Below are 72,089 nucleotides of genomic sequence, written 5' to 3'. Positions count from 1 at the left end.
TCCTCCTTTTTTGGTGAGGATTTCTATCCTAAGAGGTTTTTCGTCTCACTGGTTCATGTGTGTTTCTAAACACGAATGATTGGCAAAGTTTTTCCCTCCAACCTCACCCCAAAGCTAGGGTGGATTTTGTCGTCAAGATCTTAAGTAAGTCTTAATGTTCTAGTCGAGTTTTCTGTAAAAGTAATTTGGGAGTAATTTAAGCTAATTGACTAAATTTCTTTATTACAAATTACTTGGTCTACTAGATCATATTGAGTCGCAGAATGAGGTTTTATAAATGAGGGTCTATAACGAACGGGTGTTCCCCCTTCATGTATTAAATTGTAATATCTTGATGTAAAAAATATTTTAGTGCATGGTCCCTCATATTTAGACACCATGGCTAAATTATTTGAAGGTTAGAAAAATTATTAATCCCCTCATGAGTTAATTAATTATTTTTTTTGGCAAAAATAAATTAAAATTACAAGCTAGAAATTTAATTAATTTTAAGTCTTAGGAAAAATTAATTCTCCAAATTAAAAAATTCGTGGGTTTTAGAAGAATTAATTTTTGGAGGTCCCCGACCAAGGGAATATTGAAAATTTCAAGAGATTTTGGACCCTTGGGCCTTGGTAGTTAAGTCAAAATCAATTTTTTTGAGGAAATCAACTCAAAATAATTAATTTTGAGTTGATTAAAATTCAATTAATGAAAAATTCGAATTTCCTAAAAATAAAATAATTTTGACAAAGAAAACTAAAAGATAATTAAATCTTTATTAACAGTCGAAATTACTTTAAAGGGGATTAGGCCAACTAGATGTTGGAGAATTAATCTATAAATTAGAGGTCATTTGTCATTCAAAAGGATCTGACCATTGAGTTTTGTACTAGATTCTGAAGCTCTCTTGTAATTTATTTTTTTTAATAATACAACACAAAGTCTTTGGGGTTTTATTTGAAAAAAAGAAAATTGTAAATTTTTGTTTGGTTTAGACCTTTTATTTTTATTTTTTAAATTTCTTTTTTAAACATTAATAAAATTAGAATTTTTATTATAGTTTTTTTATTCACACACACATATATATTAAAAAAATTCAATTTTTTTTATGACAACATTTTTTAAAATGATTTTTTGGGTTTTCTTTTAAGAAAGGGGTTTTGGGTCATTTAATTATTTAAAATGTTTAGCCTTGAGAAAAATTTTGATTGTGGGAAAATTCTTATAGTCAAAGTAACTTAAAATTTTAAATTATCTCTTTGATTATAAGAGGAAAAATATTTTTTTCTAGGTTTGGGTTACTTAAGAAAATCATTTTAATTCGAGAACTGCTTGAAGAAGTGTTTATTTAATTAGCACCTAAGTTTCACATTTTTTTCCTGGCAATTAATTATTGAAATTTAGGTGCTTAGGGCTTTACTTATTTACACATTTTATCTAAGTTTCATGATCATTGGCATTGGGTTTTAATTTTTTATGCTTGATATCTATTGAGATCGTTGATTGTTTAAATTGGAAATTAATGCTAAATGTGGATTTATTTACTTGAATTATTGGATATTTCTTGAATAATTAGTTTTGAGAATTTTCAGGTAATTGTGATCAACATTTTTATTGAATACTTTATCGTGTACTTGTGGAAAATTATATATCTTTCGGTTCTTGAAATTAAGTATTTTGAGCATCTGCATAATTGAGATTTTCATTGAAATTTTTCTTTAAGTACTTAACATTTAGCTCAAAGTAAATCGTAATCTAAGTGTTTTGGATCTTTAACACCACTTTTCATTAAAACATCTTCTAATTCTCTTTGCGTTCTACGTTCTAAGTTAGTCTTGCATTTAATAATTGACCTCCAAGCATAAGCTTGGTTGAAAGAAAGATAAGAACACCTTTGTGTCTTCCCTTGAGAAGTCTAGTCTTTTTAGTGTCTAAAATGGTGACCTTGCAGTCGTCAGAGCCATAGCCTCTGTAGCGCCGGAAGCACCAAGTATGTTAGATTTCAAGGAGAGAGATCATTAATCACACACTCGTGTAGTTCACCTTGACTTCTCTCTGCCATTTACTATAAAGTTTAGGCTCAATACAGACAAAGATCAAATGGCATACTTAGAATAGACATATAATTAAAATTGAGTAAGATTATGCATTTCACATTAGTTTAAAGAGTTGCATGTCATATTCAAGCAACATTTATCCATCCAATACTTGTCCTAAATTTACTCAGCAAGATAGTTGACTCCATAAGGCACTGGTATTAATCGTCTAAATCCAATTTAATCTTTTAAAATCTTGCTCAATCTAAAACGAGTATTTGGTCGTTTAACTATGTCTCTCGGATTGGTTGGTTCCCAACTAGTCCTTCTTCCATCCATTTCAGTAGGGTATACCCCCCATTAGTCTGTTGTTGGGAGACAACTTAAACAGAGAGATTGAGGATCAAGGTGACAACCCCTGATTTGAACTGTTGTCACGGTGCCTAGACATTTTGTGCGACAACAACCCCTACTTGCAAAAGGACAGACAAACCAAACCCTTTCCATCTCGACCAAGTCAAGACACCTACACACCGGTTCTTCACAGTAACCCTAGATGAAATGAATGAATTTAGATAGCAAGCCACCTGAGCAGGCAGGGGATGACATAAATTCAACAACTAGTTTAATTTCCTCCACCATTTGTGATCCAGGTTATCTTTTGTTTATAGATGCATTGAAAGAATTATGTATACAGTTTGTAGCTTAACCAAAGAGAAACTTTAAATGTGCACATGTGAGAGAAAGAAGAAGGAGAGTATAAGAAGACAAGAAGACAAGAACTTGATAACATAGTTCGTCCCTCCTGGACTATGTCTCCGAGCCCTGCTCGATCAATGGGGAGGCCTTCATTCATTAAAAATGGCATCAAAAGAAGTTACATTCGTCAATTTAAAAAATGGAGCATTATACCTCCATGCTGAAAAGTGCCCAAAACTGACACCACCAATGGATTCCCGTCGCCGGGAGGTGTAAAATCCATATAAAACTTGCTCAATTTTGAGTTTGGACAAAAATCACCCTCCTGCAAAAATTTAGCAAAGCATGGTTCCACCAGTGTTTTCTAACTGCTCAAGGTTCCACTGCTTCTGTCTTGGTTTCCGTGCCTGGGCTGTTGTACCTCTGCTCTCCCTCCCCATGCTGACAAAAATCTTATGTTTAAGTAATAACATGGGTTTTAGTTTTAACATATATATAAATAACATATGTGATTTTACAACCCAACCGTATACACCCATATATATATATATATATACCCATATATATATATATATATATATATATATATAGATATATATATATATATACCCATATATACCCATATATATATATATATATATACCCTATATATACCCATATATACCCATATATATATATATATATATACCCATATATACCCATATATATATATATATATATATATATATGGGTATATATATATGGGTATACATATATATATATATATATATATATATATATATATATATATAGATATATACATATGGGTATATATATATATATATATATATATATATATATATATATATATATATATGGGTATATATGGGTATATATATATATATTAACGTTGGAGGGTGGGCCCGTACTTCATGGGACCCACACCCATCCCCATCCAACCATACGACATACGCAACCTGCATTTAACTTTGTTTCGGTTGGCGCTGTACCTCGTGGGTGGCTTTGGGTGGCAGGACCACATACGTGGCTACCTACCCAAGCCCCACCGTTGACCATTGACATATATGTGATACGGTTGCTACGGTAAGTCTGAAACCATAACCCGAAACTAGTTACGTATGCTGCGGGTGTAATCCAAAGTTTGTGTGATATATATAAATATGCGGTGTAAACCAAAGTCGGTTGTTATATATGGTTTGGTTCAATCTTTATATGGCTATCCATATAATACTCCCACCATGTTTTTTTTTTCACAAGAACCGTTATGGATTGTATTAATTGAGTGGTCTAAATACCAACCTTCTGATTACAATAGGGGTGAGCCCTATCCAAGTAGAAACGACCTTCTGAGGTACTATGGGACTTGTATTCCCCTTCGAGCTCTTTTTGGGTTCCGCAATGTAGTTTATTTCTGTAGGAATTTACAGGGTAAGTTCCTCAGAAAGAATACCAAAAGGACACCGCTCACAACCAGATCTCAAATCAATACACCAGTATTTTTGACGTGGTTAAAACCCTCAGAGTGCAAGGAGGGAAACAGTCCACGGCCTGTCCCAACGTGGGTACTACAGGCAATTTATTAATCAAAGAATGAAAATTTACATAAGCTTCTCTCATGCACGGATTACTCGAACAATGACCCTCCATGCGCTTTAAATAGAACTCATGGACCAATCGGGTGTCAAGCCACGGATCAAGTGTCGATAATACCGAGGTGAGAGTGAACCGTCGGATCACTACATATCGTGACCGTCGGATTGTAAGTTACAATATGTACAACGGTAAAGAAACACACTTTACCTAACTCTAAACTAGACCAAGTTGAACTTAACTATATCCTATGTGTCGGAATATCCTAACATCCCCCCTTAAGAACAACTTGGGATAGGATTGAAGGATTTACAAATATGACACAATAGGAGAAGGAAGGAGGCACTAGAGCCTATCCCTCCTTAGTGACAACTTCCTGAACTCCAAGCATATATCGAAGTTTAGTGAACTTCGCCTCTGTGAGAGCCTTTGTGAAGATGTCTGCAACCTGATCATCTGTTGGACAATATTGCACTTCAAGAACATGGTCATGAATGAGCTTTCTGATGAAGTGCATGTGTAGTTCGATGTGTTTGCTGCGCTGATGCTGAACTGGATCTTTGCATAGCTGAATGGCACTTTGATTATCACACCAAAGTGTGGTTGGATGCTGCTGCTCAAAGCCAAACTCTGATAGGATCTGACGAAGCCACAAGGCTTCCTTACTAGCTTCCACAGCACCACGATACTCTGCTTCTGCTGACGAAAGAGAAATGGCAGCCTGTTTCTTACAAGCCCATGTAATAGGTCCTGAACCAAGAGTGAAGACATAACCGGCAGTAGACTTCCGATCATCAGGGTCACCAGCCCAATCAGAATCAGTGAAACCAACTAACAGAGGAGCTGCTTTGGCACTGTAATGAATCCCAAACTGTACTGTACCTCGAACATAACGAAGTATTCTTTTGGCTGCTTTCACGGGGGTTTTGCATAAAACGAGCAACAAGGCCAACAACAAAGGAAAGATCAGGACGAGTATGGGTTAAGTACAAGAGTTTTCCTACAAGTTGACGGTATAAGGTAGCATCAACTTCAGGAGAAGTACAAGAGACTGAAAGTTTGACTCCAGACTGAAAGGGAGAAGGGGCTGGCTTACAGTCTTCCATGTGAAAATGACGAAGAATATCACAAGCATACTTGGACTGGGAGAGGGAAATACCTTCCTTGGATTGCAAGACTTGAAAACCGAGAAAATAGTGTAAGTGTCCTAAGTCTGTCATTTCAAATTTCTTTTTAAGGATAGACTTCACATGGTTTATAAGGTTGGGATCACTGCCAGTAAGGATAAGATCATCAACATAAAGAATAAGGATGATAATAGAGTCACCCACTTTCTTGGTGTAGACAGTATTGTCAGAATGACACCTAGAAAAGCCAGATTCTAAAAGAAAGTTATCCATTTTGGCATACCAAGCCCGAGGAGCTTGCTTGAGACCATAAAGGGATTTCTTAAGTCGACACACAAGGCTGGAGTCTGTTTGTATGAAGCCAATGGGTTGTTCCATATAGATTTCTTCCTGCAAGTCCCCATGCAAGAAGGCAGATTTAATATCCATCTGATGGACTTCCCATTTTAAAGAGGCAGCAAGGGAAAGAACAAGGCGGATAGAGTTCATTTTGGCAACAGGGGCGAAGGTTTCAGTGTAGTCAATGCCTTCAACCTGTGAAAAGCCCTTAGCAACAAGACGAGCTTTATGTTTATCAATTTTGCCATCTGGTCCATACTTGGTTCTGTAAACCCATTTACATCTTACAAGTTTTCGTCCCTTTGGTAGAGGAACAAGATCCCATGTATCATTTGTCATCAATGAGTGATATTCTTCATTCATAGCTGCTTCCCAATGTGGATGGCCTGAAGCTTCTGCAAAAGTGTCAGGATCATGATTTACTGGAGCTTGAGCCAGTAAAGAAGAGGCTCTTTCAAACTGAGAACGTGTACGTCGCTGATCTGTAGGATCACCGGCAAGATCACCTGCTGCATCTCGAGTAGCACGGACCCATCTTGGAAGTTGAGGATCCTGAGAAGGTGGGGGAGGAATGTCATCCTCACTTTCATCATCTGAAGAAGAAATGTTTTCAAAAGTAGAAGAGATAGGAAGAGGTGGCACATCCGCCGGACTAGGCTCGCAGGCCGATTTATTTTCATCAAATTTTACATCTCTTCTAATGATAACATTTTTGGACTTAAATGGAATAAGTCTATAACCTTTTACATCTTCAGAATATCCAACAAAAGTGCATTTCTCACTCTTAGGTTCTAAAGTTTTATGCTTTTCATCTGGAATATGGGCCCATGCTTCACTTCCAAACACACGAAAGTGACTTACATCTGGTTTAATGGAACTCCAAGCTTCTTCTGGAGTGATATTCTCTAGAACCTTAGTAGGAGTGCGATTGATTATATAATTTGCACAATTAATTGCTTCGGCCCAAAAACTAAGACTGAGTCCTTTAGATTGCAGCATACAATTAGCCATTTCCTTTAAGGTGCGATTTTTCCTTTCAGCTACACCATTTTGTTGTGGAGTGTATGGAACAGTATGTTGCATTTGAATTCCATTTTCAGTGCAAAAGTTGATGAATGTGTTTTTAACATATTCTCCACCATTATCAGTTCGTAGCTTAAGAATTTGATGTCCATATTGTTTTTCAACAAAGGCTTTGAAGGCCAAAAAAGTGTTAAATACTTCGCTCTTGAGTTTTAAGAAGTATACCCAAGTGCGTCTGGAGAAATCATCAATGAAAGTTAAGAAGTACTTGCAGCCAGAGAATGAAGCAACAGGAAGAGGACCACATAAATCACTGTGCACAAGCTGTAAAGGGGCTGAGGCGTGCCAAGAGGCACGTTTGTCAAAACTGTCCCGATGATGTTTTCCGAGTACACATCCGGAACAAACACCATCTCTGCAAGATACCATAGGAAGACCTGTCACCATATTTTCTTTACATAGATGCTGAAGGGAGCGATAGTTTAAGTGACCAAATCGCTCATGCCAAAGTTTGCTCACTTCATCATTATGAGCAACAAATACTGAGGGAAGATTTGATGACCCAAAGTTGTGAAACTTATACAACCTTTTGGAATCATCAGCAATACCAGTAGCTAGAATCTGTTTAGGATCTTTTAGATCCTTGATTACAACATCATGAGGTGAAAATTCAACAATTTTACCTTCACCTGAATGAGTTATCTGATAGACAGATAGAAGGTTGCAGGATAAGGTTGGAACACATAATACATCATTAAACTAACCATTGTCTAGATGAACAGTTCCAGTCCCTACAACATTAAGAGATCTATCATCACCAATATATATATTTTTGGTGTTACAATCATTTAAAGAAGAAAACATGGCTTGATTTTTGGCCATGTGACAAGAGGCTCCAGAATCAATGAGCCACTCATGAGAATGAGAAGAAGAAGAAGATACATTTAATGCATAACCAGACTGAGATGATTGATAATGACATGCAGAAAGTGCCATTCCGGAAGTTGAAGTTGAAGTAGGCTCCACATGGATGTTATGTTTCTTCATTGCGGCTTCCAAGGCTTCCATCTTCTTAAAGCATTTAGATTCTAAGTGGCCATCTCGATTACAAAAGTTACAATGTCTATCAGACTTCTTCCATTTGTTTTTATTGGTCTTATCATTTTGCTGAAATGATCTTTCATTTTGAGGCTGAGATGGTTTAGGACCATTCTTTTGAGGATATGACTTCTTAGGATTCTTTGAATTTGGTTGCTGCTGGGCGGCTAATGCTTTCGTGGAAGAGTTTCCAAGATTAAGAAGACCAAGGTGTAAGAGTTTTTCTTGTTCTCTTATTAAGGAATCACAAAAGGAGTCAAAGGAAGGGGCCTTGTATTCTTGTCCTTGACAAATGAAAGCTTCCCTTGTAGAATGGAAAGTGGAAACAAATACAGAGTAGGCTGGTCCCAACTTAGTAAGGATGGAATAAATAAGGTTACCATCTTCTTTCTTAACTTTAACACCTTCCAAGAGATATCTAAGGGTCTTGAATTTGGACAAGAAATCTTCAATGCAAGAAAAATTATTAGGATCCAAAGTAAGCAGCTCATTTTCAAGTTGATGGGCTCTAATTTCATTTTTAATTCCAAAAACTTTAGCAAGTTTTTCTAATGCTTCATGAGGAGTCTCAAGTTCTGCAATGTGGAATCTAAGATCAGGAGAAACAGACATCCCTATCAAACCACGTGCTTGATCTTGTCTATTTTCCCATTTTGCCGCCTTGTCTTCATCTTTTGGTTTCTTCTCTTGGTCTGTGGCTATTCTGTAGAGACCTTTACTTCTAAGTAAATCTCCCATGTAGGCTACCCATTGGAAGTAGTTAGTGCTGTCAAGAATGACTTGGCATGGACTTTCCATTTTTTTGAAGAAAAACTGAAGCTGAAGATGCTGAAAGTAAGTAGTCCAATGGATAGATCTCGAAAAAATAGGCGGTTTTAAAAAAAACGGCTCTGAAAAAGGCTTCCAGATGAAGAAGTTATGGCTTTTTAAAAAAAATTGTTGACGATGCCAGCAAAGTGCGCGAATGTGCGGGAATGAAAAAATCCGCCCCCACAAAATGGAGACTTGAACCCAAGACCTCTACTCTCTTAAAATAGCTTTGAACCAATTGATCTATACAAAAAATTTGAGAGAGAGAGAGAGAGAGAGAGAGGGGGGGGGCCTTGATTTGCGTGCTTGCCTTGAGAAAGCTCTTTTTCCCTACAAAACACAAAACACAAAACCCAACACGAATATGCAAAGAAAAACGAACCTTGCGGCTCGAAGTTAGCTTTAGCCAAAAAACTAGAAATTTTTTTTTAAAAAAAAATCTCAAAGTTAGCTTTAGCCGAAAAACTAAATATTTTTCTCAATGTTTCTGATTTTCCGAGATCACACTAAGGTGCAGGGAAAAGAGCATACACATGAGAAAAATCCTTCCTTTCTGTTTCTGATTTGCCCAGATCGCACAGAGTCGCAGGGCAAAGAGCATACGCAGAAATGAAAGGTATAGATCCGGTTAAAAAAAACTAAATAAACCGAAACCGAAATAAGCATAGAGAAAATAACAGTAAACTGCAAATAAAGACTGTATACCTCCAGATCTAAAAAATGACGCAGTTAGGGCTACCGGAAACCTTTTCGCGTGAAACGAAAGGGGTTCCTCACTGGAACAGATGCTCCGAACACAACAGAGCAGTCCTCTCGGCCCGAAAGCAGTCAGAAACAGCAGATCTAGGAAACGGCAATCGGATGCAGTTCTACCGGCTTCAGATTTGGATCACCAACGGATGCGGCCCTCAAATAGCTCTGATACCATGTAGGAATTTACAGGGTAAGTTCCTCAGAAAGAACACCAAAAGGACACCGCTCACAACCAGATCACAGATCAATACACCAGTATTTTTGACGTGGTTAAAACCCTCAAAGAGGGAAACAGTCCACGGCCTGCGCCAACGTGGCTACTACAGGCAATTTATTAATCAAAGAATGAAAATTTACATAAGCTTCTCTCATGTACGGATTACCCGAACAATGACCCTCCATGCACTTTAAATAGAACTCATGGACCAATCGGGTGTCAAGCCACGGATCAAGTGTCGGTAATACCGAGGAGAGAGTGAACCGTCGGATCACTACATATCGTGACCGTCGGATTGTAAGTTACAAAATGTACAACGGTAAAGAAACACACTTTACCTAACTCTATACCTAACTCTATACTAGACCAAGTTGAACTTAACTATTTCCTATGTGTCGGAATATCCTAACAATACTTTCACCTATACGTTGAATCCTTGATAATATTCCAGTTCTACCGGCTTCAGATTTGGATCACCAACGGACGCGGCCCTCAAATAGCTCCGATACCATGTAGGAATTTACAGGGTAAGTTCCTCAGAAAGAATACCAAAAGGACACCGCTCACAACCAGATCTCAAATCAATACACCAGTATTTTTGACGTGGTTAAAACCCTCAGAGTGCAAGGAGGGAAACAGTCCACGGCCTGTCCCAACGTGGGTACTACAGGCAATTTATTAATCAAAGAATGAAAATTTACATAAGCTTCTCTCATGCACGGATTACTCGAACAATGACCCTCCATGCGCTTTAAATAGAACTCATGGACCAATCGGGTGTCAAGCCACGGATCAAGTGTCGATAATACCGAGGTGAGAGTGAACCGTCGGATCACTACATATCGTGACCGTCGGATTGTAAGTTACAATATGTACAACGGTAAAGAAACACACTTTACCTAACTCTAAACTAGACCAAGTTGAACTTAACTATATCCTATGTGTCGGAATATCCTAACAATTTCTGCGATTTGCCCAAGCTTGAATATTAAAACAAACTGATTTAATATCAAACCATAAAACATATCAGCTTGGTTGAGTTATGGAATTGGATCCCATCTTTCGTCCCCGTCTCTTATCATTGCCCCGGCGGAGAGAAGTGCAGCTTTATTGGCTTCAAGATCTGCTTCTTTGTTATTATCTCTCGGAACATGAAAGTAATTAAGTTTTTGGAATAGCTTCACCACTCTTCTAATTCTTTGTATCAGCCTTGCTAATCTTAAGTCCCGAGGGGTAGAATTGGTCACCATGAGTTTTATGATCACTTGGGAGTCCCCAAAAATATTTGCCTCCTTGATTTCCAGCTTCAAGAGCGACTTGAGACCTTGGTAGAGGGCCAATGCTTCAGCTTTGATGCTGGAGTTGATCCCCAGACCCCAGACAAAGTTATGGATCGATATGCCATTAGCGTTTTTAATAGATCCTCCTGCCCGAGCATTGCCAGGATTTCCTTTTCCTGCCTCATCAAAGAAGAGAGAGTGCACCTTTTGCTTTGAGATCTAGTCTTGAAAATCCTCCCTATTTTTTCCCCTTATTTGCCAATCCTCGGGAGAGACCATGCTTCTGACGGCTTGGTAAAATTGCAGATTCAAGGAGGTCCCCCAATCGATGTCTAGCTGGCTGAGATTCGAGTCGTCTTTTTGATCTCCCAGGCATTCTTTTAACTGGATCTTTACCTTGGCCGCAACCACCTTGGCATCATGCTGGGTGCTTCTGAAAATTCTGCTATTTCGCTCTAGCCAGATCTGCCAGTAGCAAATTTTGAGAAGAGAAGACCAAGTCGCTTTGATCACTTTGTTCTTTTTTTTTGTGGGGGGGGGGGACCGAGATAGCTGTTTTTCCAAGTAGCGAATAACTCTGTTATGGAGGCAGGGAGCTCGAATTTGGGGTTCCAATGGTCCATCAGCTCTCTCCAGAACTGCATAGAGAAGTTGCATTTTAGGACGAGGTGCGTGGCACATTCCGCATTTTCTTTGCACAGGGAACACCTGGACAGGCCATAGATTCCACGCCTCTGAAGATTGTCCTCGGTTAGAATTTTTCTATGGCAAAGGAGCCAACAGAAAATGTCAATTTTGGGCAGCGAGGGGATGTCCCAGATAGCCTTCCATGGAGCCGGATCAGGAGGTACATTTGGAAATGAGGCGAGATGCGCATAACCCTGGGCAACTGTAAAGCCAGCCGAAAGAGCACCCCAGCCTCTCCTGTCTTTTTTGCGTATGTGTGAGGGGGCCATCCCATTTAGCAAGTCGCAGAGGTGGATGGAGTCCTGGAGAAGATCCGAAGGCAGATCGTTCAGGCTCCAGCCAGCCCAATGCGTCCCATTCCACAAAGAAATATCCCACAGTGTGGTTTTTCCAGAAGCCGTCAGCCAGTCTCTCAACGCCTTCACGGTTGGACAGTCGCCAATTGGTTCGCGATCCATTATGCGGTCATTCCAGATGTTTATTTTTTTCCCATTTCCAGGGATCCAGTAAGCTTTGGATCGGATCAACGGGGCAGCTTTGGAGCAGAGGCTAGCAAAGGGCGAAATGCCTTTGATGCAGGAGCATCGGAATAAGCCAGCAATGTGAAAAATCTGTTCACATGTTGTGGCTTGACAATTCATTTACTGTTTGGTCAATTTTAGTTATTGTGGGGTTTGATTTTCAAATAGTTTGTTATTATTGTAATAAGGAGACTATTTTATTTAGATTTAGTGATAAAATATGTTCGAACAGGTGTAAGCGAGAGTTAGAGATAGGAGATTCTGTTAAGATCTTTATTAATAAATAGAAGATTTATGTTAAGCTATTATTAGAAAATTAATGTGATAGAGGAGAAGAGTTAGGCGAGGTTTCTGTGGAGCAAAAAGCTCAGATTAGTGGGGGTAGTTATGTTAAAAATCGAACAGATATCGGTCTAAAGGGATGGGTGAGAAAAACTCTGTTTCATTTTTTTTTATAAATACAAGTGTGGTTTGTGTAAAATCGACGGACAGATTCTGTAAATTCGAATATGGTTAATCAGAGAATTTGAGTGAAGTGGATTTCGATTTGTGTTCTATTGAAAATTATATGAATTATGTGTTTTATTCAGTCTCGACACTATCACATTTTGTGAGTGTGGAAAAGTCATTAACATAGAAATTGTGAGTGAGTGAATTCTTATTGGAACAGGGTGATAGCACAGAGTGATACGAAGATCATCAACATGGTGTTTGGTCAATTTAGTGTGTTCTAAATTGCTGATTAAAATGTCAATCCGAGATTTGTAAACTGACGAAGTGAAGTGTACTAATGTACAAGATAACCATTTTCTTAGCCTTTTTGTCGTTTTTGAGTTTTTTAGTTTGTTTTAGGATTTATCTTTTATGGATTCCCTAGTGTGTGTGATGGCGAAAATGAAAGTTAAGTATGGATGGTAATGGTGATTTCTACAGTGATTTTCCAAACTTAAAAGTGTTCAAAAAGAAAGCTCTAAACTAACTGTAATGAAATCAATTCTTAAGAGGAAGTAAATGTATCAAATAGTGAACTAATGACAATGGCCCAGTATCCTTGCTGCTGTATGAAAAAGAAAGTAAAAACTGAACTTAAAGCAACTAAAAGACTGAAAGCAAAGCAACTAATTCACACTACTTAAACCCTTCTGATCCTTTACCCTTCAACTCAATCTGCCTTATGGGAAGCAATCATGAACAAGTTAAGCAATATGACATCTAAATTGCAGGAAATTAAATTGCATAAAGGAAACTAATCACACTACTTCAACTCTTCTGATCCTTTACCCTTCAACTCAATCTGCCTTATGGGAAGCAATCATGAACAAGTTAAGCAATATGATATCTAAATTGCAGGAAATTAAATTGCATAAAGGAAACTAATCACACTACTTCAAATCTTCTGATCCTTTACCCTTCAACTCAATCTGCCTTATGGGAAGCAATCATGAACAAGTTAAGCAATATGATATCTAAATTGCGGGAAATTAAATTAAATCACACTACAATAAGTAATATTCTGATTCCTTACTAATAGAGTCACTTGACTATAGAAAGAAACCATAAACAAATTAGTAGTATGATGTCTAAGTAGCAGAAAAATAAATAAGCAAAACACAAATTGAAAAATGACAGTTCTGGAATTAAACTTCAGAAAATGAGAATTAGCAGGAAGGACAAGATGATCTCATATGTTAGTAGTTATCTAAAAAAATATGTAGATCTGCCCGGGCTACCTACAACAAAACCTGTAAAATAAGCACTGATCAGCTAACAGTTAGAAAAGAAACATAAAGGAAATATAGACAGCAATGATCATTAGAACATCACACTATATATACAAGCAATGATTGAAAGAAAACAGTAAATGAAAGCAAGTAGAAACTATACAAGGCTCTGGTGTATAGGGGCCCTCTGCAACCTCGGCCAGTCAATCACTTAGTCTCAAATTCGATTTAGAAAAACTGTCTTCTCATGTATTTAAAGTGAAATGCAGTACAGTGGGTGACAACAGTCGAAATTACAATATGAAAGCTAATCCTTCAGCGTATATCAACGCGTTATTTATAAGAAAAAGATGCTGCAACTAATTCCTAGATTTATGTTGCTAAAAGACACATAAATCCCTTGAGCCGAGATCTAGCGTGGTGATCATGAATTCATGGAGTGGTGGCTGCTTGGTTTAGTTCACGGCTGCTCTCCAGGTGTGCCAATACTTCCGAAAACTAAGGATCATGCCCCGCAACCTTCACGTGGGCAAAACAAAGCCGTGCCACCGCGAAATTCTTCATTTGGCCCTTCCTTTGACCATCGTTGACCGCCACTGTTTATGAATGATTTGGCTAATTTGAGGGGACACACCCCATGTACACGTCACGTGCAGCTTACCCATGTGGTTGGTTTCTCCATCGGACACCTGTAGCATAGCCTTTAACAAAATGGCTGCGGAAACTTGGGCTGGCTGCGGAAAGTGACAAGTTTCCGCAGCTGCTTGAACAAAAATCTAAATCAAACAACAATCATAAACATAGTTAGGAAACCATTCCATAAGTTCTTTTTAAACTATTATGCAACGATTTGACAACTTGGTGGACGAAGTAAATGGAAAAAGAAGGCTGAAAGGGTATATAGGGAAGTGCAAGTTTGGGACTCAACATACACCCACTGTGAAGGTGTTGCTCCTCATGCAACCAAAATTTAGTCACCGCTTTCTAATCCATATGTTCTGATGCTTCTGCTAGGACATCTAGCCCTCTTTTCTTCTTCTTTGGTGCTACCACCATTCTTGGTTTCCTTATTAGACACCTGAACTTGAGATTAATCAATGCTCTGCTCAACTTTTTGCACTTTTTATTCAGCTTCTTGTTTTTGTTTTGGCATAGTCCTAAATGGAGCATAGTGTTATCATGGATAATCTTATCTACCTTGCTCTGCTCTTTGAGTGCTTCATTTTCCTGCTTGATATGCCTATTTAGGACTTCTAATTCAAATACCTCCCGTTTCAAGGACTGAACTTGTGCATCTAGTGGCAGAGTGGTGCTTGGACCTGCAGTTGACTTTTCTAATGATTCCAAGTAGTCATATACTTCCTGTTGATTGGGGTCTACTTCAAGTGTCTTTCTTGGACTTAGTTCAAAATCTGGTGGAGGAGGAGGACTGCTCTCCAACTCTGGCCAAGAAGGGCTTTCATCATGTGTAGGACTGATTTCAATGCTTGGTTGAGGATGAGGTGGACTACGGCCAGCTGGAGTTTTCTCAGGTGTCTCTCCACCTAAGTCAATGAAGTGGGGCCGTTTTATTTGCGTTTTACTCCCTTTTCCTCTTAACCTTGTGCTTCTCCTTAAGTATGGTGGACTAGTGCTCTTTTCTTGTATACTCTGTTTTCCTTTTGCCTTTTTCTTTGCTATAGCAGCAGCCTAAAGATGTACTAATCTTTCTTACAGTGGTTGATAATCCTCTTCTATGGATTGCTCAGGGGATGGATAGACTTCTTGGATGGATCTTTTGCCTTTTTCTTTCTTCTGTTTCTTGTCTTTAGCTCTATCTTCTTCTTCTTTTTGGTTAGTTTCTTGAGTTTCTATAGTAGGGGAGTCTTGGACTGTAGTGTTCTTTTCTCTCCTCCTACTTTTCCTTGGTGTCCTCGGTGTGCTACTTTCAGAGGCCTCAGATGGCTCTTGGAAGTAGTTTCTTATCAAAAATTTCTCCCATGTATCTTTGTTTTTCCTTAAGTGGTCTTTGTTGGAGAGGTAAATCCCCTCTACGGATAGAGGCGATCCCTACTAGCCCAGCAAGGGTCTAGCAACAATCAAACAATGCTGCTATGCATGTTCCTAATTACAATTAAACAAGAGGTAAAGAGCACCTACTTGGATTCCAGCGCTGTCGTTTGACGAAGAGATGTTGCCTTCGCTCCTTCGTTTTGGCTGATCACGATCCTCCGCGATCTCCGCGAATAGATACCTGCACACACGAAGAGGAAACAAACGCAAGCGTGAAATCTAGTAAAAGCAACCATACATCGGTCAGAAAAGATGTAATTCACATTTAACCATTGCAAGTACAAATGAGAATGGAACAATAATAACAGTCATCTATTATTAATCAGAATAGAGAAGAGTACAACCAAATGTTCTGACGTCGGTAACCTTCTCAGGAGGGGCCAGTCAGCGTGTATCTCAAGCATTCACCTTTGAGGATGATTCTCCCAAGACAAACAACTCTCTCTCTCACACAAGCAACACAAAACAACCTTCCCTAAGCAATCAATCACTTCCACACCTAGCACACCAAATACCTATAGTAGCAGCAATCTGAGCACTATAAGCTCTATACAATCCAAGCTATGTCTAACTAGCTGCTCATGGTAATGGTGGAAGTATATGTAGGAGAAGGAGCCTCCTAAAAGGGTGGAAGGATGAGCTTATCCTTGAGGGAAATGGTTGCAAAGGGTCGAACAGACATGCCATAGAAGGGAGTCGACATTCACAAAGCTAACAACCAAGCCTGGGGTTATCTGGAAGGCTGGTTGTTCGAACAAAATCGCCCAAACTGGATCAGCGCGGATTATGAGGTAACTGACGCGATGTCGCCGCGTCTACATAACTGGGACAGTCATGTCAGCGCGGAAGAACACGGGAAAGGCGCGCTGGCGACCAGCGCGGGAAAGTGATGTCCTTCCGAGCTGGCAGCGCACAGAATACACTATGGAGCGCCAGTCATCGCGGGTATTTCGCAAACAGACGCGCTGATGAATAGAACTTTAGAAAAATGGGTTTTTGGGCCAGTTCAGAAGGCATGAACTTAGTGATTGGCACAGCAGGGTGACTGACAGGAAGGCAGTGACAAATTACTGTGTAACAGTCTTCAATAAGAATTTTTATAAGTCCATGACGGTATAGATGAGGGTCTATATTGCCTATGTGTTTTTGGACTGTAATGCTCATTTTCTTCAAACTCAAGAGCAAGAAATACGGCAAATTAAGAGCCTGATTTTCTAAGAAATTCATCAGTAGTCTAGCATGGTACATATAGATCGAACCGAAGCGTCCTTCACAGGTGACAAATTTTTGGATAACTAATAGTAGGCTAGCCCATTCTTCTTTTAATGCATGAAGAGGGATTCCTTTAGTAAACACGGTAGTGTCCATACCTGGGTTTCTTAGCATGATTCTCCATGCCTGTTCATCCACGCTTTTATTTTTGAACCATCTTTCACCCTCCTGAGGTAAGCCTGTAGCAGCTGCTACCGTTGTTTCGGTCACTTTAAGCTTCAAATCTCCAATCTCCACTTTCTGACCGTCAAATGACCGTGCAAAAGCCTTGGTTACTTCTTTGTTATAGCCTTTAAACCTTTGAATGAACCGTAACCACTTAGCTTCTTCAGTAAATCCTTGGCCTGAGGGTAACCTTCTAAGTATTTTGGTCCTTCTCGCTCTGCCCTGAGTAGTTTTCCCATTTCTTTCCCTGTTTTGAATTTCGGCTGAGGATACAATTTTTAACAGAGGACAATAGCTCGATTGCAGGGTTTATGGTAAAAGGTAATGGTTGCAATTGATAACAGGTGACGGGAATGCTTCGGATTATAGGCAGAACAGAGGATAGACAGTGGTGAACGGGTTTACAAACTGAAGTGCGTGTATATGAAAGGAAGGTCTTAAATGAAATGGTAAGTGACCGGTAGTGGAGGCGAGATCTTTTTGAATTAACGGCTGCGTACGGGAGATCACACGTTTTTAATAGATAGCTGCGGAAAATATGGTGAAGAAGAGCCGTAAGGAGATTGGTCACATCTCATGTGCGCAAGTGGCAAATGAAGTGCAGTTAACTTGAGTTTAAACCCGAAAAACCCATCATGAGACCGTTAAGAAATGAATGCTTGGTGTATGGAGTAATGTCGTGGGATAGGAGTGGTAATAGAGCTATCATATCGAATCATTGCACATAGTAGAACTTTTCATGGTTTGATAACTATGCATAATCATGACTTTAATTGCTATTTGATAAAAAAAATTGCTCGTACCTTTGGAAACTTTGTCATTTCTTGCCCATAGCTTTTAGCCAACTGTTCTTTCTTGATATCTTGGAGATGCTCCATGTCTTCATGGTATTTTCTCACTTACACCTGCATTTTCATGATTTCTGTACTAACATTTTGACTGTGTATTTGAAAAACAGAGTGATGGTGGCTGCGGAAATCGTTTCTGGCTGTGGAAACTGTTTCTGGCTGCGGAAACTGCTTCCAGCTGCGGAAACTGGGACAACACCCACTTATCTGAACAAATGTGGTTAGAAAAGAACTAACTGAGTGGAAATAGTTCTGAAAGGAACTTTTATTGATGAAATGAGAATGAAATGAGTGGAATGGAATGAAAATGAAGCGGAGTGAAGTGAAGAGAAAATGTGAATGAGATGGAGGTGAAGTGAAATGGCAAATGAGGTGGAGTGAAGATGGAAAGAGAAGGAGAGGAGATTTTTTATTTTATTTTTTTTAGAAAATATAGAGTGTCAAGTGTCCTTGATTTTCACTCCATATTTTCTATATAAGACTGCCAATCTATGATTGGTTTTCAGGCTTATACAATTTTTTTATTTTTTATTTTTTTATTTTTATTTTTATTTTTTTTTAACTGAAAGAATAAAAGGCTAGGCTGGTGGGGAAGAAGGATTCTTCTCCACTAGCCTTATTGCAGAATTCTCTTGGAACATCTTGACAAATTCTTCTTTTGAAAGTGGCTTATGATAAATTTTCAATCGGTGGCCATTCACAAGAAAAGAAATCTGAAATTCATCAATGGTCTTGACTCTTACTGCTCCATTATTAAAGACTTTGTCAATTTCATATGGCCCAAGCCAATGGGTCTGAAATTTACCTTTAAAGTCTTTGAACTTGGAATCAAACAGTAATGCCCAATCTCCCTCTTGAAACTTTCTCTCTTTGATGTATCTATCATGCCATTTAGCTCTTTGATGTTGAACTAGATCAGTCTTTAAAATTGCTTCTTGTCTGATTTCATCTAGCTCATTCAGCTGCTCCATTCTGTGCTTTTGGGCTTCTGATAGATTCATCCCCAACTGGACTGCCATCTTGAAAGTCTTGACTTGAAACTCAATGGGGAGTAGGACTTTTTTCCCATAAACAAGTTCATAGGGAGAATGTCCTGTTGTATTCTTCCATGTAGTTCTGTAGGCCCATAAGGCTTCAGGAAGCCTTTCTGCCCAATCTTTTCTGTGTAGATGAACAGTTTTGGTGATGATGCTTTCAAGAACTTTGTTTGTAGACTCCACCTGGCCATTTTCTTGCGGATGGTAAGGAGTAGATTTTCTGTGCTTGATTTTGTATTCTTCCATCAGCTTCTCCATCAAGTTAGATGTAAATTGACTTCCCTGATCTGTCACAATTTCTCTTGGGACACCAAAACGAGTAAAAATATCCTCAAAAAGAAATTGAACAACTGAATTTTCAGTGGCAAAAGGCAATGCTTTAGCTTCTACCCATTTAGTGACATAATCAGTGCATACCAATATATACTTTTTCTGTTTAGATGGTGGATTAATAGGTCCAATGAAATCTAAAGCCCATTTTTCAAAGGGTTCGATGAGTACCTGTGGTTGTAATGGCATTTCATTTGAAAGAGTTGGTCTCCCAACTCTTTGGCAGTTGTCACACCTTCTAACATATTGTTTTGCATCTTTGAAAAGTGAAGGCCAATAATATCCTAAAGAAAGGATTTTATAGGCTGTCCTTTTGTCAGCAAAGTGTCCACCGCATGGTTCATCATGACATGCCTTGAGGATGTCAGGCATTTCATCTTCCCGAACACATCTTCTGATCACACAATCTAGCCCTGTTTTAAACAATTCATTAGAAATCCATGAATAACTTGAACTCTCCTGAATAATTTTTCTTTTTTCACCAGGAAATAGATGTGGAGGTAGCTTTCCTGTAGCCAAATAGTTAGCAATATCTGCATAGCAAGGAGTCTTAGTAGTTATTGCAAATAAATACTCATCTGGGAACTTATCCTCTACAGGAAAATCTTCATTAGTATTTTGGATTCTAGACAAGAGATCAGCTACCGTATTTTGTTTCCCTGGTCTATCCAACACAGTAATATTGAATTCTTGTAAAAGTAAGAGCTATCTTGTAACTCTGCCATTAGTAACAGGTTTATTCATGAGATATCTAATTGCAGAATGATCAGTATGGACAAAAGTTTCATAGCCAGTTATATAGTGTCTAAACTTATTGATTGCATGAACAACAGCTAAGAACTCTTTCTTAGTCACAGTATAGTTTAACTCAATGGGAGTCAAATTTTTACTGGTGTAGTAAATGGCATAAGGAACTAAATACTTTTGTCCCAACACAGCTCCTAGAGCTGTATCTGAAGCATCTGTGGAAATATGGAAAGGAAGTTTCCAATTTGGCCCTCTCAAAATGGGTGCTTCAGATATTCTTGTTTTTAAAGTTTCAAAAGCAGATTGACAATCAGGATCCCATTTGAATTCACAGTCTTTTGTAAGTAATTTGAAGAGTGGAGATGCTATTTTGGTGAAGTTTTCAATAAATCTTCTATAGTATCCAGTAAATCCAAGAAAACTTCTAACATCTTTTTGACAATTTCGAATAGGCAACTTGGAGATGACTTCAACTTTTGATCTATCAACTTTAATCCCATCCCCTGAAATATGATGTCCTAAAACAATCCCTTCAGTAAACATCATAAAGCATTTTTCATGACTTAATGATAGGTTTGTTTCTTTACATCTTATAAGGACTTTTTCCAAATTCTCTAATGCCTCTTCAAACGAATTACCATAAACTGTAAAATCATCCATATAAACCTCTACACAATCATGGATTAGATCAGAAAAGATTCCTAGTACTGCCCTTTGAAATTTTGCGGGTGCATTACATAATCCAAAAGGAAGTACTCAGTAAGCAAAAGTTCCCCATGGACAGGTAAATGTGGTCTTGTCCTGATCTTCAGGTGCTACCTGAATCTGATTGTAGCCACTAAAACCATCCAAAAATGAAAAATACTTTTTGCCTGCTAAAGTATCTAATACCTGATCGATAAAGGGTAAAGGAAAGTGATCCTTCAAAGTTGCTTTGTTCTGATTCCTTACTAATAGAGTCACTTGACTATAGAAAGAAACCATAAACAAATGAGTAGTATGATGTCTAAGTAGTAGAAAAATAAATAAGAAAAACACAAATTGAAAAATGACAGTTCTGGAATTAAACTTCAGAAAATGAAAATTAGCAGGAAGGACAAGATGATCTCATATGTCAGTAGTTATCTAAAAAAATATGTAAATCTGCCCGGGCTACCTACAACAAAACCTGTAAAAGAAGCACTGATCAGCTAACAGTTAGAAAAGAAACATAAAGGAAATATACACAACAATGATCATTAGAACAGCACACTATATATACAGTAATGGTTGAAAGAAAACAGTAAATGAAAGCAAGTAGAAACTATACAAGGCTCTGCTGTACAGGGGCCCTCTGCAACCTCAACCAGTCAATCACTTAGTCACAAATCCAATTCAGAAAAACTGTCTTCTCATGTATTTAAAGTGAAATGCAGTACAGTGGGTGACAACAGTCGAAATTACAATATGAAAGCTAATCCTTCAGCGTATATCAACACGTTATTTATAAGAAAAAGATGTTGCAACTAATTCCTAGATTTATGCTACTAAAAGACACGTAAATCCCTTGAGCCGAGATCTAGCGTGGTGGTCATGAATTCATGGAGTGGTGGCTGCTTGGTTTAGTTCACGGCTGCTCTCCAGGTGTGCCAATACTTCCGAAAACTAAGGATCGTGCCCCGCAACCTTCACGTGGGCAAAACAGAGCCGTGCCACCGCGAAATTCTTCATTTGGCCCTTCCTTTGACCATCGTTGACCGCGACTGTTTATGAATGATTTGGCTAATCTGAGGGGACACACCCCATGTACACGTCACGTGCAGCTTACCCATGTGGCTGGTTTCTTCATCAGACACCTGTAGCATAGCCTTTAACAAAATGGCTGCGGAAACTTGGGCTGGCTGCAGAAAGTGACAAGTTTCCACAGCTGCTTGAACAAAAATCTAAATCAAACAACAGTCATAAGCATAGTTAGGAAACCATTCCATAAGTTCTTTTTAAACTATTATGCAACGATTTGACAACTTGGTGGACAAAGTAAATGGAAAAAGAAGGCTGAAATGGTATATAGGGAAGTGCAGGTTTGGGACTCAACACATGGTAATTGCTTTAGAATCTTGATCAAAGGAAAATAAACGGTGTTTGCTGTATCGATTCTGTGTAATTGTCATCGGAGCGGGAGAAATTACATATCCCATCATATTGCAATAAAACCGGAGGCGAAGATTATAATCAATTTTGGAATGGAATCGGTTCCAAAATTGTGGCATCGGCGATGTGAACTATGCGAAATTTGCGTGACATATCATTCCGGCAAGTGGTGATCCCAAATAGAAATTGCATCGGCGTTATGGTAAGAAATCGATATTTGAAGAGTTTGCCAAGAGCGATTTAAACCCACCGATTTATAATACAGCTGTGCAGATAAAACAGGGGAGAGTTGCGGTGTTTATATATAGATCAACCTGTTATAAAAGCGTTTTAACGCTAATGTAATTGGCTGGGGACACTTATTTTTATTACGACTTGAATGAAATATATGTGCACCTCAACTGTGTTTTAACGCTGTTTCCATTTTGTTTAAAGTATTATATGGGCTGCGCTCTCCTTGAATACTCAGGAAATTTGATTCCGGTGTTTTGAAAATGAAAGTTTCTATTTGTATTGTTAATTTGCTATTGTAATCTATTGGGTTGCGCCAAGATGTTGCTGCGTCATTTTTGGTATCAGAGCCAAAGAGACAGGTGTTTATAGCAAAAATGCCACCGAGAAGGGGAATTGGTCGCGGGAGACCAGAACCAAATGCAGTTTTGATAGAAGAAGTGCGGAGATTGCGTGAACGAATGGAGACAATGGAGACAGCCCAAAGAAGAGCGCCTGATGAGGGAGCTGAGAGTTCTTCAGAAGAATCTGATGCAGATGTGGAAGCAGAAGAAGAGAATGACAATGTCAAAATCATCAAGATGCTGGCAAAGGCTGGAAGCAAACCCAAAATGGAGATTCCTATGTATGAAGGGAGTCTGAATGCCGAGGAGCTCATGGATTGGATCAGATCCATAGATCAGTACTTCGATTATGAAGAGATTGAGGAGAATAAGAGGGTGAAGTTTGCAGTCACTAGACTAAAGGGCCATGCAGCCATCTGGTGGGACGAGTTACAGACATCAAGAACAAGAAAAGGGAAATCTAAGATCAAGCAGTGGGATAAAATGGTAAGCAAACTGAAAGCCAAGTTTTTGCCTAAAGACTATCATTTGAATCTTTTTAAGCAGATGCAAAATCTGAAGCAGAAAGGAATGTCTGTTAAGGAGTATACAGAAGAATTCTACAGGTTAAGTATCAGAACAGGGCATGTAGAAGATGATTTGGAGAAAGTAGCTAGATATGTTAATGGGCTAAGGTATGAAATACAAGATGAGATTAGCCTGTTAAGTTTGAAAACTGTTGAGGATGCCTATCAAGCAAGCCTGAAAGCAGAGGAGAAAATATTAAGAAAACAGAGTCAAAGAAATAGAGGAAAGAACTCAGCGAGAGGTAGAGGAGCTGGCAGATCTAGAGGAACACAGCATCAAGTTGAAACAGGAAGTTCAAGCAGTAGATCACCACAGATGGGTGAATCTAGTAGAGGGAGATTCACGCCCAGAGGAAGAGGGCGAGGCAGAGATGTTAGGTGTTATACCTGTGGAGAATGGGGACATATGTCGCGGGACTGTCCTCATAACAAATCAGCAAGCCAGAGGGGTGCAAACGTGGCTGAGGCAGAGCCAGAACCACCTCGACTTGTGGTGAAAGAGGAACCACCTGAAGAAGGTGAATCATTGCTGCTCAGAAGAACTTTGCTTAGATCAGAAAAAGAGATTGGGGAACCAGCGCAAAGGAAGAATTTGTTCAGGACGACATGCAAATCAAAGGGTAAGTGCTGTAAGGTTATAATTGATAGCGGGAGTACTGACAATCTTGTGTCTACAGAGATGGTGGAAAAGCTCGGATTAACAAGGAAAGCGCATCTTGCACCTTACAAAGTATCTTGGCTTTAGAAGGGTCATCAAGTCATCGTGACAGAACAGTGTAATGTGGAAATGCAGATTGACACATACAGAGATGTGATTTTATGTGACATAATGCCCATGGATGTATGTCATGTGTTATTGGGGAGACCATGGCAATTTGACCGGAAGGTGATTCATGATGGAAGAAGAAATACATACACCATAGAGAAGGACGGAATTAAACATACATTGCTGCCAGTGAAGAATGATGCTGATAAAGAGTTGCCTGAAAATAGTATTATGTTGATGAGTGGCAAAGAACTGCTACAGGAGGTTGATAAAAGCGAAGAGGTGTATTTCGCTATCGTGGGGAGGCCAAAGGTAATTTTAACCTCCACAAATTTAAATGATTTGCCTGAAGAAATTCAAGTTGTGTTAAATAATTTCATGGATATCATCGTGGATGAACTGCCAAATGAATTACCACCGATTAGAAGTATAAGTCACCATATCGACTTAATACCAGGAGCAATTCTACCTAACAAAGCTGCATATAGATTAACTCCTCAGGAAAACGCAGAAGTTGCAAGACAAGTTCAGGAGCTAATGGACAAGGGGTTGATTTGAGAAAGTCTGAGTCCGTGTGCTGTGCCAATGGTGCTTAGTCCGAAAAAGGGAGGAGAATGGCGCATGTGCACCGATTCCAGAGCTATCAACAAGATAACAGTCAGGTATAGATTTCCTTTGCCCATAATGGATGATTTAATGGACTGTTTAAGTGGATCCAAGTTTTTTACAAAGATAGATTTAAAAAGCGGGTATCATCAGATCATAATTAGGGAAGGCGATGAATGGAAGACAACGTTCAAAACAAATAATGGACTGTATGAGTGGTTAGTGATGCCTTTTGGGCTCACTAATGCGCCCAGCATGTTCATGAGATTAATGAATGAAGTCTTGAAAGAATATACAGGTAAATTTTTTGTTGTTTACCTTGATGATATTCTGGTTTTTAGCAAAAGTAAAGAGGAGCATTTGGAACATCTGAAGTTAGTCCTGAAAACTCTGCAGAAGGAAAAACTACTAATCAATTTGAAGAAATGCAGTTTCATGAAAGAAGAGCTGGTATACCTGGGATTTGTGATTTCCAAAGAAGGTTTAAAAATGGATCCGGAAAAGGTACAAGCAATCAGAAACTGGCCTACTCCTAGGAGTGTATTCGAGGTAAGAAGTTTCCATGGACTTGCTAGTTTCTACCGAAAATTTATAAAGGGGTTTAGTCAAGTTTGTGCACCAATCCTTGAGACAATCAGGGAGGTCAATCAGCCATTTCGATGGACAGAAGCAGCTGACAGGAATTTTAATTTGCTGAAAAAGAAGATAATAGAAAAGCCTGTTCTAGCATTGCCAAATTTCGAGAAAGTCTTTCAAGTGGAAACTGATGCAAGTGGAGAAGCAGTTGGTGCGGTGCTGAGTCAAGACCAAAGACCGATAGCATATTTCAGTGAAAAATTAAATGATGTGAAAAGGAAATATTCTTCCTATGATAAAGAATTTTACGCTATTGTGCAGGCATTGAAAAAGTGGAGGCATTACTTGTTGCTGAAGGAGTTCATCTTATATTTAGACAACCACGCTTTGCAGTTTATTAATGATCAACCAAAGTTAAATCAGAAGCACGCTAAATGGGTGGAATTTCTGCAAAGTTTCACTTTTGTAATAAAGCATAAAAGTGGTAAGTCAAATAAAGTGGCAGATGCATTGAGCAGGGTAAGTTTTCTTTTGCAAGAATTTAAGGTGGGTGTTGTAGGTTTTGATGAAATGATAGAAATGTACAAGGATGATGAGGATTTTAAAGATATCTACACAACAGTTCAGAATCCAGTGAACCATAACAGAAGTCAGTGGATGGACTACCTTATTCAAGGAGGCCTGTTATTTAAAAGCAACAAATTATGTATTCCCAAATGTTCCATGCGGGAGAACATAATTAAGGAAAAGCATAGTGGAGGATTGTCTGGTCATTTTGGACAAGATAAAACCTTCGCTCAGGTGAATGCTTTTTATTTTTGGCCTAAAATGCAAACTGATGTTAAAAAGTTTGTTGAGAAATGTAGGGTATGTCAGTATGCCAAAGGAAGGAGTCAGAATACCGGTCTATATTAGCCATTGCCCATACCAGATCGACCATGGGATGCAGTGAGTATGGAATTTGTTATGGGTTTACCAAAAACTCAGAGAGGAAATGATTCTATTTATGTTGTTGTAGACAGATTTTCAAAAATGGCCCATTTTATTGCTTGTAAGAAGACTAATGATGCCACACACATAGCCAATTTATTCTTTTCTGAGATTGTAAGATTGCATGGTTTACCTGTGAGCATTGTATCAGATCGAGATACTAAATTTGTAGGGAATTTCTGGAGGACACTTTGGAAGAAGCTGGGAACTAAACTCAGTTTTAGTTCAGCCTACCATCCCCAGACGGATGGACAAACTGAAGTTGTGAACAGAAGCTTGGGAAATATACTAAGAAGTATGGTACATCAGAATCCCAAACAGTGGGATTTGGCATTAGCTCAAGCTGAATTCGCTTACAATGATACACCAAACCAAAGCACTGGAATGAGTCCATTTCAGATTGTCTTTGGAATGCATCCAAGAGGAGTATATGAGCTTAGAGACTTGGGAAAACAAGAAGCCAGAAGTGCAAGTGCTGAAGATTTTGTTGAACAAATGCAGAAACTACAGGAAGAAGTCAAAGGTAAACTACAGGAAAGCAGCAAGAGATACAAGCAAAGAGCAGATCTGAAAAGAAGAGAAAAGGAGTTTCAGGTAGGGGATTTGGTTATGGCATATTTGAGGAAAGAGAGATTTCCTACAAAGACTTATAATAAACTGAAATTGAAGAAAATAGGACCCTGTAAAATTAAAAGGAAATTTTCAGACAATGCATATGAAATTGAATTGCCGGAAGGGATCAGAATATCCCCCATTTTTAATGTTGCAGACTTATATCCATTCAAAGAAGCAGAAACTAAATTGCAGAATGAAATTACAGCTGATGAAATTCAAACTATAGATTGGGAGGAACAGGTACCAAAAGCATTCAAGAAGGAAGTGGAAGCTATCTTGGATCAAAGAATGTTCAAGAAAACTCGAGGACAAACATATTTCCAATATCTGGTCAAGTGGAAAGAGCAACCAATGGAAGATTCCAGTTGGTTGACAGCCGCTGAATTACAGAGATATGGGATAAATCCAGAAAATCTGAAGGATGAATCTTTTTTGCCCCAGGAGTCTGATGCAGGAGCATCGGAATAAGCTAGCAATGTGAAAAATCTGTTCACATGTTGTGGCTTGACAATTCATTTACTATTTTGTCAATTTTAGTTACTGTGGGGTTTGATTTTCAAATAGTTTGTTATTATTGTAATAAGGAGACTGTTTTATTTAGATTTAGTGATAAAATCTGTTCGAACAGGTGTAAGCGAGAGTTAGAGATAGGAGATTCTGTTAAGATCTTTATTAATAAATAAAAGATTTTTGTTAAGCTATTATTAGAAAATTAATGTGATAGAGGAGAAGAGTTAGGCGAGGTTTCTGTGGAGCGAAAAACTCAGATTAGTGGGTGTTAACAATCGAACAGATATCGGTCTAAAGGGATGGGTGAGAAAGACTCTGTTTTTCATTTTTTTAATAGCAAAACTCTATTTCATTTTTTTTTATAAATACAAGTGTGGTTTGTGTAAAATCGAGGGACAGATTCTGTAAATTCGAATCTGGTTGATCAGAGAATTTGAGTGAAGTGGATTTCGATTTGTGTTCTATTGAAAATTATATGAATTCTGTGTTTTATTCAGTCTCGGCACTGTCACATTTTGTGAGTGTGGAAAAGTCATTAACATAGAAATTGTGAGTGAGTGAATTCTTATTGGAACAGGGTGATAGCACAGAGTGATACGAAGATCATCAATGCGGAAATTGCTTCAGAATCTTGATCAAAGGAAAATAAATGGTGTTTGTTGTATCGATTCTGTGTAATTGTCATCGGAGCGGGAGAAATTGCATATCCCATCATATTGCAATAAAACCGGAGGCGAAGATTATAATCAGTTTTGGAATGGAATCGGTTCCAGAATTGTGGCATCGACGATGTGAACTATGCGAAATTTGCGTGACATATCATTCCGGCAAGTGGTGATCCCAAATAGAAATTGCATCGGCGTTATGGTAAGAAATTGATATTTGAAGAGTTTGCCAAGAGCGATTTAAACCCACCGATTTATAATACAACTGTGCAGATAAAATAGGGGAGAGTTGTGGTGTTTATATATAGATCAACCTGTTATAAAGGCGTTTTAACGCTAATGTAATTGGCTCGGGACACTTATTTTTATTACGACTTGAATGAAATATATGTGCGCCTCAACTGTGTTTTAACGTTGCTTCCATTTTGTTTAAAGTATTATATGGGCTGCGCTCTCCTTGAATACTCAGGAAATTTGATTCCGGTGTTTTGAAAACGAAAGTTTATATTTGTATTGTTAATTTGCTATTGTAATCTATTGGGTTGCGCCAAGCTGTTGCTGCGTCAGCCTTGTGGAATAGGTCCATCCAAACATCTAATCCTCTCGCCATTGAAATATTTTCTCCAAAGCGCTAGCTGAGCCCAGCCAGGCTTGGGCGCTATAATTCTCCAGAGGAGCTTGGCTCCCATAGCAATGTTCTGCAGAGGGAGTTTCTTGAAGTTAAGCCCTCCCTCCATCTGAGGCTTGAGAACAGTCTCCCATTTAACAAGAGGGAATCTCCTCTCATTTAGTTTACCTCCCTTCCAAAAGAAATTTCTAATATGCTGATCCATTTTCTGAAGGATGCCCATTGGAGCTAGAAGCACTGAGAACTGAAATAATGGGAGACTGTTGAGAACGGCTTTGATAAGGACCGACTTACCCACCATATTTATCCAATTAAATCCCCATGCCTGGAGTTTGATCTTGAATTTTTATACCTGAGGAAGCCAATCCATGCTATAGACACGCTTGAGAAAGATAGGGAGCCTCAGATACTTAAACGACGTCCATTCTGAGGAGGCAGCAAATCCTAAGCTTCTGGTGATGGAATTTAGCAGTGTGGGCGATGTATTCCAGCAGTAAGTGTGACACTTTCCCTTGTTGAGACTGCTTCCGGACTCCATACAAAACTCATCAAGAGCCTCTTTGAATCTGTTGGTAGAGTGGGTCGAAGCTGCCCCAAGTAGCAGGGTATCATCTGCAAACAGGGCGTGGTTGATGTTTTGTACCCCCCTCGCAATGGAAATCCCTGAAATCTCCTGATCTTGCATTTTTTTATTTAGGTGGAAGCTGAGCACGGAAGCTTGAATAACAAACAGAAGAGGAGACAGGGGGCAACCCTGTCTTAGTCCTCTTGAAGCTTTAAAGAATCCAACAGATCTACCGTTGACTAGAGGAGCAATCCATGGTTCCGAGATGCAAGCCCGGATCCATTTGATAAAGCTCTCCCTAAAACCAAATTTTTTCAACACATTCAAAAGAAAGCTATGTCTAACACGATCAAAAGCATTTGCTAAACCCAGTTTGATAGCCATACCTTTTTCTTTGCGCGGTTGACTTGACAGGATTGCCTCTTGAACTAAAATGAAGTTGTCCACTAGTTGTCTTCCATGGATAAAGCCACCTTGGTTCTCTGGAATGATTTTAGGGAGAATATGCTTCAGCCTGTTAGCAATAATTTTGGTGATCAGCTTATAACCAGTGTTACAAAGGGAGATGGGACGAAATCTATTAAAGGAGTTGGCGCCCTTTTCCTTGGGGATGAGAGCAAGGAACGAGGAATTTGTACTTCCTCCTATTTTTTGACAGGCTTGCTATTTTTGAACCATTTTATAGAGATCTTTTCCCACGATTTGCCAGCAGGTTTGGAGAAATCTGGCGGAAAAACCATCAGGATCTGGGGCTTTATCTAGGTCCATAGCAAAGAGGGCGCTTTTGACTTCTTCCATTGTGACTTTGATTTCTAGATGGTGATTCATCCCAGCAGAAATTAAAGAGGGAATCCCGTCCAGCAGGCTATAGTTATGAGATGCATTCGCCTCTTCGCTGTACAAACATTTGAAATGAAGAAAGCTGCCCATTTGATGCTTGCAAAGTCTTTGTGGATGATAGAATCCTCTTTAATTTCAGCTATGGAGTTGAAGCATTTTCTAGCTTGAGCTTGCTTGTGGAAAAATGAGGAATTTCTGTCTCCTCCTTTGAGCCAAAGACAACGAGATTTGATCCTCCACGTTTCCTCTTCGGCTAGACAGGCTTTATGGTATTACTGCTGGAGTTGGGCCTCTTTATCTAGAATTTATCTAGACACATGTGCCTCTTCCGAGATCAAATGGTGGGCGTCGAGCTGACTTTGGAGCTTTTTTCTTTCGGCTATTGGGTTAGAAAGAGTTTTGGCCCAACACTTTAGGACAGATTTCAATCTTCTAAGTTTTTCTTCCCATATGTAGAATGGAGATCCGTTGACAGGCTGGGACCAGCTTTCTTTGACTATCTGCAAGAAGCTGGGTTCCTTGATCCACAGAGGGCTAAACTTGAAAGGGATGGGGCCAAGATCAGAGTGAGCTCGAAGATCGAGCTTAATAGGCTTATGATCCGAGGTGCTACTAGATAGAATATGCATGCTAGCATCTAAACCAAGCAAAAGAAAGGAGCTTTGCACAAAAAATCTATCCAGCCTTGCTGCAATATGACCAGGGCCTATTCTTTTATTAGACCATGTGAACTTACCTGAGACAGGCTTGATATCTAACAGATCCCAGTCTTGGAGGAGATCCTCTGCCCATTCCCTTGCCGGATCTCGCACAATGCAGCCTCCTCGCTTTTCTGAAGAGTGCAGCGTGATGTTTAGGTCACCTGCTATGATGACATTTTCCAGATTGCCCAGATCTGCTTGCTGTCTTATTGAATCCCAGCAGATCTTTTTTTCTCCAGCATTGACCGGTACATAAACTTTGAAGAGGCAAAAGGTTTCTTTAGTGATTAGATGCTGCATCTTTAACATCAACCAACGGGTATTTGAAGTCTCAGACACTAGCGAAAACCTACTGTCATTCCAAAGAGTACCCAACCCTCTAGAGGCTCCTCGAGCTGAGACAGCTGTTGCTTTACTCTTATTCCAATTTTTTTTACTTAAATGAAGGAAGTCTGACTCCTCCATCTTACTCTCTTGGAGAAGGAGTATATCCGGGGCCTCTATTCTTATTAGATTTCTTATAGCCTCTTCTTTGATTTTGCTCCCCATACCCCTACAGTTCCAGGAGATTATTTTCATTATTTACCTTTGCTTTGCTGGGCTCCCTTGGAGCCTTGATGCCGGATTCTTGCCATTTTTGACTTTTTTGCTAACAACTTCTCCAAAGTTGGTTGGCTGCCCTGTAATTTGTCCTTGTACGTTTCGTGCTCTCTTTTCTCCCGATCCGTTTTGCGCCCTCTTGTAGATCTCCTTACAGAGGTTTGGGAATCTCCTATTTCACCTTCCTCCTTCGAATCTTCCGATTCTTGATCCTCCTCCTCGATTTCAACGAGGGTTCCTTTTGAGCTTTCTGCAACACCCGTGTCCTTGGAAAAGGTGGGCAGGTTACCTTTGTCTGGGGACACTGGTTTTTGGACTATGATTTCATGGGTGTCCTCTGGCTAGGAGCTGAGAGGGTCGAACCTGTTCTATGGGGTGGACTTGGGCTGGATCTGCTGAGAAGGGTCCTGCTGAAGACCTTTGCCACTAGTGCCTCCCGGCTTCTGGGTCTTGGAAGAAATTTTGGATTATTTAACTTGATTCCAATCGACCTCCTTCCCTTGCACCGCTTCATTGGCAGATGGGCAGTTTCTGGCGAAGTGTCCATAAACCTGGCATTTACGGAATTTGAAGGGTAGGTGTTAATAGTCTAGTTTCTGCACGTGTCTAGCTTCCTACCTTGATTTTGATGGCCTATGGGGGCCCCACCTCCAGATCCACCTCAACGCAGATCCTGGCACAATCATATTGGTCCTTGTTGTTCGCTCGATCTATGAATTTCCCCAAGGCATTTCCAATGTGCATCAAAGAATCCCAGTTCCAGCAATGAACTGGGAGATTTGGAAGCCTAACCCACATTGGGAAAGCTTTGGGTACATATACTGCTGGATCGAAGTCAGGAGTCCATTTATTCAGGTACAAACCCTGGGGGCCCATGAAGTAAGGGCCATTTCGAAAAATCAGATCTTTGTCATCTTTTGAGGTGAATTCAAAGAGGAAGAATCCTTGCCCCAGAAAGTATGAGGTCACACTTTCTTTGATCAGCGACGACCAGTTTCTTTTGACCCAACTCTCTGTGGATTTAGGGGATGGCCATAGACTAGCGAACTGGCCGATGAGAGCTCGCTCGGACAAGGATAGAGCAACCTGAATCGGGGTTTCCAGAGGAAGAGAGATCTCTGGAATATCATCGAGTTTCTTGACGAATTTCGCCGCTTCAACATTCTTCTTCTTAGGGAGCCCTTCCAGAAGCCGGCTGAAAGCCTCAGCTGAAGAGATTGTCGACGGGGAGGAGAAGAAGGGGCCTGGGGGGTGCCCAGCACCTCCATGACTGTTGGTCCAAAAGGGAGCCTGCCAGAAGCGAGCAGGGGCAGTTCAAACCCCCATGGCCAGGCCGATCGCAGGGAGGAGAAGGGCCTTGCGCGGACACGCCCGTAGGGATCTGGGCGGCGGAGTGCGGGCTCGTGCGTAGTTTGCAGGACATGCTAGGAGCGGGCCTCAAGGAGAAGCCGAGCAGTAGAAGATATAATACTCCCACCATGTTATGCGTTTTGGGTTATATATATATTAGCCCTTTTTAACTAACAACCTTCCACGTTGTTTTTAATATTTGAAGTTTGTTATAACAAAAATCATATATATATATTAAAGTTAATATATAAAATGATTTTGTTATATGGTTTTGATTTTTGGTTAATATATTAACCTTTTTTTTCCAATTTTAGTTAATATATAATTTTTTGGGATTTATGATTTTTATTGCTTGTGCAGTTCTAGGAGGCCAATGATGGGATGCCAAGTGTCAAGCTGCCATGTGAGTCCCACGTGCTGACTGGGATGCCATGTGGCGCATTGTGGGCCCCATTTTTCCCTTGCCATACCAAACTTTGAAGAGCTCTATCTTTTGCATATGAGCTCGGATTAACAAACTTTTCACGCCATCGCGATCAGGAAGACGAGCTCTCTCAACTGGTGCCATCAACTTCTCCTTTCTGCTATTTTGAATTTCGAGCCTTTATCCATCCCCTTGGTGTCTCGAGATCCTCCTAGATCAATCCTCCCCACTGAGGAGCTTTTGGTCCTCCAAAAGCATGAAAGATACTCTGCAACTTCTTCTATACCCTGTCTGCATCACAAGCACCCTGAAAAGGTCTCACTTCTATCTCCTTCACCTTTGTCCTTCGGAGCCTTAAGCGACGAACTGGCACCTGCTACCTCTGCAACCTATAGTACATTGTTTTTTCAAATAACATGACCAAACTAATGACCCATACTTGCCACGAGTTTATCACACTCGGTGGTCAAATTTACAATAAGATGGACTCAATACCCCAGCTATGACAACAAGGCCGACTTATCATGGTTGCTCCAACAAGTGATGGAAAACACCTCATCACTGCAACCCATGATTTACATTCATAAGGCCAAACATCATTTTCATAGTTTAACATGCAACTCAAAATACAACTCAAACATGACCATACATCATTGTTGCTGACCAAGTGATGGAAACATCTCATCACTTTTACACTAAAATGCAACAAATGATTTACAATGGTGGCCATAACAAGTTATTACCCTTAAAAAAACCAACTCAATACAGCAGACCATCGTGGACAGAGTGGTTGTATCGGTTATACATATTCATCTTTCGGCTTTTCTGGCGATGGTTCCAAAGCATGAAGCATCGGACATGTGGTTTGCTGGTGTCCCTCTTTGTTACAATGACTACAACGATTCTTTCTCCTCCAAACCTTCGGGGCTGTCTTGGGGTGCTTCCCCTTGGTGTTCCTTCGAAAGGTGTTCATGGAGCCTTCACTATCGCTGGATTGTGAGGAAGGAATTTCATCATCTGTCGTTGGCTGGTTACTGGCCATATCAGAGTTTTTCCCCATCTCCTTTCGGACGTATCTGAGTCCTGCATAACGCGACAACTCCTTGACTTTGATGGGGTTTATGATGCCTTGGCCTTGGGTGCCAAGGCCCTTTCCTTGATATCCCATTTTCTTCATTAGCTTGGATGAAGGCCTCCCCATTGATCGAGCAGGGCCCGAAGATGTAGTCTAGGAGGGACGAACTCCGTTATCAAGTTCTTGTCTTCTTGTCTTCTTATACTCTCCTTCTTCTTTCTCTCACATGTGCACATTTAAAATTTCTCTTTGGTTAAGCTACAAACTGTATATGTAATTCTTTCAATGCATCTATAAACAAAAGATAACCTAGATCAATTTGACCAAAACACAACCACCCCATGATACCAGACCAACTACAACAATAGTTACTATTTAAGTTCATGAAAAAATATTTAAAATAAAATATTAAAACAGACTTGAACTCTTCTGGTTCTTCACACAGATTAGTTTAAGTAAGTTTCTAAGCCATTACCAACATGGAAGAAAAACCTTAATGACAAGTGAACGATTCAATTATTTTTGATTTTGACAATTGTTTCGTCACGAAAGAAAGTTCAAGCACCAATCAAAATTATGTATTTCAATGTCATTTAATTCCTACTCTTTGATATTATCAAAAGCCATATCCAACTATAAAAACTTAACTCACACCTGAACATTAAAGAATAAGAGTCAAAGTCAACTTTTTTTTTTTAATCAAGATTTTTTTTATCTGCTATTTTGGAAGCCATCTAATTATTTAAAAAATTGTTTTGGAGTTTAATCAGAATGTAATAAATAGATTTAAAATTGTGAAATTTAGATTTAAATGAGAATACTTTAATTTTGAAAATAAAAACTTAAATATTTTTAATATAATGAAAAAATATTTTTAACAATTGCATTTTACAATAAATTTATAAATATGGTTAAATTATTAATATGTATTCAAATATTTTTATATTTAAAATATTAGTAGAATTAGCTAGATACAACACTTGGTTACATTTTATTTCTATTCATTTTTTATGTAAACACTTAGTGAAATTATGATGAATAATAATTAGTGATAAATATATTATTTATGTAAATATAAACTATGAAATAATAACATAAATCATCCATAAATAATGACAGAAAAATAAAGAGTATTTTATACCTTGCATTCTATTTTGCAAAAGCTACCATAATACTTCTTTCAATTTATAACTCAAGATTCAATCTTGAAAAATAATATTAAAATACAAATATTTTTTCCAACGTTAAACCTTATAACTTGACTATGCTAGCTAATAGTGAAAATGGATTGCAAGACTAATAATAAATAATACTTTGGTTTGGTGTAATTCAAACAAAATTGTAAAAACCTTTATTTTCAATGTAGGTCGTTTATAATTTTTAGTTAGGACTGATTAGAATATGGGTGGTTTATAATTTTTAGTTGGGACTGATTAGAATTATCATTTTTAGTTAGGACTGATTAGAATATGGGTCGTTTATAATTTTTAGTTGGGACTGATTAGCATTAGAATAAGGCTGTACACGTGACTCTGGACCTTAAACAAGGTCTATCGGAGAACTCAAGCTTCCAATATCTAAAACAGTAAAGACGAGGCGCATGGTTAATGGGGTACGAAGAGTCGATGACTTTGGGGACGATTTCTAGAAGGATAGTTTCATAGAGAAACAGCTTTCGAGACTGAACTGTTATCTAAATGCTATGCTATTAAATATATCATACAACACAACTTACAGAACTTGTTTGCCAAGCTTTCATGGGTTCCTCGGTACTGCAACTTCCTTACTTCTTCACAGGCAGCTACTGCAATGCCACTTGCACCTCCAACGTACTTATAGGATTTAAAGTTCCTCCCTTCGTCCTACCCAGGTCAGCCTTATAACTTCTATTGCTTCTTATTCTTGCTGCTAATCTCAGTACGTGCATTACATATTAGACAGTAGGGATGGATGCATTCAGATTGAATGACCGACTGAATTATCCAACTGGTTTATGTCTATGTGTAGGACACATCTTAAAACATCTTTATTATGTTTTAGCCCTTCTCCTATTGCTTGTCCTTGCCGCTGCCCTGTCCCCCTGTCCAGAAAATGTCATAAGCAGCAGCTGCTAATTATGAGAGCAGCATCATCCCCAGAAGCAGAAGAAGATAAAGAAAGGGATAGCTTCGATCAGGGGGCTCCCCCTAAAGGCCGAAAGAGAGGTATGTAGTTGTTTCTTTCTTTCCCACTAGCAAGGGTCATTAATTTTTGTCACTTGAACTTTAGGGGCTTATTGCTGCATTGCTATTTTTCCTTTTCCTTATGCATGTTTCCTTTGGTGAGGTCATTGCACAGCGTATTCATTGCTATCATATTAATATTAATTTTCTGATGCAAGGCTATGCAGTAAACTCAAAAATGGTCAATTTTTCCTTGGCTTGCAACACAGAATTCTATGATCTCATAATACTCATCAACAATCATAATATGGGAGCTAACGATGATTCAAATTAAAATCAACTTTACAATAAATAGATTAAAAGTAGACGAGGTATTACCCTTGCAACCAGCAGGCCCAACCCAATGACCCATCCAGACCTACAAGCTTTCTTGTCTCTTATTAGTTATACCTATGAGAAAATAGTTACTTGTAGCTGCTGGCAACATTATCCCCAACCTAAGATTTTCTGATTTTATACTCAAGTTGTTCTCTATCACGACATTGAGTTCTAACTTATTTCAGTTTAGTGAAATGTCATTCTTACCCTAATTTTTGTTCACTCTAATTACAAAATAGCTATATAATCCTATTTTATCTTCACGCAACCACTTTCTTCACAGTTCACCAAATGTGCTTATGCAACTTATTTGTTTTCAATTTGGAAAAAGCGCACATACACCTTATTTTCACTAGGCAAATGTACTTCTGCACCATTTTCTTGAGGTCTTTGTTATGTAAGATTGCTATTTGCTACATTTCTCTCATAGCTTTGCTTTTAATTTTGTGAAAAAATGTAGGTAGTGCTGTTTCTGGATCAAAGAAAATAGGCAGGAGAAAGAAAAATGAACATACAGAAACTAAAGAGGCAGAAGGTGCAAGTGATGGAGGAAAGACTCGCAGGAGAAGGAAAAGTGAAGAGAAAGAAGTTAAAGTGACAGAAAGCAAAGGAGATATGCAGAGAGAAAAAACTCTTGAAAATGAAGATGCAGATCTACAGTTGGAAGAAAATGATGATGAATGCCATGGGAATAACTATGAAAATAATTGGCCACCTTTAATCTGTTGTTTTGGGGCAGCACAAAATAATTTTGTTCCCATTTCTGCAAGACATAAGGCTCCAGAGTTGTATATGACATCTGAGGGGCTTCACTGGAATCCTGCAGAATTTGTTAGGGCACGAGGAGGACCCCCATCTAGTGTGGCTATTGCACTTGGTCAGTTAGGTGGCAGAGTCGCATTTATGGGCAAAGTTGGTAATGATGCATTTGGTCGTCAAATGGTTATCACATTGAACATGAACAATGTTCAAACTCGTGGTATTCGAATTGATTCCTCTTCATCCACATCGGTTTCTTATATGAAGTTAACCTACCAAAAAGGAAAATTAAGGATGAGTGACATGAGACCATGTGCAGAAGACTCTCTTCTCATTTCTGAGATCAATGTAGATCTATTGCAAGAGGTAGCATTTCATTGGATCAAATTTCCCTCTGTTTCACAATCCCTTGTTTTAGTTCATTCACTTGATGAGTTCCCTCTCTCTGTTATGGCAATGTCATCGTTTCAGAAATGCCAGAACAACCTGTATCTCAACAAACTGTTTTTTACTGTTCCTCATTTTGATAAAGAAATTTTATGGAATTAAGGACTATTTACAATGACTTGATATTTAAAACTTTCCTGTGCAGGCTAGGATGTTTCATTTCAATTCTATGGTTCTCCTTACAAAGTCCATGCGGTCAACTCTTCACGCTGCAGTCAAGTTCTCAAGGAAGTGTGGTGGCATTGTCTTCTTTGATGTAAATCTACCATTGCCACTTTGGAGGTCCCGTGATGAGACATGGAGACTTATTCAGCAATCATGGAATTTGTCGAATGTTATTGAGGTAAGCAAGCAAGAGTTAGAGTTTTTGCTTGGTGAGGACTACAGTAAGAAAAGGAGAAATATGAGTCTTAAATACTCTGCACGTTCAGACAGAGAAATGAAACCACAACAGCATAACTGTTATACACGGGAGGAACTTTTGTCAGTATGGCATGATGATATAAAGCTTTTGATTGTGAATGCTGGTGCAAATATATACTACTACACACCAACATTTGAAGGTTCAGTACCAGGGGCAGAAGCCGTTTTGGTTACTCCCTTTATCAGTGACAGGTCTGCCAGCGGTGATGCTTTTGTTGCAGGTAATATTATAGAGAATTTTTGTTCAATTTAGGATTTCCTGGCCAGAGATGTCATCCATATCTGTTGGTGGAAGCATTAAACATGGGTGTGGGACTTAAGGTTGTTTGTCACTTGTGTGTGTAGCAGATCTCCTGAGATTGTTGGTCATGGAACCAGAGCTATATGTCCATCAAGTGAACTTGGAGAAGGCACTAAGATACGCCACCACTTCAGGAATCGCAGCGCAATGGGACATCAAGAATTGCGTTAGGCAGTATGCACCTGACAGTATAGAATATAAAATGAGGAAGGATTAAATGGCATTGACTGGCTTCTTTCAAGAAAATTGGCTCTGCCTGCAATGCACTGGATCATGGATTTATGGAAACTGTTTTCGTCCATCTTTGCATTCTGCTTGGATATATAATAGCAGCACACTCTGTTTCAATTCAACAAGGAAAAAGAACGTGTAGTTAGAAGATAAGGCAAGGAATTTTATTTGGAGAGAAGAAAGATGTTTTTTTCAAGTGATCTTAAGTCCATGCAAATATATTAACTCATATTCTTACGTTGTCAATCTATGTTGCATGGTAGGTCATGATTGTATGTCGCGAGTTCTGCTTTTGAAAAATTTCAACAGGGCTACTAGTGGCAAGAAATTTTGAATTATTTAACTGTAGTCTTCAAGCAGGAGCTTGGAGTTGGATAGTGAGATGATTAATTGTCTCTAATTGAAGAAAGATATTGGAACTGTAACAGCTCAAGCCATTAAAATGTATGCCACAGTTGGTATGCAACTGTGCTATTGCATTCTGACAGCAAATTATTTAAATTGTGACAGCTGATTATGAATCACATCAATAATGGTTTTTTTTTTTTAAATATGAACATTAGCTGATCATGAATGGGATTAATCTGTCTTATGATTATTATCATTAGTGTTACCCAGAGATTTATGGAAGAGGAGCAGGGATGACAGTTGTTTCAGATTTCATAAGGTTGTTGCAAGTGCTTAACTGGACCTTGGTTCATTTCCAGGTGGCCAACTGGGGGTAAGTGTCCACCACAACAGAAACATCCCATAAAACCTCATTGACCTAATTCATATTTGGTTGCAGGACCTGTGGTTCTGGTTCTTAATTAGGGGTAGGTGAACTGTAACACAACAGGCAGTTGTGTTGATTGTGTTTAGCTTTCATAGTGAAATTAGTTATGTTGCATGGGGACTGGTTCCCACTTTTAAAACTAATGTTCCCAATGATCTGGCATTTTGGAGGCTTTGATATTTGTCGGAAGCTTCTTGAAACAAACAGAAACATTGGGAACTCAGAAACTTGTCAGATATACCATTCCATTCCCTGCCAAATTTGGGGACTTCTCAAGATATTTTAGGGAAATCCTAGCCGTCCTGTAAATTTTAGATAACAATGGCATGTTCTAACTTCTATGCTTAGCACAATTACTTCAATGTTCCTTTAGCAGCCCAATGACAATTTCAATTTAGTTTTCCAATAGCAATCACATTAACCATTAAGCACTTTGACAGTAAAAGTAGATAGAACATGAAACAAGATGTAGAAGACAAGCCAAGACAAGAGGACACCAGATTTGGTGGATGCCAGGGAAAAACCCCAATGTGGGGAAAACCCTTTGATCAAATCTTATTATTATTATATCAAATGTTCAACAGAGAAGAGAGAGTACAAAAAGTCAAAATTGACTTGCCAAATCACAGTCAAAATAGCCCTGTCAAATCTACAGTCAACTGCAGTCAAATTCAGCGCTAACTAGAAAGTCAACAATGGTCAAATCAGCAGCAAAATGTCTCCTTTGAAGCTTGGTCAAACTCAGTCAAACTCGGCCTGAATAGGAGGTCAAAATCAGCCCAAAACAGTCACAAAGTCAATGGTCAAACTTCTGTCCTGAAATCTGCAGTCAAAGTTGCAGTCAACCCTGAAGTCAGCACTGGTCAAACTGCCCAAATCTTCTCGATTTTTGTGCCCAGAAATGTGGCCTAAAGAAACAGAAATAACCCTCCAAAAATCGCAGTCAAAACAGGTCAAAGAGTCCCTGGTCAATGCTGGTCAAACTTGGTTTGCTCCTGAAATTTTTGGCCCTGCAATTCAGTCCAAAAACTCATCCTTCTTGCCACACGTGTGAGAGAGAGAAGCTGTCCAATAGCTGTATGAACCAATGAGAGAAGGAGAGAGAAGAATGTGTTAGTGATGATGATGCCAAATGAGGTGAGAAGTCACTTGTATTTATACAAGTTGTTGAGGGTGAAGAGTCATGCCCATTGGGTTTCATAGATGTTACCCACCATTTTGTGGGTGATATTATTAGGAGAATTTTTTTCTCCAAGATGGTCCTTAGCCAGCAACCAACAGTCACCAACTAGCTCGTTGTGCCATTTATCCGCCACCTGTGCCAGCCGTGTGGTCCCTCACCCACCTGCCATGATTGTATGTTTGAAGGTTGGCTTCCCGAATTTAAAGGTATGCCTTGTCATTTGGTAATTAAATATTGTAGTTTGCTTATCATTGACACTTCTGGGCATGGATTAATGGGTGGATTCGGCGGAAAGAACATGCTAGGTCTGTGCTCTTGCCCCCTAGACCTCTTTTGGATATTAACCTTGGACCTTAGTGCCATGGGATCTCTTTTACTGACCCTTGGGCTTTAGGGATGGTATTACGTGGGAAATCCCGATTTTGGTTGCGTGGTCCCGCTCCCTCATCCACATATATTATTCCCCTTCCACTCATTATAACCCCATTCATCATTTCTCCCACTTGGGTACACATTCCTCCATTGGGTCCACATAGGGTTAGCTTTCCCCTTTTCCTCGCTCACATCTTGGGTTGGGCTTGGAATGATGCCCCGGAGGTTGATGCAGCTGAAAAGAAAAGCAAAAGCATATTTGACCACATTCAACAGGAAGATGTAGCACAAAATGCAAAAGATGGCAGGGACAAACACATTTAGCACGTGGGCAAAAACCAATACATGAGCTCTACACCATCATCATGGTCATCACCCTGGTTCCTACAGGCCCTAGATGAGCCTCCTTTATCATTTAGGAACCCATGATTGTCCCAACCCCTGGTGGCAATGAACCGCCTTACCTTAAAGGGGATATCCACTGCTATATGTCACACATCATACTCTTACCCCTTGAGCTCTAAGTAGTCAATTAAAAAAAATCATAAAAGGCAAAAGACATATAAAGAAGGGTGGAAAAATCAAGGCCGGGGCACCTCACGTATCATGATTTTTCCCTTTTATACATTATAAACCCAAGTGTGGGCTTTCGTTTTAGCTACCCTTGCAACCCAGCATGTGGCCCAGGGTTGCCCCTTGTCATCCCCTACTTCATTCATCTCTGTATCACATACCACCACCGTTTAAAGGATGTAACTTGGACATACTATTTCTTTTAGAAATAGAAACCACTTAATAGAATACTTGGTTAACTCCACTTGGAGCTTGGAGACTAGCACATGCCAAAGCCCATTATGGAAGGGCATGCCATTATGAAGTCCTCAACTGTTGTCCATGGTTTGTAAGCTCTTTTACTCGATTTCCTTGATGACTTGTTGTATTGGAAGGCTAGGGGACGCATTGGATCTTATGCAGGATTGTAGGTGGTCTCCATCTTGGGTTTGGTCTCCCTATACAAGGTCCTAACCCTCTAGAGGACCACATGGGCACATGTAGGATGTGTGTTGAGAGCCATGGGCCTCCACAGCAGTAGAAAACACTCTATGGATTCTTGAGGATGTTCAGAGATTGCTCGAAATTCACCTATTGGACGAAGAAGATGCACCTGGTTCACCTTTGCCCAACCGGCCCCAGTAATGTACCATGCACTTGGCAACTGACCCAGGACTTGTAGGATGATGTAGCATCACCTACACCATCATCAAAGCCCTTATAGATGATCTTCGACTCATTTGGAGACCAATGACGTTATTATTGTGCCCCCACATCCACTGGGAGCACCACGAGTTTATTGTTTGGAGAACGAGGGGCCAACCCCTTGTCCATCACTTTTGAGGGTCCTATTCTTCATTATGGCACCTATGGACTTCATCTGGCCTCTTGGAGGGCCCTATGACATGTATTATTTATCATCTGACCTCTTAAGAGGCTTATTATTTCATTTGTGGGCTTGTCACCAAAAGTTAGGTTATTAGTACATTATTTCATTTTTGGGGCTTATGTAGGCCTAAGAGACTAATTTAAACTCCTCATTAGTGTATATATACAAGTGAGATGAGCTCATTTTCTCATCATCACTTTGGATTGGATCTCTTTTCTCTCTTGAGAATTTCACACTTTTGCTTAGAGGATGAATTGGAGCTTTATGGACGAATTTTGATGTTTGGATTTGGCTTATCTTATCTTGGAGCTTCTCTATTGTCAAATTGTGGATGGTTGGATATGTTATATTACATGTAAGTACATGCTTCTAATGCTATTCTTGTTTTACTTTGTCATATACATTGGATTGGGAATTTCACTATTTTTAGGGCTAATTGCTACATGCATTTACAGTTTACTGCTTAAATTGTGGAATTTTGTCTCTATTAGCATCTTTCAATGTATGGGCCATGTAATTTTGAATGAAATTTCCTAGGGATAATTCTATCAACGAATTCATTTTGATAAGCCATCACTTTTTGCAAATTGAAGTATAAAGCTGTAAGGTTGCTTCCCTTTGCCCTAGAAGGCAAACAAGGTAGTCTTAAGGCCTCCTTCCATATTTATCCTAGACTCCATTCTCCCAAGACTAAGACACTGATCTACCAAGAGGTGGTCACTCAAAAAATCAACTCTTTTTCACCTTCTTCTAGGTCTAGCCATGTTGGGTCACATAGGGCATCATTTTCCTGATAAAGTAGCCCTCCAAAAAGTTCTATCTCCTAGCCTCTCATACGCTGGTGTGTCCTCAAGGTCTCCTCCCATTTTTAAGCGATTCCGACGATGGAGTTGTGAGAGAACCCAAGCCCTAGCTTTGAGATCAAACTTTGCCTTGGTATCCCCAATGCTATTGCTTCATAGGATTAATTTGACACATTTAAGTGAAAATTCTTGCTTTGATCCTTTCCCCCTCTTTGTCTGGGTTAAGAACATCATTGGTTGCTAAATGCTTGCCTCTTAAACTAGACTGGCGCTGGGTCCACTTGGTCTCATGTGGTCCCACTCCTTTGAAAAGACAATTATTCAAGAACCATTTGGGATACCAATTTCAATAAGGATTTTAGGGATTGGGAAACTGTTTCATAAGTTGTATTCCCTAAACCTAACCCTCAAATCCCTACATCCTTCTCCTAAAAGACATTGTACTTTGCGTAGAAAGCAAGCAAGCTCTATTCTTGACTCTTTTGGAAAGGGATTGTTTGGGTCATGTTATATCCATTTGTTGATTTATCCTTCATTGTGATTCCATATATACTAGGTCTCCTCCCATCGGTGACAGTCCGTAAATAGTAGGGAGCCTTAGCTGAGGTGATAGTGGGCTAAGTCTCCATTGGTTGCCCTTGGTCTAGCATTTGACCCTTTAGGTCCCCTGCTAGTTTGAGCAGTAACATTATGGTGTTGTTGCTAGGGACACGAAACTTGTATTTTGTTCCCCATATGACATATTGACATAACATTATTGGCGACTCCATTGGAAGAACGAAGCCCCAGTTCTTCATTGAACTTTAAGGTCGATGCTTGTAGGGTGGAGCAAGCATTTTTCTAGGCATATTTAAATTCACCTTGGCAATTCCTACATATTTTTCATGTATATCTCAAATAAGTTGTCTTTATTTGATTGGACATTGCTAGCATCTCTGGGCATCCTAATCATGTCGCGGGAAGTATGGTACGTGGGGTGCCCGTGTTTGATGGTTATCCACTCTCTGCAATTGACCACATAGAAAGATTTAATGCACATGCTTCAAGAGAGAAGATTGTTCACCAAGATGTCCTTACATTATTGTTCATGGGATCTCTCAGTGGTCATAAGTCATGGCTGCATGATCATGAACCTAGGAGCATCTCATCTAGTGAAAAGTTCGTTGATGGTTTTCTTAAACATTTTCAAGTACACCCTGCATTAAGCATCAAAGAGGAAGCCTTCATCGAGCATCATCAAGACATTGAGAATATAAGTAATGAGCAAAAAGATGAGTCCTCCTTGGGTCCACATGATGAAAAGGATGATTTTGAGGACACGTGTTGGGAAGAATGAGTCTATGGAAAGTGAAGTTGAGACTAACGTTACCTTTCTCAAGGATAATACTCCCGATGATTCTCCTTTTGAGAACTTTGAGGAAGGTGATCCCATTAGCTCCATAGAAGATGACATTGGGGATTATTTCCATATTGAGAAAGAGAAATCGGAAGTTGTTGGCCCTCAATTTGACTGTGCACCCATTTATGACATTGACAAGGAGGATGAGGTTGAGAGTGGTCCTCCCTTTCTCCCGAGCATTATTTATGAGGACATATCCATCGATACCCTTGGGAAGGAGAATTATCACTTTCCCTTGCATGAAAAGGAGCAATTGGAGATGATTGATTCTCCTTTTTGGGAAGACCCTATCTTTGATACCAACAATGATAGGATTGATAAGGCCCTTGCTCATACCTACCTTCCTTATGATTTCGGGAGTATATTCAAATCACTTGAGCCTCTAGAGTTGGATTTTTAGGAAAAGGGTCCCATTGAGACTTCACCTTCCCCTTTGCCCTTTTCTATTGTTCATCATCTTGAGTCTTCATCAAGTGATTCCCTCACCCCTTGTCATATGATCTCAAGTGACCGTGAGCCCTTTCCCCCTTCCGAGTATAGTGTCAAGGAAGAGCCCCTCATTGATTATACTTTACCTCCTTGGACACACCCTCAGGGTCTTGATCACTCCATGACCTCCCCTCTCCAATGTGACCATCACCTTGAGCGACCTATTTATTGCACCCCTTCCCTCGCCCTTCGTTCCCCTCTCATCACGACCTTGTGGCATCTACAAAGCATGATATTATAAACAATGATTATGATAGGGAGTTGTTGAGAGTGATAATTCCACCATTGCGTACTTAGAGGGAAAGTCCTGCACTTCTAGATTGGCTTATTCTCCTTCTCCTAGGGCTTCCTTTTACCTCGAATGGAGATCATATTTTCCCACCTCCCACCCGCTTCATCCTCCATACAAATGTATCTACATTTGCTTTGAGATTTGCTACATGAGTAGTCATACTCGCAAGCATATGTATATTGATATGATGATATGTTGGTTGCACTGGCTTTATGATTACACTTAGCATTAGCATTATTATATGCATGTTAGGGTAGGATGCATTGCATGCTAAGTAACTTGACACGGGGATTCGGGATTCGTAGGATACGGGGATTCGAGTGTCGGATTCGGACACGTTGACCCCCTGGAACAGGACACATAGGATTCGTTATATATATATATATATATTAAAAATTAGATATTTCTTACACAAATTCTCATTAATGATACAAATTCATTGATTTCAAACATAGATCTTCATCTAGATGTTAGTTTTACTGTTTACAAAGTAAGTTAGTAACATTATAGCATGCATAGTACATACAAAATTCAAATACATGTCACATAAATCATGATTCATAAATGAAAGACAACTTACAAAATAGTAAGATAAAGACATTGACGGCTGTAGTTTTCTCATTAAGTCATCAAATCAAAATGTGTTACATAGGTAGTGCAATGCCAATGGCAAATAGAAATAGAAAATATAAAACAACTATAGGTATACAAGCCTCAAGGCAATAGGTAGCCCATGACTCATGAGTCATCAATCCTCATAGTCATCATCAGAATCAGCATCAATGTCCTTATCATCATGGTCACCACTTCTCTTCTTTGCATCCTCCTCCTCCCCTGTATCCATAGTCGCCTCTGCATCTGCTGGTGTGGAGGATGACCCCTCTAAAATATCACTGTCATCAAATCTAACAGGCTCTAGCACTAGATCATTGAGATCCATGTTAGCCAATGCCAACTCAACACTGCTGTCCAGACCCATATCATTAGGAAAGACATCCCACATCTTTGTCTTTCCGCTCAACCACTCTTCCCTCTGCCTGTAAATAAGACGAAGGTTGGTGTGCACATACACCATTGTCTCTGCCCTGGATTGCTCAAGCCTGCTCTTCTTCACACTACAAATTCCCATATGTGCTCCAATTCCTCCCACAACAAGAGGATGAAGTCACCTGAGAGAGGAGCCTCATGGCTAACTGCTGAAGAGGAGGGCTTGTTGCTCCATGATTTGCCCACCAAGAATAGGGCTTCTTATCCCCCCTGTCTCTAATCACATCATATCCTGCAAATCGACCAATGCCAGTGGAAGACTCTGCAAAGGCATCCTCCACCTCATCAAGCAATGCTCTATCCTGGAAAACCCGCTTGAATGCATCTTTCCTCCCTTGTGAGATTTCACCATCCATGTGAGAAAGGAATCTGCGGGAAGGTCCACCATTCAGCCACTCAGGGCTGTAGTATTTTGGGTTCAATGAGTGAGCCAAACAATGTAAAGGTGTGCAATTTTTGTCCCATTTGCTGACAAGAATATCCTGTATAGTACCACAGAAGGCCTTTAGTGATGTCTCATACTCGGGGCACTCACTCTGTAGAATAATGCTCCTCACAGACTCAATCATGGAATCCCATCCCTCATAAACCTCTCCTAGGATGGGTTTGTCTGTATCTGCATAAACCCTCACAAACCTCATAAACCCTCCCTCATAAACCTCATAAACCTTCACTTTTTTGGGATTTGAATCCCAAAATCGGGGCACGATGTGTCCTAACGGGACACGACTGAGATTCGATCATGTCCCGTTAGGACACGTCGTGCCCCATTTTCGGATTCGAATTCCCATCGAATCGTGTCAGATTCATGGGATTCAGACACGTGGCCTGTTTTGGATGAATCCGGTTTGAGAGATTGCATGCTGATTTTTGCATTGGAACTAATGACATATGATATTTCTCATAATAGATTAGTTGCATTTATATTAAAAAAACTTCATTTACTTCTATGAGTTGATTTTATGGGTCTAATCCAAGCATGTGCGATTATGTGACGCTGCGAAAACATGTTTCCCAGTGTTTTTCATCTATTATATGTGCAGGTAACAAGTCTACTGTAACCCAGAGATTGTTCGAGTTCTCGTGACCTCCCGTTCGAGTAGCTTCATCCACTTTTCGAGAGATGATGTCCCAATTGGAGCGAGATGTTACCCACCATTTTGTGGGTGATATCCCTAGGAGAAATTTTTTCTCCAAAATAGTCCTTAGCCGATAGCCAACAACCCTTTGCAGCCACCAACTAGCTCGTTGTGCCATTTCTCCGCCACCTGAGCTAGCCATGTGGTCCCTCACCCATTTGCCATGATCATACGTTTGAAGGTGAGCCTCCCGAACCTAAAGGTATGCCTTGTCATTTGGTAATTGAATATTGTAGTCTGCTTATCATGGACACTTCTGGGCATAGATTAATGGGGGGATTCTATTGATGCTTTTAATCAGAATACTTCTTATGAATTAAGACGTGCTAAGAGTCATGATTATAAAGATTAGGTTCAATATAGACAAAGATCAAAGGACATACTAAGAATAGACATATAATTAAAATTAACCAAGATCTTGCATTTCACATTAGTTTTAGGTACTGCATGTCATATAAGTTAGTTATTCATCCAAGCATCAGTTATCCATCCAGTACTTGTCCTAAACTTACTCAGCAAGATAGTTGACTCCATAAGGAACTGGTATCAATCGTCTCCAATCTAATCGTTTAAAATATTGTTTAATCTAAAACAAGTATTTGGTCGTTTAACTGTGTCTGATGGATTGGTTGGTTCCCAACTAGCCCTTCTTCCATCCATTTCCGTAGGGTCTACCCATCCATTTTGTGCTTGTAGGGTGGAGCAAGCATTTTTCTAGGCATATTTAAATTCACCTTGGCAATTCCTACATATTTTTCATGTATATCTCAAATAAGTTGTCTTTCTTTGATTGGACATTGCTAGCATCTTTGGGCATCCTAATCATGTCGCAGGAAGGATGGTACGTGGGGTGCTCGTGTTTGATGGTTATCCACTCTCTGCAATTGACCACATAAAAAGATTTAATGCACATGCTTCAAGAGAGAAGATTGTTCACCAAGATGTCCTTACATTATTGTTCATGGGATCTCTCAGTGGTCATAAGTCATGGCTGCATGATCATGAACCTAGGAGCATCTCATCTAGTGAAAAGTTCGTTGATGGTTTTCTTAAACATTTTCAAGTACACCATGCTTGAAGCATCCAAGAGGAAGCCTTCATCGAGCATCATCAAGACATTGAGAATATAAGTAATGAGCAAAAAGACGAGTCCTCCTTGGGTCCACATGATGAAAAGGATGATTTTGAGGACACATGTGTTGGGAAGAATGAGTCTATGGAAAGTGAAGTTGAGACTAACGTTACCTTTCTCAAGGATAATGCTCCCGATGATTCTCCTTTTGAGAACTTTGAGGAAGGTGATCCCATTAGCCCCATAGAAGATGACATTGGGGATTATTTCCATATTGAGAAAGAGAAATCGGAAGTTGTTGGCCCTCAATTTGACTATGCTCCCATTTATGACATTGACAAGGAGGATGAGGTTGAGAGTGGTCCTCCCATTCTCCTGAGCATTATTTATGAGGACATATCCATCGATACCCTTGGGAAGGAGAATTATCACTTTCCCTTGCATGAAAAGGAGCAATTGGAGATGATTGATTCTCCTTTTTGGGAAGACCCTATCTTTGATACCAACAATGATAGGATTGATAAGGCCCTTGCTCATACCTACCTTCCTTATGATTTTGGGAGTATATTCAAATCACTTGAGCCTCTAGAGTTGGATTTTTTGGAAAAGGGTCCCATTGAGACTTCACCTTCCCCTTTGCCCTTTTCTATTGTTCATCATCTTGAGTCTTCATCAAGTGATTCCCTTACCCCTTGTCATATGATCTCAAGTGACCGTGAGCTCTTTCCCCCTTCCGAGTGTAGTGTAAAGGAAGATCCCCTCATTGATTATACTTTACCTCTTTGGACACACCCTTAGGGTCTTGATCACTCCATGACCTCCCCTCTCTAATGTGACCATCACCTTGAACAATCTATTTATTGCACCCCTTCCCTCTCCCTTCGTTCCCCTCTCATCACGACCTTGTGGCATCTACAAAGCATGATATTATAAACAATGATTATGATAGGGAGTTGTTGAGAGTGATAATTCCACCATTGTGTACTTAGAGGGAAAGCCCTGCACTTCTAGATTGGCTTATTCTCCTTCTCCTAGGGCTTCCTTTTACCTCGAATGGAGATCATATTTTCCCACCTCCCACCCGCTTCATCCTCCATACAAATGTATCTACATTTGCTTTGAGATTTGCTACATGAGTAGTCATACTGGCAGGCATATGTATATTGATATGATGATATGTTGGTTGCATTGGCTTTATGATTACACTTAGCATTAGCATTATTATATGCATGTTAGGGTAGGATGCATTGCATGCTAAGTAACCTGACACGGGGATTTGTGATTCGTAGGATACAGGGATTCGAGTGTCGGATTCGGACACGTTGACCCCCCAGAACAGGACACGTAGGATTCGTTATATATATATTATATATATATATTAAAAATTAGATATTTCTTACACAAATTCTCATTAACGATACAAATTCATTGATTTCAAACATAGATCTTCATCTAGATGTTAGTTTTACTGTTTACAAAGTAAGTTAGTAACATTATAGCATGCATAGTACATACAAAATTCAAATACATGTCACATAAATCATGATTCATAAATGAAAGACAACTTACAAGATAGTAAGATAAAGACACTGGCAGCTGTAGTTTTCTCATTAAGTGATCAAATCAAAATGTGTTACATAGGTAGTGCAATGCCAATGGCAAATAGAAATAGAAAATATAAAACAACTATAGGTATGCAAGCCTCAAGGCAATAGGTAGCCCATGACTCATGAGTCATCAATCCTCATAGTCATCATCAGAATCAGCATCAATGTCCTCATCATCATGGTCACCATTGCTCTCCTTTGAATCCTCCTCCTCCCCTGTATCCATAGTCTCCTTTGCATCTGCTAGTGTGGAGGATGACCCCTCCAAAATATCACCGTCATCAAATCTAACAGGCTCTAGCACTGGATCATTGAGATCCATGTTGGCCAATGCCAACTCAACACCGCTGTCCAGACCCATATCATCAGGAAAGACATTCCACATCTTTGTCTTTCCCCTCAACCACTCTTCCCTCTGCCTGTAAATAAGACGAAGGTTGGTGTGCACATACACCATTGTCTCTGCCCTGGATTGCTCAAGCCTGCTCTTCTTCACACTACAAATTCCCATATGTGCTCCCTCTCACAACAAGAGGATGAAGTCACCTGAGAGAGGAGCCTCATGGCTAACTGCTGAAGAGGAGGGCTTGTTGCTCCATGATTTGCCGATCAAGAAGAGGGCTTCTTATCCCCCCTGTCTCTAATCACATCATATCCTGCAAATCGACCAATGCCAGTGGAAGACTCTGCAAAGGCATCCTCCACCTCATCAAGCAATGCTCTATCCTGGAAAACCCGCTTGAATGCATCTTTCATCCCTTGTGAGATTTCACCATCCATGTGAGGAGGGAATCTGGGGGAAGGTCCACCATTTAGCCACTCAAGGCTGTAGTATTTTGGGTTCAATGAGTGAGCCAAACAATGTAAAGGTGTGCAATTCTTGTCCCATTTGCTGACAAGAATATCTTGTATAGTACCACAGAAGGCCTTTGGTGATGTCTCATACTCGAGGTACTCACTCTGTAGAATAATGCTCCTCACAGACTCAATCATGGAATCCCATCCCTGATAAACCTCTCCTAGGATGGGTTTGTCTGTATCTGCATAAACCCTCACAAACCTCATAAACCCTCCCTCATAAACCTCATAAACCCTCACTTTTTTGGGATTTGAATCCCAAAATCGGGATACGATGTGTCCTAACGGGACACAACCAGGATTCGATCGTGTCCCGTTAGGATACATCGTGTCCCATTTTCGGATTCGAATTCCCATCGAATTGTGTCGGATTCATGGGATTCAGACATGTGGCCTGTTTTGGATGAATCTGGTTTCAGAGATTGCATGCTGATTTTTGCAGTAGAACTAATGACATATGATATTTCTCATAATAGATTAGTTGCATTTAGATTAAAAAAACTTCATTTACTTCTATGAGTTGATTTTATGGGTCTAATCCAAGCATGTGCGATCATGTGACGCCGCGAAAACATGTTTCCCAGTGTTTTTCATCTATTATATGTGCAGGTAACAAGTCTACGGTATAACCCAGAGATTGTTGGAGTTCTCGTGACCTCCCGTTCGAGTAGCTTCATCCACTTTTTGAGAGATCATGTCTCAGTTGGAGCAAGATGTTACCCACCATTTTGTGGGTAATATCCCTAGGAGAAACTCTTTCTCCAAAATAGTCCTTAGCCGATAGCCAACAACCCTTTGCAGCCACCAACTAGTTCGTTGTGCCATTTCTCCGCCACCTAAGCTAGCCTTGTGGTCCCTCACCCATTTGCCATGATCATATGTTTGAAGGTGAGCCTCCCGAACCTAAAGGTATGCCTTGTCATTTGGTAATTGATTATTGTAGTTTGCTTATCATGGACACTTCTGGGCATAGATTAATGGGGGGATTCTATGGAAAGAACAGGCTAGGCTTGTGCTCTTGTCCCCTAGACCTCTTTTGGATGTTAACCAACCTTAGTCCCATGGGATCTCTTTTACTGACCCTTGGGCTTTAGGGATGGTATTACATGGGAAACCCCAATTATGGTTGCGTGGTCCCGTTCCTTCATCCACATATATTACTCCCCTTCCACTCATTATAACCCCATTCATCATTTCTCCCACCTGGGTCCACATTCCTCCACTACGTCCACATAGGGTTAGCTTTCCCCTTCCCCTCGCCCACACCTTGGGTCGGGTCTGGAATGATGCCCCAGAGGTTGATGTAGTTGAAAAGAAAAGAAAAAGCATAATTGGCCACATTCAACAGGAAGATGTACCACAAAATGCAAAATATGGCCGGGACAAACACATTTAGCACGTGGGCAAAAGCCAGTACATGAGCTCTACCCCATCATCATGGCTATCACCTTGGTTCCTACAGGTCCTAGATGAGCCTCCTTTATCATTTAAAAACCCATGATTATCCCAACCTCTAGTGGGCAATGAACCACCCTACTTTAAAGGGGGCATCCACTACTATATCTCACACATCATGCTCTTACCCCTTGAGCCCCGAGTAGTCAATTAAAGAAAAATCATAAAAGGAAAAAGGCATATAAAGAAGGGTGGAAAAATCAAGGTTGGGGCACCTCATGTACCACGATTGCTGCCTCCTATACATTATTTTTGAAGTTTCTAAGTCTAATAGTTAGTAAACCTCCATGTACTTTCTGATTTATTCCTTCCTACTTGTTTTGATTAATTAACAAGTTATTTACCATGTAAATATTGAAAATAAACACAAGCACATGCTCAACACGTTACAGATCATCAACTTGATCTGATAATGAGATCTAAGATAATTAATAAGGTATTATAGACTCATGTGTATGGATTTGCCTATGTTATTTTATGCAATGGATTGATCAGATTGCAAAATACATAGACTATGAAGCAGTAAAAGACTATAATAGATAAACACGTAAAAACGCAACAAGTTTAATGAGGAGTTCACCGAATACTCCTGAGCTACATCTCCTGGTCCAGCCTTCAGTGGTGGCCTCTCTATTATGTCTTCAAGTAGAGTTTTACAATAGTATGAGCTCAATTTGAGACTCAATACACAACAGATATAACAATAAGAGTTTTCTTGAACCTCTCAAGCTTTCTCTGAGTACACAGACTCTCTGAATCACTCTTTGTCTCTGTCTTAGCTCTGTCTCGGCACTGCCTGTCCTGTGTTCTATTTTCTATGGCTTTAAAGCCAAACTGCGCTGCCTGTTCGTTTCAGCTCCTCGGCTTTCAGTCTCCTCGACCTCTGTCCGCTCGAATCCCTCTTCTAGCATTACACAATCATTGCATAATGCCTAAAGGGGAGGTGGCCACCTATTCTGCAACGTAAGAGTGCCTTGGGCCCTTGAAACCCTTCAGAATCTCGAATGCGGTCGTTTTTTGCTAACACAGGAAAATGCATTCGCGACTGTGAAATTCTGCCAAAACACAGTTCATTTCGGACTTCAAAAGTCCTTAAATATGGTCTATTCCTCTATCGGGTCCGTCCTCAATCGCTATCACAAGTCGCTTCGGTCTTGCTCCAAGGTTCCCCTTTGTATTTTAGAAATACGTTAAAACTGCGAAAATGCATTAGAAATGGCTTTTCTTTGGACTTGAAACAATATATAATAGCCTTAAGGAACCCTTTCGGGTCCAGCTTATCGCATTGGCACTTCACCCCTTGTATTTCGTTTAATGAACGAAATACGCAAAATACATTGGAAATGTCTTTTCTGCTGATCTCAAATCTTATGCAATAATATTTATATAACCATCGGGTTTGGTTCATTGGATCGCAAATGTGTATGTGTATATGCCCACTCCCTTGTGTAGCCCCGATTGTGATATTGCGATGCAATTGATCGCAATCGCACATCGCGATAACCTCGGGCCGTTGTAAGCGCTCTTGTAATCTCCGATAGCGATCCTGCGATGCAACATGGGCCGTCGATCTGCACGCTTGATCGACTGTCCTAGTTAACTCCGCCGGTCGCTGTCGCAAGTGTTATATAGTCTGCGCCGATATCCGCTGTCTGCCTGTGCCGATTACGATTTGCCGATCAGATCTGGACCGTTGATTGGCCAGATTTGACGGCCACTGTGCATTCATTGTTCCGCCTCTGATACTCTGTTTTTTTCACTGTTTTCACGCGTTTTCTCTGGTTTTTTGCCTCTGATAGTGTTTTTCCGCCATTTTAAGGGCTCTTGGCATGCGATTGTTTGGATCTTTGGCATGATTTTTAAGAGATTTCAAGACTTAGAGAGTGTTCTTGGATCCATTTGGATCACAATTGAAGGAAATGAAAACAAGCACACAAATGACACCGTTATTTTTGGACTAATGTCCCCGGAAAAACCCAATGCGGGAAAACCGGTGCAGCTATTTGAGGGTTTGATTTATTAAGCAGTTTTAGAATACAATCTGGGTGCCAAATCCGGCTCACCCAACAGAGAAAAATCTCGGCAGTTCCGGCTTCTGTCCTCTGCGTCAGCTTTCCCGGCAGTTTCGTCTTCTGCACTTTGCATCAGCTTTCCCAGCAGTTCCGGCAGTTTCGGCTATTCCCAGCAGTTCCAGCTTCAGCCCTCTGCGTCAGCTTTCCCGACTATTCTGACAGTTCCCAGCAGTTTCGGCTATTCCCGCCAGTTCCGGCTTCTGCCTTCCGCGTCAGATTTCTTGGCAGTTCCGGTAGTTCCTGGCAGTTCCGGCTGTTCCCGGCAGTTTTGGTATTTGCACTCTGCGTTAGCTTTCCTGGCTGTTCTGGCAGTTCCGGCGTCTGCCCTTTGCATCAGCTTTCCGGGCTGTTCTAGCAGTTACTGGTAGTTCTGGCTATTCCTGACAGTTCCGGCTTCTGTCCTTTGCGTCAACTTTCCCGGCTGTTCCGGCAGTTCCTGGCAGTTCTGGTTGTTCCTGGCAGTTCCGACTTCTGCCCTCTGCGTCAACTTTCCCGGTTGCTGCGCTGATCCTCCTGACACTATCTCTTCCTTTCTACTTCTGTATTCACTGCCCCTCAACTGCAACTCCAGATCACTCTCTCAACTTTCTCAGCAAACCCAGCCCCAGAAAGTCAAAATCTTGATCTCTTGGTGTGTTTTCCAACTGACCCTCAAGCCTCCTCTTATATTTTTCTTGTTGGTTCATCAACGACCGAGATTAAATCTCTAATCAATGGCTAAGATTAGATTTGGCTTGATCCATGACTTTTGGACCATTCTAACTCAATTTTATATTAATTCACATTAATATTTTTTTTCTTAAGTTTAGACTTGGGAACTCCATTAAAAATATTAATTATTTTAATATCTCCCAAATTGGTTAGATTCCACCCAAACCATTTCTGGGTCTTGGAGATCTCATGTGCTATAGCCTCTCCACCAATTTTCATGGCTAGAGCACATCCGATGCTATCCCAAATCAACAATTATAAACCCAAGTGTGGGCTTCCCTTTTATTAGCTACCCTTACACCCCAGCATGTGGCCCAGAGCTGCCCCTTCTTATCCCCTACTTTATTCATCTCTGTATCACATACCACCACCGTTTAAAAGATATACCTTGGACATACTATCTCCTTTAGAAGTAGAAACCACCTAATAGGATACTTGGTTAACCCCACTTGGAGCTTGGATACATTAACACATGCCAAAGCCCATTATGGAAGGACATGCCATTATGAAGTCCCCACTTGTTGTCCATGGTTTGTAAGCTCTTTTACTCAATTTCCTTGATGACTTGTTGTATTGGAAGGCTAGGGGACACATTAAATCTTATGCAGGATTGCAAGTGGTCTCTCTCTTGGGTTTGGTCTCCCTATACGGGGTCCTAACCCTCTAGAGGGCCACATTGGCACATGTAGGGTGTGTGTTGAGAGCCATGGGCCTCCACAACAGTAGACAACATTCCGTGGATCCCCGAGGATGTTCTGAGATTGCTCGAGATTCACCTATTGGATGAGGAAGATGCACCTGGTTCACCTTTGCCTAGCCGACCCCACAAATGTACCATGCACTTGGTAGCTGACCCAGGACTTGTAAGATGATGTGGCATCACCTACACCATCATCAAAGCCCTTACAGATGATCTACAGGCATCTTTGACTCATTTGGAGACCCATGAGGTTATTATTGTGCCCCCACACCCATTGGGAGCACCACAGATTTATTGTTTGGAGAACAAGGGGCCAACCCCTTGTCCATCACTTTTGACGGTTCTATTCTTCATTATGGCACCTATGGACCTCATCAGGCCTCTTGGAGGGCCCTACGATATGTATTATTCTTAAGAAGCTTATTATTTAATTTGTGAGCTAGTTTGGTGGGCTTGTCACCAAAAGTTAGGTTATTAGTACATTATTTTATTTTTGGGGCTTATGTGGACCCATGAGACTAATTTGAACTCCTCGTTAGTGTATAAATACAAGTGAGATGAGTTCACTTGTTCATCATCACTTTGGATTGGATCTCTTCTCTCTCTTGAGAATTTCACACTTTTTCTTGGAGGATGAATTGGAGCTTTATGGATGATTTTTGATGTTTGGATTTGGCTTATTTTATCTTGGAGCTTCTCTATTGTCAAATTGTGGATGGTTGGATATGTTCTATTGCATATAAATTACATGCTTTTAATATTATTCTTGTTTTATTTTGTCATATACATTGGATTGAGAATTTCGCTATTTTAAGGCTAATTATTGCATGCATTTATTGCTTAAATTGTGAAAGTTTGTCTCTATATAGCATCTCTCAATGAATGGGCCATGTAATTTTGAATGTAATTTCCTAGGGATAATTCCATCAATAAATTCATCTTGATAAGCCATCACCTTTTGCAAGTCGAAGTATCAAGTTGTAAGGTTGCTTCCCTTTGCCCTAGAAGGCAAGCGAGGTAGTCTTAAGGCCTCCTTTCATATTTATCCTAGACTCCATTTTCCCAAGACTAAGGCACTGATCTACCAAGAGGTGGTCACTCAAAAATCAACTCTTTTTCACCTTCTTCTAGGTCTAGCCAAGTTGGGTCACCTAGGGCATCATTTTCTCGACAAAGTAGCCCTCCAAAAAGTTCGATCTCCTAGCCTCTCCTGCACTGGTGTGTCCTCAAGGCCTCCTCCAATTTTGAAGCCATTTCGACGGTGGAGTTGTGAGATAACCCAAGCCCTAGCTCCGAGATCAAAATTTGCCTTGGTATCCCCAAGGCTAGTGCCTCATAGGATCAATTTGACACCTTTAAGTGAAAATTCTTGCTTTGATCCTTTCCCCCTCCTTGTCTGGGTTAAGAACATCATTGGTTGCTAAATTCTTGCCTCTTAACCTAGGCTGGGTCCACTTGGTCCTGTGTGGTCCCACTCCTTTGAAAAGACAATTCTTCAAGAACCATCTGGGATACCAATTTCAATAAGGATTTTAGGGATTGGGAAACTCTTTCACAAGTTATATTCCCTAAACCTAACCCTCAAATCCCCACATCCTTCTCCTAGAAGACATTGTACCTTGCTTAGAAAGCAAGCAAGCTCCATTCTTGACCCTCTTCTAGAAAGGGATTGTTTGGGTCACTTTATATCCATTTGTTGATTTATCCTTCATTTGTGACTCCATATATACCGGGTCTCCTCCCATCGGTGAAAGTCTGTAAATAGTAGGGAGCCTTAGCTGAGGTGACAGTGGGCTAAGTCTCCATTTGTTGCCCTTGGTCTAGCATTTGACCCTTTAGGAATCCCCTTTAGGTCCCTTGCTAGTTTGAGCGGTAATAGAGCCTACATGATGTTGTGGCTGACCAGAATAATTTGCCCATGTGTGGGCAAAAATTCAAAAGCACACTTCTGTTTGTCGAAATTGAATGATCTTTATATCAATTTTGGTCCTCTCGAAAAGAGGAATTTAATGCAATCATCATCTCCATCAAATGAGTTGTTCGAAGGTGGAGTTTGGCCCTAGTTGCCAATTTTAACACTCCCTCTAAACTAGAGATAATTCCACTTGCCAATCCATCCATCATCATCGATCATCATGCTATCCTATCGTCATGAACCATCTTTGTATCTCATTTCATCTCTGCTCTGCTGAACACTGATATGAATAATGAAGAAGAATTGATCGAGAGTGAGTCACAAGGCCTTACCACACTCCACTAACAAAAGTCAGTCTTGATCCCAGATCAAGTAGTTGTGGGACACCATGCATCCTAGACATAGGGAGTATGGTAGTACACGATGCATCCATTGGTAGAGCTATGGTCCCTATCCTCTTTTCCCAACTCATTGGCCAGATGAGAGGTACCTCCCATGAGTCCCGGACTACATGGGTAGGATGTATGCTGGGGCATCAGCAGGAGAAGGTGAACCACTCACTCTACATACGTGTCATCAATCCTAGGGGAAGGTGAATCACTCACCTTACACACATGTCATCATGGGGTATCATAGGGGAAGGTGAACCACTCACCCTGTACATAGCGCACCAATAAGGGAAGGTGAACCACTCAACCTATCGCTGCTCATAACTCCAAGAAGAAACCCCAAGCCCCCAAGAGCTCCCATAGCTCAATGTCGAACTCAAGCGGGATCCTCATAGGAGGGTCTTTCCACGACCCAAAGACTCTCTCGGAAGGCTAAGAATTTGACCTTACCTAAGGGCTTCGTGAGGATGTCTACGACTTGCACACCAGTCCGTGAGGAGCCTTATTGCTCTGCGTTGTACCATATCATGGATAAAGTGGTACCTGATATCAATGTGCTTGGAGTGGTCGTGGAACACAGGACTCTGAAAGGCAAATCCCACTCTGTTTGTCGAAATATATCACGGTGGTATTCAACACGTGCTCAAATAGCTCATTGAAGAGCTTCCTCAACCAAACAGATTCACAACAGGGCATACTAGCTGTAATGTATTTGGCTTTGGCAGTGCTTAAAGCAATCGATTTCTGCTTCCTTCTCATCCATGAAATCGAAGCAAACCCTAATGAGAAGCAACATCTTGATGTGCTCTTTAGATCCACCACATTGCTACCCAGTCAACATCAATATATCCATGTAGCCTCAAATTCTCGACAGTGTATCTCAATCCATAGTTGATTGTGCCACGGAGATATCTCAAGAGATTCTTAGCAGTAATCCAATGTATGTGATGAGGCTCAACCATAAATTGACTCAACATATTCACAACGAAACATATATCCGGTCGGGAGTTTACCAAGAACACCAGGCCCCCCACAATTTGTTGATACTTAGAAGGATTTGCCAATTCGGTCCCAACAACGCTTCCACATAGCTTCTTAAAGTTGAGTTCCATCGGAGTAAACACAAACTTGCAATCCACCATTCCACATCTCTCGAGCAGCTTCACAATGTATTTTCTTTGTGAAAGGAAAATCTCACTTGGCTTTTGCTAGACCTCCAGGCCTAGGAAGTAGTGCATCAGACCTAGGTCTTGTTACCGCTGAAACTAGTAGGGAACCTAAAGGGGATCCCTAAAGGGCAAATGCTAGACCAAGGGCAACAAATGGAGACTTAGCCCATTATCACCTTAGCTAAGGCTCCCTTATATTTACAGACTTTCACCGATGGGAGGAGACCCGGTATATTATGGAGTCTCCAATGAACGATAAATCAATGAATGGATATGAGTGACCCAAATAATCCCTTTCCCAGAAGAGCTTGAAGGATGGAGCTTTCTTGCTTTCTAAGCAAGGTACAATGTCTTCTAGGGAAAGGAAGGGAGGATTTGAGGGTTAGGTTTATGGGATATGACTGGTGAAGGAGTTTCCGAATCCCTAAATCCTTGTTGAAATTGTTATTCCAGATGGTTCTTGAAGAATTGTCTTTTCAAAGGAACGAGACCACATGAGACCAAGTAGACCCAGTCTAGGGTAGGGGGAAAGAGTATGGCAACCAATGATGTTCTTACCCTAGACAAGGTGGGGGAAAGGATCAAAGAAAGAATTTTCACTTGAAGGTGTTGAATTGATCCTATGAGGTACTAGCCTTGGGGATGCTAGGGCAAAGTTTGATCTCAGAGCTAGGGCTTGGCTTTTCTCCCAACTCCACTGTCGGAATGACTTCAAAATTGGAGGAGGCCTTGAGGAGACACCAGTGCAAGAGACCCTAGGAGATTGAACTTTTTGGAAGGATAGTTTGTCGGGAAAATGATGCCCTAAGTGAACCAACTTGGCTAGACCTGGGAAAAGGTGAAAAAAATGTGATTTTAGGTGACCACCTCTTGGTAGATCAGTGCCTTTGCCTTGGGAGAATAGAGTCTATGATGAATATGAGTGAGGATCTTTGATTCCCAGTCAAGGAGGCCTCAAGGCTACTTTGCTAGCCCTTTAGGTCAAACAAAAGTAGTCTTGCAACTTTTATACTTCGATGTGCAAAGGATGTGGCTTGTCAAGGTCAATTCGTTGATAGAGTTACCCATAGGAGATTTCGTTCACATTACATGGCCCATACATTAAGAGATGCTATAATAGAGACAAAATTCCACAATTTAAAGCAGTAAATGCATGCAACAATTAGCCTATGTTACCGGATCTGTCAAGCCTAATGGCTGGATCCACGGATCCTCGGATCGGAGACGGATTCGGATCCGGATCCGTAGAGATACGCCCAGCTTCTCTCTGAGGCTAAAAAAAATCGTCAACTTCAACGCATAAATCTATAGTAATCTAGCAAATGCAAGCACAAAATTCCAAAACGGGAAATTCAACTGTTCAGTCGCAAGTGAATGAAAGAATCAGCGTCCGACGTCACTGAATTAATTAATCGACGTCGGCCAAAATAATCTAGGGAGTTGGCCCGGACAGTTTATTATTTTTATTTTAGTTGACCACATTATAAGCTTTAATACAAGACAGTGAATGAAAGAATCAGCGTCCGCGAAAACAATGAATCAGCGTATTATAATCTATAGCCATTTTTATTCAGATATTTTGAAGTTTAAAAAGTAAGCTTTTATTTAGATATTTTAAAGTTTAGAAAGTGAGTTTTATTTATATATTTAGATATTTTAAATTTAAAAAGTAAGTTTCAGCGTCCGCGAAAACAATGAATCAGCGTATTATAATCTATAGCCATTTTTATTCAGATATTTTGAAGTTTAAAAAGTAAGCTTTTATTTAGATATTTTAAAGTTTAGAAAGTGAGTTTTATTTATATATTTAGATATTTTAAATTTAAAAAGTAAGTTTTTAATTAGATATTTCAAAGTTTAAAAAGTAAGTTTTATTTTAATTAATTTTAAAGTTTTTTTTCAAGTTTAAAAGGTAAGTTTTCTAAAATAACTTTAATAATTTGCATTACAGCTAATAATTAATGTTTAAATATATTATTCAGATAGATTGAAGTTATATATTTAAACACTCATATATGTTTTTCATTTTTATATAAATTTAATTAATATTTATAAATGATATATTAAGTCATGAATTATTTATATAATAATTATTTATCGTATGTAAAAATTATATATTAAAAAATTAGCATATGTTTTTATTTTAAAATTTATACAAATTTAGTTTTTATTTTTATTTTTATATAAATTTTAATTTTAAAAATTTTAAAATATTTTACATTTGCGTGTACTTTCCGTTTCCTTGCCGTTTCCAGACCCTGGTTGTTCAAAAAACTGGTGGATTCGGATCCGGATCCGGATCCGAATCCTAGTAACTTAGCAATTAGCCCTTAAAATAGCAAAAATCCCAATCCAATTTATATGACAAAGTAAAACAAGAATAACATTAAAAGTATGTACTTACATGTAACAGAATATATCCAACCATCCACAAGTGACAAAAGAGAAGCTCCAACATAAGATAGACCAATATCCACACATCAAAATTCATCCATAAAGCTCCAATTCATCCTTTAGAAAAAGTGTGAAATTCTCAAGAGAGAGAAAAGATCCAATCCAAAGTGATGATGAGTTAATGAACGCATCTCACTTGTATTTATACACTAATGAAGAATCAACCTCTTTGGCCTACATAAGCCCCAAAAATAAAATAATGTTCTAATAATCCAACTTTGGGTGACAAGCCCACCAAACTGGGTTATAAATGAAAGAATATGCCACTCAAGAGGCCAAATAATAATCTATGCATGTCATAAGACGCTCTAAGAGGCCTAATGAGGTCCATGGGTGCCATAATGAAGAGTAAGACCCTCAAAACCAGTGGATAAGGGGTTGACCCCTTGTAATAACCGGTGGTGCTCCAAATGACATGTGGGGGCACACAAGTGTCCTCATGGGTCTCCAAACAAATCGAAGATGCATGTAGATCATCTGCAAGGGCTACAATGATGGTGTAGGTGATGTCTCATCTTCATGCGAGTCCTGGATCATCTGCCAAGTGTATGGTGCAAATCTGGGGCCAGCTGGGCATGATGGATCAGGTGCATCTTCCTCGTCCAATAAGTGAACCACGAGCAATCTCTGAATGGCTGTGGGGATCCATGGGGTGCTATCTGCTGTTGTGGAGGCCCATGGCTCTCTGCGCACACCCGACATGTGCCAATGTAGCCCTATGGAGGGTTAGGACCCCATATAGGGAGATCAAACCCAAGATGGAGACCATCTGCAATCCTACATAAGATCCAATGCGTCCCCTAACCTTCCAGTACAACAAGTCATTAGAGTAATTGAGTAAATGAGCTTACCAATCATGGACCACAGGGGGGGACTTCATAATGGCACACCCTTCCATAACGGGCTTTGGGATGTGCCAATGTTTCCTAAATTCCAAATGGGGTTAACCAAGAATTCTATTAGGTGGTTTCTACTTCTAAAGGGGATAATATATTCAAGGTACATCCTTCAAAAGATGGTGGCACGTGACAGATAGGTGAATGAGGTAGGGGATGAGAAGGCGCTGCCCTGGGCCACATTCCGCGGTAGAAGGGTAGCTAATAAAAGGGAAGCCCACACTTAGGTTTATAATGTATAGGAGGGAGCAATCGTGGTACATGAGGTGCCTCGACCTTGATTTTTCCACCCTTCTTTATATCCCTTTTGCATTTTTATGATTTTCTTTGATTAACTGCTTGGGGCTCAAGGGGTAAGAGCATGATGTACAAGATATAAGAGTGAATACCCCCTTTAAAGGTAGGGTGGTTCATTGCCCACTAGGGGTTGGGGCAATCATGGGTTCCTATATGATGAAGGAGGTTCATAGAATCTGTAGGAACCAGAGTGATGGCCATGAGGTTGGGGTAGAGGTCATGTATTGGATTTTGCCCACGTGCTAAATGTGTTTGTGCCGATTATCTTTTGCATTTTGTGGTACATTTTCTTGTTGAATGTGGCCAAATATGCTTTTATCTTTCTTTTTAGTTGCATCAACCTCTGAGCTTCATTCTAGGCCATGACCCAAGGTGTGGGAAAGGGGAAGGGGCAAGCTAACCCTATGTGGGCCCAGTGGGGGAATGTGGACCCAGGTGGGAGAAATGATGAATGGGGTAATAATAAGTGGAAAGAGGGTAATATAAGCTGATAAGGGAGCAGGACCATACAACCAAAATTAGGGTTTCCCATGAAATACCATCCCTAAAGCCAAATGGTCACTAAAAGAGATCCCACGGGACTAGGATGCAAGGTTAATATCCAAAAGAGGGCTAGGGGACAAGGGCACAAACCTAACCCATTCTTTCTGTCGATTACCCCCATTAATCCATGCCCAAAAGTGTCCATGATAAGTAAACTACAATACTCAATTACCAAATGACAAGGCATACCTTTAGGTTCGGGAGGCCTACCTTCAAACATACGATCATGGGAGATGGGTGAGGGACCACATGGCTGGCTCAGGTGGCGGAGAAATGGCACAATTGGGTGGAATTTCATCCATGTGTGTCAGGTCTAAGGAAGGTGCAAGGGTGCAGTAAAGGAGATACACATCAGACAAGGTAGATCTAGGGCTTGGTTAGTTGGATGAGATCTAGATTTATTGTTGTATGTATTTTCCTCAGTTTGGGCCATTTTCCTAGTAAGGGAGCCCAAGTAGGTTTTGATCATTTTGATGAAAAATTGATTTGAATGGGCGAATTTTTTGTGTAATATGCATGTGTGAGATTGGTTTTTTTACTTGCTTCCGCTAAATAATTTATGTTAAGATCTTAGTCGTGTTGTTATTCAGTAGATTTGTGATAAATTTGCTAGGAATTAAATTATTACACTGCTAGGTTCACAATTTAACAGGTGAGATAGAAGAAAACAACTTAAGAACTAGTAATGGTTGGTATTTGTGGTAAACTAGTTTCACCATTCATGGTTTTTGTCAATTTTAATATATATATATATATATATATATATATATATAGCTTTCATGAAATACATATCCTAGGGAAACCCACCTGGTACCTCCCCACATTCCAAGGATGATATATGGGGAAATTTTTGTAGAATCTCAAGGCCATACATTAAGAGCTCAATGTGTCAATTGTGGGAATTGTACTTCGGTGGGAAGGATAACAATCATTCTTTCCAACTACCGAAGCCAAATTGAATTGACAAAAATTATATATATATAGACACACACACTTGTTAACCCCTAGATTTTCTTCCTAAAAATGTAGAGGGTTAAAGGCCAGCTTATATCATCTTGCTAGTGACTAATGATGGATTTCAGGCATTGGTATACGAGTAACAGGTTTTGGTTGCATTATGAAGTTCTAGGCACAAGGGCATCTGATCGATTTTATTCCTATTCTGGAGATAGATTTGCATAGAACTTGGTCATAATAGAGGGATTATTTTTGAGCATTTTTTAGGTTCAGGTTTTTGTATGTCAGCTTTGAGCACACTCTTGGGTTCCTTTTGAGAAATTGGGCATGATGAGTATAATATCAAGGGGTATTTGAAGAGTTTCTATTTTTAGCAGCTAAGTGACACGTGGCACCTCCACAATATGACATGTTACAGCCTTCATATGGTGTGACATGGCTTCCTTGGAGAAAGACATTTGGCATCATGCAGTGTGCACATTTGTTAATGAGATTGGGAGTCATGCATGAAGTTAAAGTGAGATAACTAGAGTGCATGCCTTAGTTGGAAGAAGAGGTAGCAGTTGGTGATAATCCCAAGGAAGATTCTCTTAGTTAACTGAGCTTACTCCTAGTTGACTGAAGCGTGCACACTTAACTCACCTTCTTTTATGTGTTAACTAGTCCTTTCCCTCTCATGCAACTTTTCTCTCTCTTAACTTGTCTTCCCATTCCACTTCTCGCCACCTCATTCATGACTACTACTCTTAACTAAGTTCGAGCTCACTTCTCTTGCGAGTTTGATCTCCAGTCATCCCACTTGAACTCATTCTCTCTCTTGATTCATTTCCACTCCACTCTACAACGAAGAAAAATATACCACTCACCTTCTCTGGAACTCGCATGAAGGATAAGGGAGACATGTGCTAGTGTTACTTGGCCACCTGTGCACATGCATCCTCGCTCTAGTGCGATTGGGGTCAGCCAATAGTTCTCATGGGTAAAAACACTTGTCTCTTTCCATGGCTTGTTTCACTTAGGATGTATCACCAAAACAATTATAAAAGAAGGGATGAAGGCTCATTCGAAGGGGAGGATTTTCTAAATAGTAAATATAGCAGAGCAGTCATCCTACATTCTCCATTTCTCTCTTTCTCTCATTCATAACAGGTCTCTTGTTCAGCAAGGAGTAAATCCTCCTTAGTTTTATGTTTTCTCTCTATAGTGCAGCCAGCTCTTTATTTAATAAAATACAGATATCTTATGCTTGATTCTTAGCTTGTATGTCTTGTTAATTTGATTTTACTTGCAAATCGACGGTGCTATCTTTTCCCTGTATTTTGATTAATATGCAATCATCTACAGGCACCTCTTCTTCATAATCATTTCCATTTACAACAGTTCTATTTTAAAAAAGAAAATTCTGTCAATTGAATTCTTTAAAATCCATCTTTGACAGTTTTAGTGGCTGTCACAAACTGTTTATGTTGCTATTTTCATTGTGTTTTGAGTTTGCGGATTTGAAGGACAGTGAACAACAAATCAGGGACACCCCCCTGTGATTGGCATGCACCAATCCGAAAGGAGTGGAGAATCTGTAGTTACCAGTGAAGACAGATTTCTTTTAACTTTGCAGGATGAAATGTCATATATATAAATTAATTTTGTATCATTTGCCAAAGTGTAGTTTCAGGTGCAAACAATTCTATTAAGAAATATCTTTATATTCCATATGAGGAATATACATGTTTCGGTCCTCGAGGGACTCTCACACAACAAGGCTCAAAGCCATTACAAATATATATTCTTTATCAGCCCACATGTCACATGTGGGAATTGAATCCAGATGGGGAGTGTTGTTGCAAAATCTAGCAGGCCTTGGAGGGGTACCCTACAAGGCTATTACTAGACCAAGTGACAACAATGGGGTAATGGCCTACTGTCACTGCAGCAAAAACCCCCTGGTTATGGACTTTCACCAACGGGAAGAGTCCTAGTATAAGGTCACCTATGATGGATATTCCAAGTATAAGGGTATGAGGATGGCTAGAAGGCTTCTAAGGGAAAGACTTAAGTACAAAGCTCCAATCAATGAATGAAGGCAATTTGCTTTCCTTAGAGAGGCCAATTTTGTACAACACAAGACTTAGGGCTTGATTAGTAGGTTGAGAGTTGGGATGGCCAAAGATCAAGGAAAGGAGAAAGGGTTTCCCATAATGTATTTTCAACAAGGAGAGAGGCCAATTTTGTACAACACAAGACCTGGGGCTTGATTAGTATGTTGAGAGTAAGGATGGCCAAAGATCAAGGAAAGGAGAAAGGGTTTCCCACAGTGTATTTTCAACAAGGACAAGGCACATAAAACCCTCAAAAAGCCCCCAAGTGGAAGCTAAAACCAAACTAGGGTTTACCCTAGGGAAAACAACTAAGGCAAAGGAAATTATAGACAAAATTGAAGTGAATGCCCACCAAAAGGAGTGATTTTGTGGCAACCACTATCCTCTTGATGTTTAGAATCTCCAACACCGAAAGCTCATCTTCCCTAGGAATTCGCACCAAGCCCTAGCTTGTTTGCTTGGCCTTAAAGGGAACGAATTTGGTTAAGAGAGAGAAAGAGAAAAAAAATATGGATAAAAAGATAAGTTGATTACCAACAAGGAAAGCTAGTGCCTAGTCCTAGGGCCAATGGAGTCTATGGATTCTCAAAATTGATTTGACCTTGCAAATGAGTAAGGATATTTTGATGCCCTAGCAATAAAACCCTAACTATCACCTTTGTGAGGGATCAAACTTCACTTGGGAGAGATAACATGAGATCACCAAGGGGATTGTCATTCACATATCATATTATGAGTAATGCATGCAATAGTATGATCTAGTTACCTTTCAATTGATATTCAACAAAATTATGGCACAAAATTTACACTGTTAACCACCATTTTGTGGGTGATATTCCTAGGAGAAATTTTTTCTCCAAGATGGTCTTCAGTCGGCAATCAACAACCCCTTGTAGTCACCAGCTAGTTCATTGTGCCATTTCTTCGCCACTTGAGCCAGCGATGTGGTTCCTCACCCATCTGCCATGATTGTATGTTTGAAGGTGGGCCTCCCAAACATAAAGGTATGCCTTGTCATTTGAAAATTGAGTATTGTAGTTTGCTTATCATGGAAAATTATGGGCATGGATTAGTGGGAGGATTCGGCAGAAATAATGGGCTAGGTCTATGCTCTTGTCCCCTAGACCCCTTTTGGGTATTAACCTTGGATTCTAGCCCAGTGGGATCTCTTTTACTGACCATTTGGCTCTAAGGATGGTATTTCATGGGAAACTTCGATTTTGATTGCGTGGTCCCACTCCCTTAACCACTTATATTACCCTCTTTCCACTCATTATCACCCCATTCATCATTTATGCCACCTGTGTCTACATTCCTCCACTGGGTCCACATAGGGCTAGCTTTCCCCTTCCTCTTATCCACACCTTGGGTCATGGCTTGGAATGAAGCCCGGAGGTTGATGCAGCTAAAAAGAAAGATAAAAGAATATTTGGCCACATTCAACAGGAAAATGTACCACAAAATGCAAAAGATGGCCCAGACAAACACATTTAGCACGTGGGCAAAAGCCAATACATGATCTCTACCCCAGCCTCATGGCCATCACCCTAGTTTCTACAAGTTCTATGAACCTCCTTCATCATATAGGAACCCATGATTATCCCAACCCCTGGTGGGCAATGAACCGCCCTACCTTTATCTTATAAATCACGCTCTTACCCTTTGAGCCCCAAGCAGTTAATCAAAGAAAATCATAAAAGGGCAAAAGGAACATATAGAAGGGTGAAAAAATCAAGGCCGGGGCACCTAATGTACCACGATTGCTCCCTCCTATACATTATAAACGCAAGTGTGGGCTTCCCCCTTATTAGCTACCTTTGTACCCCAACATGTGGCCTAGGGCTACCCGTTCTCATCCCCTACTTCATTCACCTATTTGTCACATGCCAACACCTTTTGAAGGATGTACCTTGAATATATTATCCCCTTTAGAAGTAGGAACCACCTAATAGGATTCTTGGTTAACTCCATTTGGAGCTTAGGAGACATTGGCCCATCTCGAAGCCCATTATGGAAGGGCGAGCCATTATGAAGTCTTCACCTGTGGTCCATGATTGGTAAGCTCATTTACTCAATTTCTCTAATGACTTGTTGTACTGGAATGCTAGGGGACGCATTGGATCTTATGTAAGATTGCAGATGGTATCCATTTTGGGTTTGGTCTCCTTGTATGGGCTCCTAATCCTTTAGAGGGCTACATTGGCACTTGTAGGGTGTGCATTGAAAGCCACAAGCTTCCACAACAAAAAACAACACTTCATGGATCCCCACAACCATTCAGAGATTGCTCGTGGTTCACTTATTGGACGAGGGAGATGCACTAGATCCATCACGTCCAACTGGCCCTAGATTTGCACCACACACTTGGCAGATGATCCAGGACTTGCACGATGATGTGGCATCACCTACACCATCATCTTAGCCCTTGCAGGCGATCTATAGGCATCTTCGATTTGTTTGGAGACCCATGAGGATACTTGTGTGTTGCCACATGTCATTTGGAGCGCCACAAGTTATTACAAGGGGCCACCCCCTTGTCCACTGCGTTTGAGGGTCCTACTCTTCATTGTGGCACCCATGGACCTCATTAGACCTCTTAGAGGGCCCTACAACATGCATAGATTATTATTTGACCTCTTGAGAGGCTTACTTTTTCATTTATGAGCTAGTTTGGTGGGCTTGTCATCAAAGATTGAATTATTAGAACATTATTTTATTTTTTATGCTTATGTAGGCCAAGGAGGCTAATTCAAACTCCTAATTTGTGTATAAATACATGTGAGATGAGTTCATTTTCTCATCATCACTTTGGATTGGATCTCTTCTCTCTCTTGAAAATTTCGCACTTTTTCTAGAGGATGAATTGGAGCTTTATGGATGAATTTTGATATATGGATATTGGTCTATCTTATCTTGGAGCTTCTCTTTTGTCAATTGTGGATGGTTGGATATACACTGTTACTTGTAAGTACATGCGTTTAATGTTATTCTTGTTTACCTTGTCATATACATTGGACTAGGATTTTCGCTATTTCTAGGGCTAATTGCTACATGCATTTACTGCTTAAAGTTATGGAATTTTGTCTCTATTATAGCATCTCTCAATGTATGGGCCATGTAATATAAACGAAATCTCCTAAAGGTAATTTATCAAAGAATTTGACCTTGATAAGCCATCTCCTTCGCACATCGAAGTACAAACACTGCAAGATTGCTTCTCCTGGACCTAGAAGGCTAGCGAAGCAGCCTTGAGGCCTCCTGGACTAAGAATCAAGAATCCTACTCATATTTCATGATAAAATCAATTCTCCCAAGACTAAGGCACTGATATACCAAGAGGTGGTCACCAAAAATCACATCCTTTCACCTTCATTTAGGTCTAGCCAAGTTGGGGCACCTAGGGCATCAATTTCCCGACAAGCTAGCCCTCCAAAAAGTTCGATCTCTTAGGGTCTCTTGCGTTGGTCTTTCCTCAAGGTCTCCTCCAATTTTGAAGCCATTTCGACGATGGAGTTGGGAGAAAAGCCAAGCCCTAGCTCTGGGATCAAACTTTGCATTAGCATCCCCAAGATTAGTGCCTCATAGGATTGAATCAACACCTTCAAGTGAAAATGATTTCTTTGATCCTTTCCCCACCTTGTCTAGGGTAAGAACATCATTGGTTGCCATACTCATTCCTCCTATCCTAGACCGGGTCCACTTGGTCCCGTGTGGTCCCGTTCCTTTGAAAAGACAATTCTTCAAGAACCATCCGAGATACCAATTACAATAAGGATTTTAGGGATTGGGAAGTTCCTTCATAAGTCATATCCCATAAACCTAACCCTTAAATCCTCCCTTCCTTTCCCTAGAAGACATTGTACCTTGCTTAGAAAGCAAGCAAGCCTTATCTTTCTAACTCTTCCAAGAAAAGGGATTATTAGGGTCACCCCCATCATTTCATTGACTTATCCTTCATTGGTGACTCCATAATATACTGGGTCTCCTCCCATTGGTGAAAGTCCGTAAATAGAAGGGAGCCTTAACTGAGGTGACAGTGGGCTAAGTCTCCATTTGTTGCCCTTGGCCTAGCATTTTCCCTTTAGCCCCCCTGCTAGTTTGAGCAGTAACACACTCTATCACTAATTTATTCCCTACATTAGACATGAAATCATAAATTTGCAATAAACGTGGCACTTACAAGACAATATGCATGTGCAATCCAATTCTTTAGCAAAAGTGACTTCTCCAAAGACAAACAAATGCTCAAGAGAAATTTCATTCCATAGATCACATCTTTCCACTAGAAAAAGAGGTTGAACTCACAAGTCCATGTGATGATGATAAACAAAATGATCCTCTCCTCTATTTATATGAGGAGGCATAATGTCTAATTAGTCTAAAAGCCCCTAAATCTCAAGTAAAATTATAATGATGCATTGGGTTAGAAGGCAAATTTAGCTTAGACCAAAAATGAAATGATTTTCCCACACGTGTGAGCCATAGGGCATATAAAGTTGATGTCATCCATGCGTTGAGCTCCAATAGGCATGCGTAGGTGCTTCTAGGTGCCAAACTTGATGTAGAAGCATCTAAAATTCATCCTTTAAGGGTGGGCCCTCAAATATCTGTCAATGGCTCATTATGCTCCCAAAATCCAGTTTGGGTACCATAGGATGGTTCTCATGGGTCTCCAAATGGCCATAGTGTCAATGTTTGCTCCAATGTTGAGGTCTTCCAAGGTGGTGCTAGCCCTTCCATG

General features: G+C 40.0%; 1 protein-coding gene across 1 annotated transcript; it reads left to right on the top strand.

Moving 5' to 3' along the window:
- The first annotated feature begins 36,012 nt into the window (after positions 1–36,012).
- LOC149234028 (fructokinase-like 1, chloroplastic) lies at positions 36,013–39,726 on the top strand. Its single transcript, XM_089371721.1, has 5 exons — positions 36,013–36,386; positions 36,524–36,720; positions 37,517–38,181; positions 38,408–38,906; positions 39,034–39,726. The coding sequence occupies exons 1-5, from the start codon at positions 36,274–36,276 to the stop codon at positions 39,201–39,203; spliced, it is 1,644 nt and encodes a 547-aa protein (XP_089227847.1). The 5' UTR covers positions 36,013–36,273; the 3' UTR covers positions 39,204–39,726.
- Positions 39,727–72,089: the final 32,363 nt, after the last annotated feature.

This window comes from Pinus tabuliformis, chromosome 8, assembly GCF_031772625.1.
Source record: "Pinus tabuliformis cultivar Carrire ecotype Pingquan chromosome 8, CPIR1, whole genome shotgun sequence".
Classification (NCBI taxonomy): domain Eukaryota; kingdom Viridiplantae; phylum Streptophyta; class Pinopsida; order Pinales; family Pinaceae; genus Pinus; species Pinus tabuliformis.
The sequence above is the reverse complement of the archived record's forward strand: the minus strand, read 5'-3'. Positions and strand labels throughout refer to the sequence as shown.

Excerpts from the sequence above, each read along its gene's own strand:
- LOC149234028 (XM_089371721.1), top strand. The coding sequence starts at position 36,274 with ATGGGTTCCTCGGTACTGCAACTTCCTTACTTCTTCACAGGCAGCTAC. Across the intron at positions 36,721-37,516 it reads CCCTAAAGGCCGAAAGAGAG|GTAGTGCTGTTTCTGGATCA; the intron begins GTATGTAGTTGT and ends GAAAAAATGTAG. Across the intron at positions 38,907-39,033 it reads CGGTGATGCTTTTGTTGCAG|ATCTCCTGAGATTGTTGGTC; the intron begins GTAATATTATAG and ends TGTGTGTAGCAG.